Here is a 72,089-nt window from a genome sequence, read left to right as displayed (position 1 = left end):
AAGGTTTAAAATGAAAAGCAAAGGTGATGTTAAAGCCAGGAGACCCAAGTGCAACCTCTAATCTGCCATTTGCAAATTATGTGGCCCAGTCTACAGATTTTTCATATCTAAAATAAGATTAAAAAAATCTTGATCCTACCTCCATGGGGTTTTTGTGAGGTTCAGATGTATGAGAACATGTTTAGTGAAATGCATTAATCCCTATAGATAAGAGACTTATTCAGAAAAAGTTTAAAGAACAGGAAACTTCTCCTACATCAATGAGACATCCAGATAGAACTGTCCAAGAGACAATTCATGATGTGAGTCTAAACACAGACAGAAATTCAGGGTTAAATCTCTAGATCTGGACCTTCTCTATGTTGAGATGATTGTAACTATAATAGCTATGAGAGCCTTGAGAGTGGAAAGAGAAGAAGGAACAAAGCATAGCCTAGGAGGATGGCTACAATTTGGGAGTGGAAAATGATTTATGGAAAAAAGGTAAAAGGAAATTAAATTTTATCATATGCCCCGAGCTTTAAGGGACTTTGAAATATACACAATTAAAACTGGAGGGGGAATATAAAAAATAATTTTAATAATGACTAGCTTTTATATAGAGTCTTAAAATGTACAAGGTTCTTTACATTTGTTATCTCATTTGAATCTCACAACTTTGTGAGGCAGGGACTTCAGGTAATACTATCCCCATTTTAAAGATAAGGAAACATAAAGATAAGATTAAAGGATTTGTCCAGAATCACAAATCTAGGGAGTATCAGAAGTGAGATTTTCCCTAACATTTTCTCCACCATGACTTTAAATTCTATAATATCAAATATCGAAAAAACATGAGAAATCATCTACTCCAGTCCTATCATTTTACAAAGAAGGAAACTTAGGCCCAAAACACTTCAGAAGCTTTTCCAGGATCAAACAACTACAGAATGTTTGAGTCAGGGACCAGACTCTGGGTTGTGAACCCCAGTCCAATGCTCTCCTAAGAAGATGAGTGATGGCTCTTGTTCTCCTGATAGTACAACCCAGATCTCTGCTCTGCTAGTATTCTGCATAATTTTCTATTGATTCCTTCTTATCCCAGAGTTCATGGTTTGAACATCTTATAGGAAAGTGTGCTATTGTTGAAATACTAAGAAGACTGCAGGTGTGCCAGGTGGGCGACATGTGAAAAGAGCCCATGGATGGGTTTTCTCTTCTCTCTTTTGATTACTGAAACAATTTAGGTGGAAACAATCAAAAATTCTAAGGCAACTATTAAGGAAATAATTGTACATTCTTCATAAGAACAATGGAATTAACTTGCTTGTAACCTTTGGAAGGGGTTATAAAGTAATTGAAAATTAGAGGGTAAGATGTCAGGGAAGTTGAACCCTGAGCAGACAGTAAGGAACATAGTGGCAGATCATTAGTGCCATTCCTGTCCACTGGTAAATTTGACTCCTGTTTCTCTGACATTCAAGACAAAAGGACAGAAGTCCTTTTGTAAACGTGATAAAATCCTCTAAGGTCAATTCCACAACTTGTTCCAACTCTGCCTCAGTTCACAATCTTTGCTTATTAATTATAAGATAAAAAATAGGCTTACAGAATGTCAGGAAAGAAAGGAATCACTGAAACCAAATACAGAATATTAGACCTAGAAGGAAATTTAGATCATAGAACTGATAATATTAGAGATAGAGAGTCTTAGATCATAAAGATCTTAATATATAGTAGGTGCTAAACACTTATTGACTTCAATTGATAAAACATAGAATGTTAGAGTTGGAAGGAATTTTAGAAAATAGAACATAGAATCTTAAATGTAGAAGAGATTTCAGAACAAGGAAAGAAAAAGTATAGTTAATTTCATCCATTGTAACCCCCACCCCCAACTTCTCTATTACTTTGGGGAAGACTATGATCCTTCCAGTTTTCAATTTTTGTGATATTCTTCATTCCTATCTCTCACTTAATCCAAATAGCCACTCACTTGCCAAATTTTGTAATTTCTTTTTCTATAATATCTCTTACACATGTTCCCTTTTCTTCACTCACATCATCAACCTCTCTATCTCTGCCTCTATCACCACCATCACCCCCATACCAATTTCAGATGCTCATCACTTCTAGTCTAAACTTATGAAAATAGATTTCTAATTGGTCTCCAGGTTCAAGTCTCTCCCTGAATTCATCAGTCCTCTGCTCAGTGACTTTAGTTGTTCAGTCATGTCCAGCTCTTTGTGACCCCATTTTGTATTTTCTTGGCAAAGATACTGGAGTGCTTTGCCATTCCCTCCTCTAGCTCATTTTACAGATGAGAAAACTGAGGCAAACAGGAAGTGATTCACTCAGGGTGTCACAGCTAGTAAGTGTCTGAAGTCAGATTTGAACTCATGAAAATGAATCTTACTGATTTTAAAGTCAGTGCTCTATCCATTGCACTACATATAGTGACTTCTGTGATATAGTTGTAAATTCCGTTACAGAATGGTAAAAATAATTCACAGTTTGCTGACAGTGTACCTTTTCTCCAACAATTGTTAATAGTCCATTTTTGACAGCTTTGCAAATCTGATAAGAAGAATCCCAGTTGTTTTCATTTGTGTTTCTGATTGTTAATGATTCAGAGCATTTTTTCATGTAACTATTGAAATCTTGATTTTCTTTCTCTGAAAACTGCACAATCTAGCCATAACCTGTTGTCTTGATTTTTGACCTGCCACTGAACTTGGATAATTAAAAAGAGAGATTCAGGCTGATGATGATTTTATATAATGATGATGGCTCCATTATCTCTGAGAACATATATGAAGATCATTGATATTTGAAGCTTTATATATAGCCTCTTTCTTACCTTTCTTTTCTTAAATTTTACTTCCCTTCACTCAGTCTAGGATACAGACATGGTTTACTTGATGTTCCTTGAACAGGACATCTCACCTCCCATGTCCATGTCTTTGAACTGCATTTTCTTCATGCTTGTCCCCACCCCACCTCACCAAGAACTCCTGTCATTCTTTCCAATGATGGAAACCTTCCCTTTATTATTTATTAACTTATATAATCAGATGTTCATATATGATTTTCATTTAGATAGGTGTTAGACAGATGATAGATAGATAGATAGATAGATAGATAGATAGATAGATAGATAGACAGATAGATAGATAGACGTAGTTCTCCCATTAGAATGTAAGTTCCTTGAGGGAAGGAATTCTCTTTGCTTTTTCTTTGTGTCCTCAGTATAAGTTCACCACAAGTTCTGGAACACAGTAAGTTCTGACTGAGTGATTAATCAAAAGGGAATTTTATATAATATCAGTCAGTCTGAGTCTGTCTGGGCTTCGCTTGCAGGCTCAGTAAAATAAGAGACCTTTTATGTCCTTTCCCAATCTAGCATTCTATTAGTTTGAGCATGGACACTGGCCTCTTACACAATCTTTCTAGCAGGATAATTTTTAAGGATCAATTAGTCAGGAAAAAAACTAGTCCTATCTTTTGCACAAGTAAAATACTTTATTATAATTATCTATTAAATAAATAAATGAAATTATAGAATAAAGAATCATATAATGATGACTATAATATTAATACAACATGCATTGAAGATGGAGTGATAGTAAAATCACTAGTCAACAAAGTGCCTTGGATCTGATATTTAACTTATATGAGCCTCAGGTTCTTCCTCTGGAAGTTAGAAATGATCATCCTTGCATTCCTTATCTAAGAGGGTTGTGAAAAAAATATTTTCTAAACTTTAATATGTAATAGGAATGGAAACCCTTATCATTTAGTTGGCAAACCTTAGGGTATTTGTTTCCTAATTGCTATTATCATCACATAGTTTTTGTATTTCCTGGATGTCAAAGTAAGAAGAAGACTTCTATATCCCCACTGGGACTATTTCAGAGGAAGCTAAGAACATATTTAGTGATGTTTTTTGGTTGGGAAAAATGACACCCTGTTGTCTGGCTCATGTTTTAATTAGCAATCTGGGGGCCCTAATGGCAAGTTGCAGAGAATGTCATCACTTGGGTAGAATTGAGATTAAATATTTTAAAGCTTCATGTGGTGATCTGGGAACTTGGCCTAAAACATTTCTCCTTCCTTTTCATTCCATGACAGAGCCCAGGTTCTCTGTTGACAGCCTATCGAACTGGTCTGACACATACTGTGGATTTTTACTATTGGATTTTCACCAGAAGCCAAATCACAGTAGAAGGAGTATGAGACTTGAAATGGAAATATCTGGGTTCAACACTTCCTAGCTCTCTGTTTAAAGGCAAATGATTGCATCTTCATCAGTCTTGGGTTTCCTGCATGTAAAATGTAGTTCATAAACTTGTACTCCCAATATTGTTGTTAGCAAAGTGATTTCTATAGCTTCTAAGCCTATAAAAGTGGAAGTAGGTCATTTTGGTATTATCAATATTTTTATAATTGTAAGAATGATAGAGACTTTCAGCCAAGATGGCAGAGAGAAGACAGGCACAGTTCTAAAGTCTCCTGATCTTTCCCCATCTATGATATGAAACAAACCTCTTAACAGAAATCCAAGCCACAAAACTCAGGAAAAAAAGGAAAAAGAACATCTACCTCAGACTTGGTTTTCTGTGGTCCTGGGTGAGTCCGGGCACAGAGGGTGGATCAGTGGCAGATCAGCCTGATTAGCAGTGGGATTGGAGCCCCAGGGAGCCTGAGGGCCCCAGAGCTGGACCTGCTTGATCAGCTGGGCTAGAGCCTGGTTGACCAAGGAAGGGGGAGGCTTGGATCTACTGGGGAGCAGAGGCATAGGTATTGGAGCTTGCCTACAGGGCTGGGGGGAGAGTTCCAGTGCAGGAGAACTGCAGACATCATCCCTGGGCTCCTCTGGTCTGAGGAACTCTGAGTCAATGCCTCCATTGCAGCTGAGGCCTCTTCCCAGAACAAACATGTTTGCAGACTATTTCTGCCCCAGGCACAGGTGTGTGAGCAGAAGAAACAGACCAGCTGACAATAGGGAGAGGGATGTCCTCACCCCAGGGTAAAGCCCACCACTGATTGAAGACAAAAGTATTTTTTAACAGCTTCAATCACTCCCTTCAGGCTAAGGGAGTAGGCCTCAATAAAGGTCACAGACCCTCTAGAGAAAGCAACCAGCACCTCCTACTGGGTGGCTGGAGGTATTGCACTCAGTGAGTAAAGCCTCTAGGGATCCCAACACCAAACCTCTGTGAACCAGCCCCTCCCAACTCAAGATCTCAGCAAAATGAAGACAGGTCAGAGGAAAGGTAGATCCATAGAAAAATTCTTGGAAAGAAAAGACCCTAACTCATAGAGACCTAGAACCTCTGAGGAGAATATGATCTGGTATCCAGCACAGAAAGAATTCCTTGAAGAAATAAGGAAGGAGTTTAAAAATCAATTGGAAAATTTGAGAAAAGAAACCCAAGAGAAGACTAACACCTTGCAACAAGAAAACAAATCATTGGAAAATACAATTGGACAAATACAAAATGAGAATAATTCTCTGTGATCCTCAATTGTGCAAATGCTAAAAGAAAATAATTGTCTCAAAACATCAATTGCTCATATGCAAACAAGAAAATAATTCTCTCAATACCCCAATTGGTCAAATTTAAAAAAATAGAATTGGAATTGGAAAAGGAGCTGCTAAAGGTAAATGAGGAAAACTCCTCTCTAAAAAAAGAATGTAGTCTGCAGAAACTAATGACTTCATGAGACAGCAAGAGCCTGTTAAACAAAAGCAAAAAATCAGGAAAAGTAGAAGAAAATGTAAAATACCTCATTAGCAAAACCATGGACCTCAAGAATAGATTGAGGAGGGGCAACCTGAGAATTATTGGACTTCCTGAAAACATTGAAGAGAAAAAAAGTCTGGACTTAATATTACAGGATCTAGTGAGGGAAAATTACACTGATATCATGGAACCAGAGGACAAAGTAATTACTGAAAGAATATATTGATCCCCTCCAGAAAGAGATCCTAAAATGAAAACACCAAGGAATGTTGTGGCCAAATTCCATAACTGTCAGATAAAAGAGAAAATCCTGCAAGCAGCCAGAATGAAAGAATTTAAATACCAAGGAGCCACAGTAAGGATTATGCAGGACCTGGCTGCATCAACATTAAGGGATCAAAGGGCCTAGAATGAAATATTCAGAAGAGCAAGGAAGCTTGGAATGCAGCCAAGAATCCCCTGCAAAGTTGAGCCTTCTCTTCCAGGGGAAAAGATGAACATTTAATGAAATGGGAACTTTAAAAATTTCATATTGAAAAGACCAGAGCTAAATAGAAAATTTGGACATCAAACAGTAGGCTCAAGAGACACATGAAAAGATGAAAAAAAAGGGTAAAGAAAAAAACTGCTATCCAATGAGATGAAACTGGCTACATACCCATTTGGGAGAAAGAGTCTCATAACTCTTGAGAATTGTAACTCTATTAGAGAGAGAATATACTTAGCCAGAAGTGAAGGACACTCATAACTTTCCTGGGACTCAGATAGAATTATTTAAAAACAATACCTCCGGGGCAGCTAGGTGGCGCAGTAGGGGGCAGCTAGGTGGCGCAGTGGATAAAGCACTGGCCCTGGAGTCAGGAGTACCTGGGTTCAAATCTGGTCTCAGACATTTAATAATTACCTAGCTGTGTGGCCTTGGGCAAGCCACTTAACCCCGTTTGCCTGGCAAAAACCTAAATAAAATAAAATAAAATAAAATAAAATAAAATAAAATAAAATAAAATAAAATAAAATAAAATAAAATAAAATAAAATAAAATAAAAACAATACCTCCTTAAAAGGAGGGACAGTAATGAGATGGAAGGATGGAGGAGACTGAATGGGGTAAATCTCATTACATCAAGAGGTACAAAATATCTATTGTAATTGAGGGGAAGAAGGGAGGAGATGAGAACCATCTGAATTTTCATCTCATCAGAATTGGCTTAAAGTTAACTCAGACACACTCATTTAAGTTAAGAAACTTACCTTGCCTTTTAAGCATTAAAAGGTGCAAATGCTTAATATAAGATATATATAAGAGAATTATTTTAATGGAAAAGTAGTGTGCTTCAATCTGTACTCAAAATTTATCAGTTTTCACTATGGAGTTGTATAGCATTTTTTTACAATGAGTCTTTTGGAATTTTCTTGTATTATATTGATTGATCATCATTACAATATTCTTGTTAATTATCATGAGCCATGTTCTCCCCATTCTTCTCACTTCACTTTACATCGGTGCATATCAGTCTTGCCAAATTTTTCTAAAATCATCCCCCCAATCATTTCTTATTGTACAATAGTATTCCATGAAAATCATACATCAAAACCTGTTCAGCTATTCCCAAATTGATGGCATGCTATCAAATTCCAAATCTTTTTTCACTATATATTTTATACATATAGGGCTTTTCCCCCTTTTCTTTGATCTCTTTGCGATGCAGCTCTAGTAGTGGGATAGCTGGATCACAGAATATGTACAATTTTATATTACTTCATACATAGTTCCAAATAATTCTACAGAATGACTGGACTAGTTCACAGTTCTACCAACAGTGCATTAGTGAATCTATTTTTTCCCCTATATTCCTTACAGCAATTGTGGTTTTCCATCATGCTAGTTAATCTTATAGGTTTGAGGTTGATTTTAAGAGTTGTTTTAATATGCAATTCTCCAATTATTAGTGATTTAGAACATTTTACATGTCTATTGATAGCATTGATTATGTCTTCAGAAAACTGCCTTTCATATATGTTTTGACTATTTATCAATTGGGAAATACCTCATTTTTAATGTATTAGGCTTTCTTTTTCATATATTTGAAAAACAAGCCTTTCTCAGACAAACTTGCTATAAAAAAATTTCCCTTATTTTCTTGCTTTCTATTTTATCTTGGCTACATTGGTTTTGTTTGTGTGAAAACCTTTTATTTTCATGTAATCAAAATTATCTATTTTATTTCCCATGATCTTTTCCAGTTTTTCTGTAGTCATAATCTCTTCCCTTATCCATGAATCTGACAGGTAAAAATTTTCATGCTCTCTTAATTTGCTTTTGGTATTAGCCTTTATGTATAAACTACATGCCTATTTTGACCTTAACTTGTTATATTGTGTGAAATGTTGATCTATGACCAATTTCTGCCAGATCAATTTCTAGCTTCCCCAGCAATTTTTGTCAAATAGTGAGTTCTTGCTTTCAAAGTGTAGATTTTAGCCTTGTCAAATACTAGAGTAGTATAGTCATTTATTGCTGTATATTGATTATCTAATTTATTCCATTACTCAGTCACTCTATTTCTTAGTCAATACCATATCGCTTCAATGATTACTGCTCTGTAATCTAGTTTGAAACCTGGTATTGCTGGTCCCCTTCCTTCACCTTCTTCTTCATTGATAGCATTAATATTCTTGACCTTTTGTTCTTCCAAATGAATTTTGTTGCCATTTTTTCTAACTCTATAAAATTCTTGGTGTGGCACTGAATAATTAAATTAATTTAGGTAGAATGATCATTCTTATTATACTAGTTTGACTCTCCCATGAGCAATTAATATTTTTCCAGTTGGTTATATCTATTTTATTGGCGTGAAAAATGTCCATATAATCCCTCACTGTGTCTTTTGGCAGATAGATTCCCAAGTATTTTATTGTGTCTGAAGTTATTTTAAACAGAATTTTTTTTCCTTTCTCTTCCTGCTGAATTTTGTTGGTAGTATATGGAATTGTTGACTTATGGAGATTTATTTTCAGGAACTTTGCTAAAGTTATTTCAACTAGTTTTTTTCACTAATTCTCTAGGGTTCTCTGCATCTGTGTATCATCTGTAAAGAGTAATGGCTTTATTTTCTCATGATTTATTCTTATTCTTTCAATTTCTTTTTATTGCCTTATAGTAATATGGTAGTTATAGTAATATAACTAACATTACTAATATAATATTGAATAATAATTTGATAAGGGGCATTTTTGCTTTTCCCCTTATCCTATTGAGAAAAACGTCTATTTTACCCCCTCGTGGATAATTCTTACTCTTGTTCTAGATAGAAACATCTTATTATTTTTAGAAAAGTTCCATTGATTCCTATGTTTCCTAGTGTTTTTAATATGAATGGATTTCTGTTTTTTTTCCTAATGCTTTTTCTGAATCTATTGAGATAGACATATGATCTTTGTTGTTTTGGGGTTTGATATAATCAATTATGTTAATAGGTTTCTTGATATTGAATCAACCTTGCATTCCTGGTATAAATTCTACATGATCATAGAGTGTGATCTTTGTGATACATAGTTATAATCTCTGCTAGAATTTTATTTAAAATTTTTGCATCAATATTCAGCAGGAGAAGTGAAAAAAGAAGGGAGAGCAATCCTTATCTCAGACAAAGAAACTGCAAAAATAGATAGCGTTAAAACAGATAAGGAAGGAAACTTTATCCTCCTAAAAGGTACCATATTCAATACTGAATATAAATATGCACCCAATGGTATAGCATCCAAATTCTTAGAGGAGAAGCTGAAAGAACTACAGGAAGACACAGACAAAAACTCTATTAGACTCTCAGATCTAGATAAATTGAATCATAAAATAAACAAGAAAGAAGGTAAGGAGGTAAATAGATTGTTAGAAAAACTAGATGTGGTAGATTTATGGAGGAAATTGAATGGGGATAGAAAGGAATATATACCTTTTTCTCTGCAGTACATGGAACTTATACAAAAATTTACCATGTACTAGGACATAAAAACCTAATGATCAACTGCAGAAAGGCAGAAATAGTGAATACATCTTTCTCAGATCACAATGCAATAAAAGTCATATGCAATATGGGGCCAAGGAGATATAGACTCAGAACCAATTGGAAACTGAATAACCTCATTTCAGAGAATGAGTGGACCAAAAAATAAATTATAGAAAGAATTAACCATTTTATCCTAGATAATGACAATAATGAAACAACATACCAAAACCTATGGGATTCACTCAAAGTGGCTCTCAGGGGATATATTATATCTTTAAATGCTTACATGAATAAATTAGAGAAAGAGGAAATCAATGAACTAAACATGCAACTAAAAAAATTAGAGAAAGAACAAATTAAAAACACCCAATTAAATACCAAATTAGAAATTCTAAAAATTAAAGGAGAAATTAATAAAATTGAAAGCAAAAAACTTATTGAATTAATAAATAAAACCAAAAGTTGTTTTTTTGAAAAAACCCAATAAAATTGATAAACCTCTGGTCAATTTGATTAAAAAATGAAAGAAGAAAATCAAATTGCTAGTATCATAAATGAAAAAAAGGTGAACTCACCACCAATGAGGAGGAAATTAAAGTAATAATGTGAAATTATTTTGTCCAACTCTATGCAAATAAATTTGATAATCTAAGTGAAATGGATTAATATTTACAAAAATATAAGTTGCACAGGTTAAATGAAGAGGAGATTAAATACCTAAACAACCCTATCTCAGAAAAAGAAATTCAATAAGCCATCATTGAATTCTCAAAGAAAAAATCCCCAGGGCCTGATGGATTCACAAGTGAATTCTACCAAACATTTAAGGAACAATGGGTTACAATTCTATATAAACTCTCCAGAAAAATAGAGAAAGATGGAACTCTGCCTAACTCTTTCTATGAAACTAGTATGGTGCTGATACCTAAAGCAGGAAGAGTTAAAACAGAGAAAGAAAATTATAGACCTATCTCCCTAATGAATATAGATGCAAAAATCTTAAATAAAATCTTAACAAAGGGATTACAACAAGTTATCACTAGGATAATACATTATGATCAAGTAGGATTTATCGCAGGAATGCAGGGTTGGCTCAATATTAGGAAAACTGTTCACATATTCAATTATATCAACAACAAACCTATCAGAAATTATATGATCATATCAATAGATGATGAAAAAGCTTTTGACAAAATACAGCATCCATTCCTAGTAAAAAACACTAGAGAGTGTAGTAATAAATGGACTGTCCCTTAGAATAATTAGCAGTATCTATCTGAAACCATCAGCAAGCATTACATTCAATGGGGAGAGGCTAGAGGCATTCCCAATAAGATCAGGATGAAATAAGTATGCCCATTATCACCACTCTTTTTCAATATTGTATTAGAAATGTTAGCTTCAGCAATAAGAGAAGAAAAGGAAATTGAAGGATTTAGAATTGGAAAGGAGGAGGCAAAACTCTCACTCTTTGCAAATGACATGATGGTCTACCTAGAGAATCCCAAGAAATCATCCAAAAAACTACTGGAAACAATTAGCAATTTTAGCAAAGTTGCAGGTTATAAAAATAAGCCCTCATAAATGCTCAGCTTTTTTATATATGTCTAGCAAGATACAGCAGGAAGAGCTAGAAAGAGAAATCCCATTCAAAGTAACCTCAGACAATATAAAATACCTGGGAGTCTATTTGCCAAGACAGACTCAGAAACGTTTTGAAAACAATTATAAAACACTTCTCACACAAATTAAATCAAATTTAAATAACTGGGCAAATATCAACTGTTCATTGATATGTCAAGCTAATATAATAAATATGACAATTCTACCAAAACTAAACTGCCTGTTTAGTGTCCTACCAATCAAAATTCCAAAAAATTACTTTAATGATTTAGATAAAGTTGTAAATAAATTTATATGGAGGAAAAAAGTCAAGAATTGTCAGGGATTCAATGAAAAAAAGTGCAAAAGAAGGTGGCTTAGCCCTACCTGATCTAAAATTATAACACATCATTCATCAAAACTGTTTTGTATTGGCTAAGAAATAGAATGGTGGATGAGTGGAATAGACTAGGTGCAAAAGCACGAGACAATTATAGTAATCTCCTATTTGATAAATCCAAAGAGTCCAGCTATTGGGATAAAAACTCTCTCTGATGAAAACTGCTGGGAAAATTGGGAGTTAGTATGGAAGAAACTTAGAATAGACCAACACCTAACACCGTTTACCAAGATAAGCTCCAAATGGTTACAGGATTTAGACAAATAAAACAATACTATAATCAAATTAGAAGATCAAGGACTAATTTACCTGTCAGATCTATTGAAAGGGACACTGTTTATGACTAAGGAAGAGATGGAGAACATCACCAAAAACAAACTAGATGATTTCAATTGCATTAAATTAAAAAGCTTTGCACAAATAAAACCACTGCAACCAAGATCAAAAGAAATGTAGTAAATTGGGAAAAAATCTTCACAACTAATGATTCTGACAAAGGACTCATTTCTAAAATATACAGAGAACTGAGTCAAATGTTCAAAAAAAAGCCATTCCCCAATTGACAAATGGCCAAAGGATATGCAAAGGCAATTTACACATGAGGAAATCAAAGCAATCCATAGCCATATGAAAAATTGCTCTAAATCATTAGTTATTAAAGAAATGCAAATCAAAGCTTCTCTGGGGTACCACCTCACACCTCTCAGACTGGCCAATATGACCAGAAAAAATAATGACCATTGTTAGAAGGGTTGTGGGAAATCTGGGACACTATTACACTGTCAGAAGAGCTGTGAACTCATCCAACTTTTCTGGAGAGAAATTTGGAACTACACCCAAAGGGCAACAAAAATGAGCATACCCTTTGATTCAGCAATACCACTGCTGGGTCTATACCCTGAAGAGATGATGAAAAAAGGTAAAAACATCATTTGTATAAAAATATTCATAGCTGCCCTGTTTGTGGTGGCAAAGAATTGGAAATCAAATAAATGTCCTTCAGTTGGGGAATGGCTTAGCAAACTGTGATATATGTATGTCATGGAACACTATTGTTCTATTATAAACCAAGTGGGATGGGAATTCAGGGAAGACTGGAAGGATTTGCATGAACTGATGCTGTGTGAGATGAACAGAACTAGAAAAACACTGTACACCCTATCAGCAACATGGGGGTGATGTTCGACTTTGATGGACTTGTTCGTTCCATCAGTGCAACAACCAAGGACAATTTTGGGCTGTCTGCAATGAAGAATACCATCTGTATTCAGATAAAGAGCCATGGAGTTTGGGGCAGCTAGGTGGCACAGTGGATAAAGCACCAGCTCTGGAGTCAGGAGTACCTGGGTTCAAATCCAGTCTCAGACACTTAATACTTACCTAGCTGTGTGGCCTTGGGCAAGCCACTTAACCCCATTTGCCTTGAAAAAACCTAAAAAAAAGAGCCATGGAGTTTGAACAAATTTCAAGGACTATTCCCTTTAATTTAGAAAAAAATAGATATCTTATTGTCTGATCTTGTTATTTCTTATACTTTTTGTTTCTTCCTTAAGGATGTGATTTCTCTCTCATCACACTCAATTTGGATCAATGTACAACATGGAAACAATGTAAAGACTGACAGATTGCTTTGTGTGTGTGGGGAAGTAAGATTGGGAGAAAAATTGTAAAACTTAAAAGTCAAATAAAATCTTTTAAAACAAATTCAACAGGGAAATTGTTCTGTAGTTTTCTTTCTCTATTTTTTCCCTTCTTGGTTTAGGTATCAAAGCATATTTGTGATATAGAAATAATTTGTTAGGACCCCTTTACTTTTTTTTAAGTTTACATAACATTGCAATTGATTGTTCTTTAAATGTTTGGTCAAATTTGCTTATAAATTCATTGGGTTCTGAGGTAGACTGTGCTTTTTGTTGTTGTTTTTTTAACTTAAGGAGTTCACTTATGGCCTGATCAATTTCTTTTTCAAATAAAGGGTTATTTAATTATTTTATGCCCTCTCCTATTAACTTCTGCTATTTATATTTTTGTAAACAAATTTTGTAAATTTATTATTTTTGTAGATTTTGCAGATTTTGTAGATTTTGTCATTTCAATTGACATATAATTGGACAAAATAGCTCCTTATAATTTCTTTGATTTCATCTTCATTGGTGGCACATTCATCCCTTTTACTTTTGAATTTGGTTTTCTTAGTTTTAAAAATCAAATTAATCAATGTTTATCCTTTTGATTTTTTTCATAAAACTATCTCTTAGATTTATTAGTTCAATTTCTTTTGCTATCAAATTTATTACTCTGATTTTTTAGGATTTATATTTTGATGTTTAATTGGGAAAATTTTTAATTCTTGTTCTATTATTTTAGTTGCATGTTCAATTTGTTAATTTACTCTTTGTTTCTATAATTGATCCAATATATTTAGATCTATAAAATTTCCCCAAAGCATTGTTTTGGTACAAATTTTGTTATGTTTTCTCATTGTTTTCATGAAAATACTGATTGCTCAATTTTGTCAATCTAATGGGTATGAGGTGGAACCTCAGAAGTGTACAGTTCTCTTTTTTTCCTATACTAGCTGTCTGTATTCTGAATGGATATGTATAAAGGTTTCTTTGGCTTGGTTCTACAATTTCTGCAGACATGAATTTCTTCCAGAATTTTGTTTTGTACTCTAAGAAACTCTAGTCTGCTTTCCCAAGATTCCTTCATCTCTTTCTGGTTCTTGCCTTAGACCCTGAATTAACCTCTTCACCCTCTTTCCTTTTCCTCTATGATTAAAGTTGTCTCCGGATTTGTTCTTTTTCTTACCTTTCCACCATGTCTTAGACCTATCTTCCCCTGAAGTTTCTGTGACATGGACCCTGATTTTTCAAAAAGACAAAGATTTGGGGCCAACATACTGATTAATAATAGCTCTCCTTTTGACAGCACTGTGAGGTTTCCAAAGTATTCTTTGAAATAACAATATGAGGTAATGGATGAAAAAAGTATCTGGATCAGGAATCAAAGGACTCTTTCAAATACAGAATCTATCAGTGACCAGCATTGGGACTCAGGATAGTCATTTCACTTCTAAGAACCTCTATTTCTTCATTTATAAAATTATTAAAATGAAAGAATTGGACTAGTTGATCTTTGAATTCTCTTCCAGTCTTATATCCTATGGCCACAGGATTGTTCCTATTGTAGAGGAAACACTCATTCTCAAAGAGGCAATTTGTTCTGAATCACACAGAGAATCTCAGAGCCAATATTCAAAATTTAGCCTTCCAGTTCCAAATCAATGCACAATACCAGACAGATAAAACTAGTCTCACAATTTAATAAGATAATGAAGATGAAAGTATAAGAAAAATATTATAGCTGTGGTCAACTTCTCCACAAAGGTACTGAGCCTTTGATTCCATTATTATAGGCAGCCCCTAGTGAAACAACTTCTCTATTAATTCAATTTTATACTTCCTCTTCAACTAGCATCACCTAGAACATGGAGAGATCAAGGACTTATTCAGGGTCACCTAGTTAATATTTGTCAAAGACAGGAATCAAACTCAGATCTTCATGACTCCAAGGTTAATTCTCTGTCCATTATGCCTTATTGGTTCTGTGAAAAATAGGCAAGTTTCATGTCCTTTTTTGAATTTTTTCCCTTTCAGTTTTAGTATATATTCAGATAGAGGGCAGAATGGTAGGGAACAAGTGTCATTCCATGATCTGGACATAAGGAAAAGATGAAAATGCACTTGATTCATCTGTGACTCTTCCCAGGAAAATGGAAGCATAATTTGGTAGAAGAAAGAGTCCTGGAATAGGATGAAACTTGACTCAAGTCAGCAACCATTGATTAAATGCTTCCTTTTTGCCAGTCCCTGTAGTAAGTAGTGAGGATACAAAGAAAGGGAAAAGCACCCTCCTTTATTATGTAATATGGTTAATTATGATGATCCTTGATATCATCTTAGTCTAGACTAAGGGAAGGAAGTATTTTGTATTCACACTTTCTACAACATAAGGCAAAGTGAATGTACTATATACACAGTAGGTATGTAATAATTTTTTGTTGATTTGAACTGAATCAAATGAACTCTTCCATTTCCTTACAGGTCATTAAGTAGTGGCCAAATACGATATATGCAGTAGAGGGGATATTCATGATCAGTCAAAGATTGAGCTAGATGACTTCTGAGGTTCCTTTTAACTCTGACCTGCTCTTTAAAAGGGGAATCTGCCTAAACTTCTTTTTTCCTTTAATTTTGCTCTCTGAGCTAAAGACTCACACTAATGCAATTTAATGTAATGTATCTTGACACAGGTGGGCTGAGATTTCTAGTCAAGTACTTAATTCATGTGTCATTGCTGCATTCGCTTGTCAAGGAAAATCTTGGCCAGATGCTATTGTCAATCCATCCTCCCTCACTGGAGCAAGGGATGATACTGTGGAACCCTATTATCTTAGCAATGGAATCAAAGAATTCTAGATTTATAAGAGACTTTAGCAGTCATCTCATCCAACCACTATCTTAAGAGTCATCCCTGCAGAAATATCCTGATACGTGGTCCTTCAACTTCTGCCTGATAACCTTCATTAAGCAAGAGATCACACTCACCTGGAATAACTCAGTCCACTTTTGGACAGCTCAAGCTATTCGGAAGATTTGCCTTATAGAAACAATTTAAATATGCCTCATCTAGGTTTTCACCCATTGCTCCTACCTTTTAAAGTCAAACAGAACAATTATCATCCTCTTTTCCACAATTGCCCTTTAATACATAAGATATGGAGTGGTGGGGTGGCTAGGTGGCGCAGTTGATAGAGCATGACCCTAGAGTCAGGAGTACCTGAGTTCAAATCCGGCCTCAGACACTTAATAATTACCTAGCTGTATGGCCTTGGGCAAGTCACTTAGCCCCATTGCCTTGAACAAACAAAAAAAGTACATGAATATAGTTACTGTATCTATCTCCAATAGCTTTTCCTTTCTCAGGCTAACTATATCTAATTTCTTCATAGATGTTTGCATGGTTGTATTTACCAGTCTTTTTTAAAAATAGTATTTTACTTTTCCCCAATTAAATGTAAAGACAACTTTTTGACATTCATTTTTCCAAAATTTTGAGCTCCAAATTTTTCTTCCTCCCTCCCTCTTCTTCCCTCTTTTTGTCACCAGTCTTCTCATCATCTTGAGACTTTTCTCAGTATACACTTTAGTTTGGAAATGTCCTGCCCTTCCTAAAATAGGATATCCATAAGTGAACCCAATAAGATATGATCTCTGTAAGACAAAGAACAGAGATCTTATCATCTCTCTTCTGCATACTAGTTCATTCATTCATTGTTGATTTATTTGTTTAGTTTTTAAATTTTTAAAATTTATTTTGTAGCAAAGGCATTTACTCAAGTAACAAAGGAAGAATAATAGTTACAAAGTATATCCCCTAAGCCAGGAACACATTCTCCCACAAATACATATAGAGACTAGGAGGAAGGGGAAGTAGGCAATTATTTAAAATACAATGATAGTTGTATTTTGTGTTAGGGAACACAGGTGGTCAAGGCAGCTCACAATTCTGTAACTTTAAGATCTGAACATTCCTTCTTTCTCCAAATGAGCTTAACTACATTTTCTTTCACAGGACATAATGGACACTAGATTTCTAGTTCACGTTCACGTTACCCCTTTCACCTCATAACGTCTTATAAAATTTTCAGTAATGAAAACTCCCAGATCCTTTGTCTTTTTAAACTACTGCGAGGCTGGATCTCATTCTTGTTTTTTAGACAAAAGGCGCCTACAAATTCTAATGCCAGACTGTCATAGTCAGAGGGCTATTTCATTCCTCAAATTCTTAGAATGTCTGAGTCAGAAAGAAACTTAGCAGTATGGTATACACAGATAATAAGAAGAATTGGGGTCTTCTACTTGCTAGTTATGTAACTTTGGAATAGTCACATCCTCTTTCTCAGTCTTGATTTTCTCACACATAAAATTAGGGCATTGGCCTTGACAATCTATAAGGTCTAGTCGAACTCCAATTGCTATTTCTGCAAAGAATCAATGTGATGGAAAATGAAAACCTAAAGAGAGGAAGGGTCTGATCTAATGTCTTAACCTATTCATTTTCCCAAGTTGTATAAGGTAATCTGACATTTTCCAAGAACAAATGATTGAGTGACACACACAATAATTTATAGTCTTGAAACTCTACCCCTCCCATACTGAAATAAATTCAATTTAGAGGAACCAGAGACAATGCCATTTGTCACACAGATCTTATCATTTTCTTAAAACAATTTCAAATGTTTCTTTTAAAAAAATCAGTACTTGACTATTACTCTCTTCTACAGCATGATCAGCTCTAGGTACCGTATTTTTGATAGAACATTGATCAGTTGAAGAATATCCAAAGGAAAAATAATGACTTCAAGTTTAAACCATAAAATAAGAGATTAAAAAAAAACTAAGGCTGTTTAATGTGGAAAAAGGAAGCCTCAGCAGAGACATGATAGCTGTCTTTAAATAATAATGACAATGATAGCATATGTGTGTATATGACTGAAGTTTTTCTCTTTTTGTGGAGGGGGCAGGTTTTGGGGGGTCAGGAGAGGAAGAGGTAATTGGGATTAAGTAATTTACCCAGGGTCACTCAATGAGTATCTGGGGTCAGATTTTAGCTCAGCTCCTCTTGACTCCAGGACCAGTGCTCTAACCCTGCCCTAAGTTTTCCAAAGTGCTTTATATATGTTATCTCATTGGATCCTTTGTTTGAAGTACTTGTTACAAGAAAGTAGACTGATTGACTTTCAGAGCAATAGATAGAAATTAAAATGAAGTAGTTAGATTTAAATCCAACCTTCGTGAAAATTAAAACCATCCCTAAATGGCCCAGGAAGCCTCCAGAGGTGGGGGGGGGGGATGCTTTCTCATTGCCAGTATTCCATACAAGGCTGAATGGTCACTTGTTGGGCCATTTATCCAAGATCAGTTAAAGAAGATGACCTTCAAAGTATCATCCAGCTCCGAGGTAGGAATGAGGGTATAGAGATAAAATTGAATTCACTGGCTTTAAAAGTAACACCAATTCTTTTTTCTTCTCTAACCTTTGAAACTCACTAATCTCAGGCTCAAATTTGGGTTTTCTGAGAACGTGTCTAGTTCATTTTACTTGATTCCAATTCAGAGGGATAAACAGTCATTCCACATGCTATTTAGGGAATAAAGCCTTCTATGGAAAATTCTAAGGGCGGTTGTCACTTCTGTCTGCAAAGGAAAAAACTCTCCCTTGGAAACAGTGCAGGAGCTTGGAGCAGTTTTTAGCTCCTTCTATCCAAATGCCCACTTTGCAAATGCAGTTCACTTCATAATCGGATTGACCTCCTTCCATTGAATTCCACAATTATCAATCCTGTCATTTGCATGATTAATAAAAAAGGGGGAGTCTTTAAAGACTTTTATCTATAACAACTGGGTTTAATTCTGCTGCCAAGATACTGAGTTTGTGTTTTTTTTTAAATGTCAAGCTTTCATGACCATTTTTGGAGAAATGAGGAAAACTATCTTTAGTGATAAACATACTGGCTGTATGACCTTGGACTGGTCCCTGCCCTTCTCTGAACTTCAGAATTAGACAAGATGTACTCTCTAGTTTTCTGTAACTCTAATATTCCATTTATGTTTTATAATGAGTTTCAATTGGTTAACACTGGGAATAGATTTAAGAGGGTTTGACATCTGCAAAATCCTTAAGAAATAACTTCATTACACCTAAATGTCCATAGAATTTTAGATCTAAGCTATCTTCAAGTGACTATCTGGTTCAACAACTTAATTTTACAGATGAGGAAACTGAGGTCCAGGGCAAATGTAGAATTTCAATTCAAGTTCCCTTACCCCAGAGATAAGTCTTTCCATTGTACCACCCTGATGATTGTACAACTTTTTTTTGGGGGGGGGGGGGGCTGTGAAGCAATGAGGTAAAGTGACTTGCACAAGGTTACACAGCTAAATAAGTGTTAAGTGTCTGAGGTCACATTTGAACTCAGGTCCTCCTGACTCCACAACTGGTGCTCTAACTACTGTACCATCTAACTTTAAAAAAGTAGTCTTCAAAATCAGTTTCTCTCACCTTTTTGCAACCTCAGATTTCATCCTTGGTATGCATTGCAATAAGAAAGCTAAAAAGACGGAGGAATTAAACCAGGGATTTTATGACTTTGTATTCTACTTTGCTTCTGCTTCTTCCTAGATGTGTAGTACAATCTGTATAATAGTTATTACAATATACATTTAACCAATATTAGAGCTCTCTTCTACCTCTCCATTAATCCTGTTCCAGGCTTGAACTTTTGCATACAGACTAAATTCAGTCTTGAGGGAATTTGGTTTCTAAAGAGAGGAGTCATGCTATTTTTTTGTGCTCTCTGACTCTTTACAACCCTACTTTGAAGTCCAGATAGAATCACATAAAGTTTATATTTGCCTCATGTCTAGAGTCTCCCCAAAAGAAAAGAATAGAAAGAGATTCAAGAGATTCAACATATAAGGTTAGTCAAGAATGGGATATCTATTTATTACATTGACACAAAAGAAATGTATAACACAAAAATGTTACAAATGTACATTAACAAAAACCTTAAACAAACAGGGGTAATTGCTTTTCACTGCTATTCTGTTCTCCTAGAAGGCTGATGTTGAAAACATGCATCAAAACATGAAGACGTTTTCAAGATTGCTGAAACTCATCTTTGTATTGTGAAAACAATTCCTTCTAGATTCATATCTTCTGGCAAACCAGGACAGAAGTTGGATCATCATCTTGCTGATTGGTGCTCATGAACTCCAAAAATATCTGGAGCAGTTTCTGGGGCCTCCCCCCAAAGTGCAGCTGACACTGACTGAGTACCTAGGAGCCCCCAATCTCTTGAATTCTCAAGGTTGACTCCAAGGCTTGAATTGTTCATTTCAGTTTCACTCTATAGGCACCTATCATACAGAAAGAAACACAAAGTGAGGGAAGCAACTAGGATTCCGAAATGTTGTCTTAGGCTCAATGAGGGCAGCATATGTACTCACTGCCACATGAAAGAAGTTTGCCAGTTCTCCTGGGGGTGAGAAAGGGCATATTGTTCCTCCCTGACTCTTCCAAGGAGAAGTTCAAACAATTCTCACAGGAACAACCAGTGGGGAAGAGAAAAAGAGCCAAATGGAGAGCCAAAAGGAGTCACATCCTTTGAGATGCACTGAATGGGTCACTCTTGTTAACTTAATTTTCATTTCTCTCTTTTGTAACTTTGATGCAGACTCATTTCCCTTCAACTCTCAAAACTTTGGGGGACCATGAAACCACTAGATCTTTGATGCATTATATTTCCCAGGAAGTGGATGTGATGAATGCTCAGTGCTCTGTGAGGGTTGTCTAATAGGAATAAATAGTGCTTCCCCCCATCCTCTTTATAGTAAAATATTTACTGCTCTTAGCAAATCAACTGGGTATATATGGTACATGTTTCTAAAGCTCTAATTCAGAAAAGTTCTTTGGCATTATGGGGAGGCTCAAAGACTAGCCTTCAAGAAAGAGATTTACACTAAAGAGTCTCAGAAAGTCAATGGCACAATTTTGAGTGGTCTTTTTCATTTCTTCTCAAGGCTGCCCTGCTGACTTCCTAGACTTTATCCACTATGCATACCACTCTGGATGGTTCACTAAACCCCTTGACTGTTCCCATGGTGATGCTCTCATCCCTGTTGTCTCTACCTCTTATCAGTTATTCCTCCTTGAAGCTCCATTTTAAGGAGGATGGTAGACCAGTCATATCTTTATTCCTCTCCAATATATTTCCTGACTCTTGAGACTTTCTCTTCTAACCCTCCCCACACACTTTCATCTCCTCCCCACTCTTTCAATCTCTTTCTCTATATATTATCTTTTACCACTAGAATATAAACATTTTAAGACTGAGGAAAGTGACTCTCATTCTTTCTGATTATATAGTTGTATTCACAGTGCTAATCACAGTGCTGAACACAAAGTAAATAGATAATAAATGTTGGTTCTCTTCACTTGATTTAGCTTAAATGCATTATGAAGTCTATTCAACATAGTTCTTTGTAAACAAAACTAAAATGAATGGTTTTTGGTGAGATCCCTGTTCTATCATATCTGCTGGGTCTGGAAATTATAATTATCTTCAAATATTATTCATATCCAATATATGAATGACATTTTCTAAAGCTTATATAATTATTGTCAACTTAACACTTATAATGGTAGATCATAGGTCAAATAGCTAGAAGGAAACAAAAAGGCAAATATTTGAAGAAAACAATGCATTAAAGTGAAAAAAAATTGGAGAAAGGGGAAAAAAAGAATTCTGTCCTTTAAGTGAAAAACTTTAGTCCCAAGTGTGCTCCCAGAACACACAGCCTCTCCCCACAGGGATTAAGGACTCAGGGTCAACTGAATGTCAGCCCCTCTCCCTAGATTAGAAACAAGTATGGGAGCAAAGATGAACCTCATAAATTTTCAGATGATTGACATTGTTTGTACAGGGCAAGCCTTCCAATGAATCTTTCCAAGGGATAGTAGGTTACGTCCCTGGAGAATGGAATAGTAACTGAGTTTGCCCAACTGGCTGTGCCAACAGAGGGTTGGAATAAATCAAGAATGTGAGTTAAGAAACCTATTTTTTTTCTTGGTCTGAAATTTATTTGCTCCAAATTTCCCCTCTTTTTCTAGAGAGATTCACTATCTATAGCCAACCTGATTCATAACCTTGTATACATTCTCACCTTTTTAAAATCTCCTTGACTCCACATCCAATCAATTAGCAGGTCTTATTGATTCTACTTTCAGCAAATTCATCTCTTTTCCTTTCTTTCTATTAATACAGCAACCACCCTTGTTCAGTTCCTAATTTTCTCTGCCTTAAACTATTGCAATGACATTCTAATTGGGCTCCCATGTTCCAGTCTCACACTTCTCTTAATTCACCTTCCACACAACTGCCAAAATAATCTTTCTGAAAATCAAGGCCAATAAGGCCATTTCCCTGTTCAAGAATGTTAAGTAGCTCTCTATTGCCTCTGGGATAAGATACCTGCTCCTTAGCTTGACCTTTAAAATCCTCTAAATCTATAATCAGTCTTCTTTTCTTCCCTTCCTGTCAGAAAAATTTAACTCCTACATCCTGTCTTTGCATGCTTGTGAGCCTTTCTAGAATGTGATTCTCCCTTGCTTCTGCCTTCCTTCAAGGCTCAACTTGTATTATTTTTCTACCCCTCTCTGCCACTCTAAGCCTTAGAGTCATGTAGGCTCTAATCTCAGATTGTCTGTAAAGATTTATTTGTTTCCATGCTTTTCTCACCAAGTAGAATATGTGCTACCTGTGGGCAGACACCATTTTTGTTTTTTGGTCTTTGTATCCTCAGCACCTGGTCTAATGTTCTACATAGAAGGCATTTAATAACTGGATTATGTCATAAACATAGAGCTGGAAAGAATTTTAGAAACAATTTAATCTAACCCCATTGTTTGACCAATGAGGAAATTGAGACTCAAAGAAGTCACACTTGTCATAAGCATCAGAAGCATGATTTGAACTCTGGCCCTCTGGCTCCCAAACCAAAACTTGGAGTCCTGGATTTGAATGCTGGATCAGACAAATTAGATCATGAACTCCTTGAGCTCAGAAATTGCCTGTTGTATCCCTGTTTTTGTTTATTAACCATTGTTGTGTGATTATGTGTGATTAAGTCCTTATATCTATAGAATGAGTATATTATTTGGTCCTCTTCATCACAAGTTTATTATGAGGAAAGTGAATTATAATGGCACTCATGTGTATATGCCATGGCAAAGAAGTGAACTGGATTTAAATGAGGGGTTGCTGGGCTAAGGCTCCAGCCTAACTTTCTCCTCTGGATTCATCATGATCAGAATGACTAGAGATGGCCCTAGATGTGAGGCAATTGGGGTTAAGAGACTTGCCCAAGGTCACACAGTTAGTTAAGTGTCTGAAACTGGATATAAACTTAGATCCTTCAGACTCCAGAGCTGGTGCTCTATCCAGTGCACCACTTAACTTCCCTAAATGTGTGCATTTGCTGTAATAAAGCACTTCAGTACACATATTTATATATCTTTATGTTATAAACCTATATGTGTATGCAAATGGTTTATAAAAGTTTTATATATTATATGTAATTAAAATAGTATATATGTGCAAATTCTATATGATAATGTTATAGCATCTAATATAACAGAATGCACAAATATATTTCTATGTACTATATTAACTTTATTTTATATGTAATAAATATATAATATATTTATAGATAATGTTTATATCAATAAATTATAAACTTAAATATATAAATCTATTTATATATGCACATTTAAATTTATACAAATTATATATTTTAACACACATATTGTATATATATGTATTTATATGTTTATACAAATGCATATATATATAATTAAATATATATTTAAATATTATTACAAATTTATGATGAAGAAAATCTCCTAGACATATATAAGTATTCTTTTACAGATTTTTTACTCCACTTATGGAAGACAGAATAGGGAATCCACATGATCAAATTACAAATGTGAACAAGGGCACATGTATAGGAAAAATTTGGGTCTAGAGCAATTCATTCTCCTAGAGTTGAAGCTCAGTTAAGACATCTCTCTGCTTTTGTTAATTCTTATTATTAATGTTGTCATCATCTGGTGATTTCATTGAACTGAGACTATCTTGAAGGTGTGTTTGCCTCCTTTGCTGTGCTATTGTTTATGTCATAATGCCTTCTACTGGTTTTCTAGGCTGAGCTACTCTTTTGGTTCTGCACTACCATCTACTGGTGTTTCATTAAACTTTGGCAGCTATGTAATATCTTCCTTGCAGGAAAGGGACTTTCCCTGGAGGAAAGCTTCTTCTCAACCCATAGTCTCAGGGGCTATTTTAGCTCTTTTGTGAGGCATACCCATTGTTGAACTCAGCCAGCTAAATTCTTTAGGCTAAGGTTAAATCTGTCTTTTGAATATATTTGTTTCTGCTTGAGCTACTAGCTAATTGGTTCAACCAGTTATTTAATTTAATTTGACAATTTTGATGTTTTTTCATCTGTGATATTAAAGTATTTACTGAATATACCCTTATCACTACATGAGAGAGAAAGCAAATTAAACAGGACCTCATCTAAATTATGGTCAAGGGAGAAGGCAGAAGTATACAATAGCTTTATATTTTTAACTAATTATTTGACAAATGCTGACTGGGACTTGGAAAAATAGGTATCCAACAATTCTGGACAATCTAACAATTTGGAACTATGCCCAAAGAACTATAAAATTGTGTATACACTTTGACCCAGCACTGCCTCTACTACAGATGCATCCCCCTCCTCAAAAAAAGTAAAAGAAAAAAAAGAATATATACATATAAATATATGTATAATGTATATAATGAAAAAAATATATATACCTACATACAAAACATATATAATATATATTATCAAGCATACATATCTATGTGTATACATTATTAATGCACACATAGACATATGGATATGTATTTACATAGGTATACATATATATATATATGTATATATATATATTTATAGCAGCTTTTTGATGACAAAGAATTGGAATCGAATGCATGCCCATCAAATGGGAATTAGCTGATGTAGTTTTTGTGGTATGTGACTATTGTGATATAAGAAACAATGAGGGTGATGGTTTCAGAAAAACCTGGTAAAACTTATATGAACTGATGTAAAGTGAATCAAAGTGAGCAGAATCAGGAGAACACTTTGACACAGTAATAGAACTATTTTAATGATTATCAGCTGTGAAAGACTTATCTCTTATTGATACAATGATGAAAGAAAATTCCAAAAGACTAATGATCTCATATCAGAGACAGAACTGATGAACTATGGGTGCAGATTCAAGCATTTAAATTTTTTTATTTTTTCGCAATATGGTTAATATAGATATGTGTTTTTCATGATCCCACATGTACAGTGAGTATAATAATATTGCTTGCTTTTTTGACAAGGAGCTGAAAGAAAGGAAAAAAATTTGGAATTCAAACTTTGTTAGTGAATTTGAAAAATAAATACTTTAAAAAATAAATAACCAAAAAAAACCCTTAATAGTTCTGCTACTCATGTAGCAAAACTACGCAAAACTCAATTTTATCAATCTGATGAAAAATAAAGATGCTCTGGGGATGTTTTACATTTTTGTTCTCTGGCACAAAATATAATCACTTGAGCCCAACGATGGTTCTTGGTATTTTACCAAGAGCCAACAATTGTTTGAATGGAATACTGAAAATGTTCCCAGTGCAAATAAGAGTAGAGGAAGAATGATTCCTCTCTCAGCTATTAACAGAATAAAAAGAAAGATGTAAATATTAGCAAACAGGAAAGAAAATTAACTCCATTTAAAGATCACATGGTGGTATACTTAGAAAATCCCTGAGAATAACAAAAAAAATACTAATTAAGATAATTAATAGCTTCAATAAGGCAGCAAAATAAAATATAAGCATCAAAGCATGACCATATCAATACAGAAATAACAAAAGGCAGATGAAGATGAGAAATATAAGAAAAATACAATTCAAAATATTATCTAAAATATCTCAATTGCAAGACATTCAAAGAAGTTAGAGGTAGACAAGGATATGATTTTTCTTTCAACACATTCAATTTTGATCAATGTATAGCATAAAAGCAATGTAAAGATTATCAAATTGCCTTCTGGGGGAGTGTAGAAAGGGAAGGGAGACTGGGGGAAAAATTGTAAAATTCAAAATCTTACAGAAATGATAGGTAGAAACTACTATTGCATATAATTGGAAAAGAACATATTTATTTTTAAAAAGTTAGAGGTAGAAACAGGAACTCAAAATATAAATACAACTACACAATGATTTCTATAGGAGTAGAGACAAATAATTTCAGAGATTTTCATCATTACCTGTAAATGAAAATAGCAATATTACTTAAATTAATTAATAGATTTTAAATTGCAGCCATTAAAGTACTAAGGGAATAGTTTCAGAAGTAAAAAAAAGGAAGAGCTAAATTAATTTGTAAGATCAAAAATTCACAAAGGAAATTATGAGAAAGAGTACAAATGAAGGAGGCTCAGAATTTTTAGACTTCAAAAAGTATTATAAAGTCATAGCTATGAAACAGATTTAATACATGTTAGCTAAAATAATAGAAAAGTAAAAGAATTGGAACAGTTTAGGTAAGGAAAAAATTAAAGTATTAAAACCATAGCTTAGTGTCTGATAAATTTAGTAACATATATTACTTGATTAAGAACTTTAGTTTTGAACATTTTGCTAGGGATAATAGAAAGCAATATGGTGGGAATTAGGATGAGATTAAATTCTTACAACATATATGGTGATAAACTTTATATGGATATATGACCTGAATTTATAATATCATATCGTAAATTAGAAGTATTTTATCCCTGTGGCTAAGGGAATAATTCTTAACCAAATAAGGATAAGAGGAAGTAATACAAGACAAAATAAGTCATTTTGACTTTGGAAAAGTTTTAAAAGTTCTTCATGAATCAATGAAGGCACAAATGAAAGAGAATATGTCAAGCAGAAGAAATATTTACATTAAATATCACTAATATAAGTCTGATAACAAAGATGTAGAGAGAATTGGCACAAATATATAATGTCTAGGATCATTCCTCAATAGATAGTTGTCCAAAAGATGCAAAAAGTTTTCAAAAGAATTGGAAATTGCAAATGAGCACACAAACACATGTTCTAAATCCATAATAATATGAGACATTCATATTCAAACAACTGAAAGGCTTCATTTCTCATCGTGTGTGTATGTATGTATGTATGTATGTATTCAAGGCAATAGAGTTAGGTGACTTGCCCCAGGTCACACAGCTAGGCAATTATTAAGTGTCTGAGACTGGATTTGAACTCAGGTCCTCCTGACTCCAGGGCCAATGCTCTAGCCACTGTGCCACCTAGCTGCCCCTTATCACGTATATTTTTAAATTTAAAATTTATTTTTTCTAAATACAAGCTAATATAGTTTTTAACATTCTTGTTTATAAGTTTTTGAGTTTCATATATTTCTGCTTCCCTCCCTTTTCTCCCCACTCCCCAAGACAGTGAATAATCTGATACAGGTATATGGGTACAACCATGTTTAATATATTTTCATATTAGTCATGGTATCTCACCATATATGTTAGTAAAGATGACCAAAATAATGGAAATACTCAATGTTTTGTTGATTTGGGAAGGTAATCACACTAATATCTATATATTCAACCATTAGAAATCAATTTGGAATTATATTACAACAGATAAATTAAGCATTCCTAGCAATCCTACTTCTTCACATAAGCCTAAAGAAGTGAAAAGTAGGAACAAAAATCCAATAAATTCTAAAATATTCATAACATACTTTGTGGTAGTGAAGAATTGGTAACAAAATAAATACACTTCAATTGGGAAGTGGCTAAGAAAATTATGATGATGTGGCCTTGGGCAAGCCACTTAACCCTGTTTGCCTTGCAAAAACCTAGAAAAAGGGGGGGGGGGCGGCTAGGTGGCATAGTGGATAAAGTACTGGCCCTGGAGTCAGGAGCACCTGGGTTCAAATCCGGTCTCAGACACTTAATAATTACCTACCTGTGTGGCCTTGGGCAAGCCACTTTACCCTGTTTGCCTTGCAAAAACCTAAAAAAAATTATGATGTATTATAATGGAGGTCTAGGCTTGTATTGTTGTGCCCCCCAAATATGGTTGGAGAGTGAATCCAGAGAGAATACTTATTTTTCTATTGTGCCCAACTCTACATGACCCCAAAGACTTTTGTATGTGGAATTTCTTGTCAAAAATACTGAAGTTATTTATCATTTCATTCTTCAATGTGCTCTTATTTTACAAATGAGGACCTGAGGCAAATTGGGGTGAAGTGACTTGCCCAGGGTCACACAGTTAGGAAGTATCTGAGGCCGGATTTGAACTTAAATCTTTCTGACTCCAAGCTCAGTGATCTATTCACTGTCCCACCTAGCTATCCCAAAGGACACAGAAATAATCAATTTTATTGTAAGAAACTAAATGACACATATGAGAAATTCAAAGAAATAATAGATTATTTGCATAAATTTATACAAAGAATACTATAGACAATAATGAAAGTAATGTAAATGAAAGCAAGGAAGTTAACTGAGTAACTGAAATGTCAATGTTAATACCTCAGAAAATGAAACAATTAACCCAAGGAATAGCAGTATCTTTACCTGATCTCATAGTTCCAGCCTTGCTTCCACCTCTGCCAAGAGCAACCCTTTTTGGATAAGGGGTCCACATCCCCATCAATATCAACATCAGTCTCTGACCACCAACTTCCACCAAAAGATAGGTCAACCCAAGTGCCATAGCAGATCTACTTCCAGTCAATCAGGAAGTTCAATATCAGAAAACCATATGTTATAGTAATGAAAATGACATTAAAAGATTATTTGCACCATCTACTTTGCCACTGAATTCTAAGGGTCATAGTTTTTTTTCATCTGACTTACAGTTGAAATCTTTCTATCTCTCCCTATTAATATGTAAGATTTTTGAAATGCTCATGAGGAGCACACAAGGAGCACAATTTTTCCTTTCCCAGATGTATCTTGTTTTGATCTCAAGGACTTATCCCTAGTAGGTATGAGGGTACATTTGTACCATTAATTTCTCTTTGCTCATGAATATTCATATTTATGGAAAGTTATGCTTATTTATGGATATTCTTTGAGTGATAATCCAATGCATTTGTGAACTCCAATTGGAGTAGATATCTGTTCTTCCTTCCTGTTCTTCAGCGTTTCCTAAATAGATATGTTTCTCAATCTACAAAAATTCAAACCTTTTTCTAAATCTCTCTTTATGCCTTAATTAATCATACAAACAAGGACAAGTGAATGCTAAATTTCCTTTTTGTATAAAGGGAGGAATAAAAGAACACGAGCAATTGGGAGTCAAAAGCAGTTCACCTGGATAAGATGGCAGTGCTTGCTCTGGGGAGATGCTGTTACAAAATTGACTTCTTTCTCCAACCTCTCCCATTCTTTTTTGACTCCTCTTCTTGGAAAGGAAGAAGTGACCAAAAAAACAAATTCAAACTCAAGAGTTGGGCAATTAATGTGAATTGATCTCTCATCCCACCATGAAGGTAGAAGGGATGAAGGATTATCATTGATATCCTCACATTATCTCACCAATCCTCACTCTCAGTTCTCAACAATCTCTTTGATAACTTTATCTGTCTTTCCATAAATAGGAGTATTCATAAGCTAAATAACTGTGATCTTGGGCTTTACAGTAATTTCTCTGAAACTTCTCATCTGCAGAATTAGGATAATACATAATTTAGAATAATTTCATTTTAAAGAAGGAAAAGCCATTGGGTAATCTCCTTGTTTTGGGGCAAACATATACACATGTTAAGAGATGAAATGGTTTGCCCAAAACCACTAGAATCTATGAGTCCTGCTCTGTCCACCTGCATCATGTTGTTTCCCTCCTTCACAGAACCAAGAGGATCCAATGCAATACAAACAAGGCAATCAATAAATGTTATCGGTACTGTGTACCAAGCTCTGTGTTAGGTGCTAGGGATACAAAACTGAAGGACAATACAGTCTCTCCTCACATTTCTAGCAGAGGAGACAACAAATAACCATAAAAAGTTCACAAAATAAATAAGAAGAGTATAAATACAAAGTCATTTTGGAGAGAGGACACTAACAATTGAGGAGATCTAAAAAAATTTCATGTAGAAGGAAGAGAGAGATACCATGGAATGGAGGTAGTAAGGGGTTAAAAAATAAACTGTCACAGCTACTTCCTATTAGATAAATAGAGTATCTCTAGAATTGGTTGAGTAGAGGAATCACATGGGATATGCACTTAAGGGAAAAGTACTTTGATAGCTCTGGGGGTAGCATGGACTGGAATAATTAGAGACCTGAGGCAGGCAGATCAATTAGAAGATTGCAATAGTAATTTTTTAACTTGAGTACTTTTTTCCCAATTACAGGTAGAGATGTTTTTCAATGTTCATTTTTGTAAGATGTTGAATTATAATTTTTAAAAAATTTTTCTCCTTCCTCCCTCCCCAAGACAGAAAGTAATCTGATATAGATTACAAGTGCACAATCATGCCAAACATATTTCCACATTTATGTTATGAAAGAAGAATCAGAACGAAAGGGGGAAACCACAAGAAAGAAAAAGAATTTTTTAAAAAGAAATTGGATTCTTTGATCTGCATTCAGACCCCATAGATCTCTTTGGATGTAGTTAGTGTTATCGAACATGAATCCTCTGGAATTGACCCTAAGCGCCAAGTCTGTCATAGTGGATCATCACACAATATTCCTACTATTGGGTACAATGTTCTTCTGGTTCTGTTCACTTCATTCAACCTCAGTTCATCTATGTCTTTCCAGGATTTTCTAAAATCTGTCTGCCCATTATTTCTTGTAGAACAACAGTATTCTATCAGATTCATATACCATAACTTGTTCAGTCATTTCCCAATTGATGGATATTCCCTCAATTTCCAGTTCCTTACAACCACAACTAGAGCTGCTATAAATATTTTTGTACATCTGGATTCTTTTCCCTTTTTCAAAATCTCCTAGGCATATAGGTCTAGTAGTGTTATTGCTGTATCAAAGAGTGTGCAAATTTTCATAGCCCTTTGGGTAAAATTCCAAATTGTTTTCTCAAATGGTTGGATCACTTCACAACTCCACTAACAGTGAATTAGTGTCCCAATTTCCCCACATCTTCTCTGACATTTATCATTTTCCTTTTCTGCTATATTATCCAATCTGATAGATGTGAGGTGTTAGTTCTTTCAGAGTTATGTTAATGTACATTTCTCTAAATAATAGTAATTTAGGATATTTCATCAAATGACTGTAGATAACTTTAATAATTTATTTTTCTTCCTTTTTAAATTTGTTTTTCCCAATTATATGTCAAGATAATTTTTAGCATTAATTTTTACAAGATTTTGAATTCAAAAAAATTTTTCCCCTCCCTCCTTCCTCTCTTCTGAAAACTTTAGGCAGTTTGTTACAAATTATATATATGCAACCATGTAAAACATATTTCTATATTAGTCACAGTTGTGAAAGTAAAATGCAAATAAAATAAAAACATGAAAAAATGAAGTGAAATATGTATGCTTTTATCTGCATTCAGAGTACAGTAGTTCTTTATCTGAATGTGGATGTCTTTTTTGATCAATAGTTCTTTGTGGGGTAGCTAGGTGGTGCAGTGGATGGAGCACTGGTCCTGGAGTCAGGAGTACCTGAGTTCAAATCCAGCCTCAGACACTTGATAATTACCTAGCTGTATGACCTTGGGCAAGTCACTTAACCCCACTGCCCTGCCAAAAAAAACAAAAAAAAAGAGTCCTTTGTATTTGTCTTGGATCATTGTGTTATTGAAAAAGGCTAAGTCATTCATAGCTGATCATCATACAATGCTTTGCATGATGTTTTTCTGGTTCCACTCATTTCACTTTGCATCAGTTCATATAAATCTTTCTAGGTTTTTCTGAGATCTATCTGCTCATCATTGCTTATCGCACAATAGTATTCCATTATATTTATATGCCAGTTTGTTCAGCCATTTCTCAAATGATAAGCATCCCCTCAATTTCAAAATTTTGCCACCTCAAAAAGAGCTAGTATAAATAATTTTGCATATATGAGATCCTTTTCCCTTTTTTTTTTAACCATCCCTTGGTATACAGACCTAATAGTGTAATTGGTGGAACAAAGGGTATGCACAGTTTAGTTGCCCTTTGGACATAATTCCAAATTGTTCTCCATAATAGTTGGATCAGTTTACAATGTCACCAACAGTACAGTGTGTCCCAATTTTCCCACATCCTCTCCATTTATCATTTTCTTTTTTTGCCCCCAAAACCAATCTTATAGGTATGAGGTGATACTTCAGAGTTGTTGTAAACTACATTTCTCTAATGAAAAGTGATTTAGAGCACTTCTTCATATTCCTATGGATAGCCTTGATTTATTCATCTGAAAACTGCTTGTTCTGCTATAGTATTTTAGGCAAGAGATACTAAGGTGGTAGTTGGTGAGAAGAAAGAATCCTATGCAAAAGATGTTGTAGAGATAGAAATGGCAAGGTCTGGCAACTGATTGGAATTGACAGAGTTATAAACCTAGGACACTGGAAGGGTAATAATGCCTAAGATAGAAATAGGGAAAGTACAAAAGAGAGGAGGACTTATGGGGGGGAAAAGAATGTCTTTAAAAATGATTTTTAACCATAAAATATCCTAAAAAGGTGAGTTGTCTTTATTATTGAATGCAAGCCCCCTGTATCTCTGTCATAGTACCCAGGACAGGGCTAGGTACAAAATTAAAGTTGAACAAGCACTTGTTAGCCATAAAACTAATTTTAAAAAAATCATTGATATTGTCAAATCAGAGAAGAATTTTCTTAGCAAATTTAACCTGAGAACATTTTTTTTCAAAACCATACTTTCCCCCCCTCTGCTGAAGAACTCACTCTGACTATTCCAGCCCACACTGATATCATCCTTCTGTAAAAACCTATCATATTTTCAGGCTGAGTGGGTAACATAGAGTTTAGCCCTTTATTAGATATTCTCTCCTATTGTTCTCTAATTGCATCATATTTGAATGTCTTGCCTTCTTCCCTCCCCTCCAGGACAGGAATTCTGTGAGGGCAGAGACTGAACCTTCTCTTAGGATAACTTGGTTTCTAATATGGGGGCTGGATATATGGAATATCAGAACTAGACTTAAAAACAGAAGAACCCCACTCTGCTGAGGACTAGATATAGGGCCTTGGGCAACTCACTGTCTTCTCTGATACTACCAATTCTTTCACATGGGAATAATAAAGCCTGTACTGTGTGATTGTTGTTAGAAAAGAATGAATTTGTGATTTTATTGAATGCATTAATGAATAAATGATAGATAAATAAATAATGCATTTATTAAGTGGCTACAAGGACTGTCCTAAGAACTGGGTTAACAAATAAAAATGTCAGATAATCCTTGCTCTCGAGAAATACACATTTTGATTGATGGAGGCAGCATGTCTGGAAGGTTTAACTGCAAGTCATGGAAAGGGATCCTGATGCTCAGGGCCCAGCAGTAAAATAGATGGTAATGCTTTTTCTTTAATGTTATTTCCTCTGATAAAATCATATTCCATATTCCATCAAGGAGGCAGTAATGAATTTTTGTGGCTCATTAGCTCCCACATCTGGTGAGAACATGCAGCATCAATGATTCTCTTGCTCTCTATATTCTAAAATCAAGTTTTTCTTGGTTTTGTTGAGGAAAAAAATGGATTCTGAGGTTATCGGTAATTTCATCGTTTCTGATTAGGTCTTGAAGGTTAAGAGAGTACTGTATGGCTAACATTCACATGACTGAGGTCATGGATGGTCTTTTTGAAAAGATCTTTCAGACAGCTTAGCCTTGACACACTCAGCTGATAGCCTTCGGTGTCATCAGTGAGGGAGTGCTCTGTTGGGCAATTTATCATAATTAGTTCAAGTGTAATATTTATTTATCTCAAAAAGTAACTGCTATTTCAAAGTTTTCATCCTGCCCATTTGAAGTGCTAGTACTTATCCTAAGATTTACCTTGCAAGAAGTTAACATTATCTTAGAATAGAATTATTGCAAAACTTACAAAGGTGGGGGTGGGTTGAGGTGTAGAATTGTTGAATAGGCAAGCTAAGAAGTTATTGCACTGAGGGTGTACTTAAAAAAAACTTATGTTTTAAGTGCTAGCAGGTAAGCATTACTCTACAAGAGATGTTTCTTCTAAACAGGAACCATCACTTCGGGCCAAGATGTCTAGCTAAATAGGGGGCACAATACCCCGATTTCATAGATATGTATATGTATATGTGTATATATATATATATATATATATATATATATATATACCAATAAAATTCTGAATTTCATACAGGTTTCTATGAAATAATGAAAAAATCTATCAAAAAACTATGGTAAATAATTATTTCTATCTCAGGACCACACAAAAGTCAGTCAAAAACCCATGGATACAAAAGAAAGCAGGTCTACCAGAAAAATGTCAGTAACAATAATGAAACATAGTTTGAGCAAAAATGGCTCAAATGTGCAGCTAGGTAGCACAGTGGATAGAGCACCGACCCTGGAGTCAGGAGTATCTGAGTTCAAATCTGGCCTCAGACACTTAATAATTACCAGCTGTCTGTCCTTGGGCAAACCACTTAACCCCATTGCCTTGCAAAAAAAATGGCTCAAAGGCATATGTAACCTCCAGTATTCTGTGCCCAGAGGAAGTAAGAGGAGAGACACACCTGAGAAAGACACAGAAAGTCATAAAGCTAAGGGAGTAGGAATCTAGGAGTCAATAGGAAATGGAAGAGATGCTGCAGTGCTCCAATGGATACAATATTCTAGGAAAAGGGGATCTGAGTCCTCTACTACTCTGCCCTAATTTGCAGAGAGGGCCATGGAGATCCATCACATTCAACTTTAAAGATTCAGGTTCGAGGGATCTGGGTTAGTAATAGTGTAGGTGACCTGGGATCAGATGTAGCAAAGTTGATTTCCCCACCTATCCTCTCCCCCCCCCCCAAAAAAAAATACAATTGGGCTTCAAAGTTAGCCTTGACCCAAATTTACAATTGAGGAAATAAAGTTCAAGAAACCAGTAAAATAAAGACAACACTGATCAACATAAAAATAATGCAAATGAAAAGATTTCTCTCAAAAGAAAAAACTGTTATTGTAAAAGATTCACTGTAGGAGAGATACTAAGAGATTCAAAGGGGGGCGGGGAGGGAGGATTGTCCACAAAGACCACATGAATACCCAGAAGTAATGAAGCAAGATTATCTTTTTTAATCAAGTAAAAGACCTAAAGAAAAAATCAGAAGGAAAATAAGTGCTTTAGGAAGAAAAAAGCAGTAAATCTTGCCTAAAAAACAGATTCCTTGAAAAATAAAATAGACCAAATAGAAATTTATTGACTTCATGAGGCTCTAAGACCAGTATGAGAAGACTAGGAGCTAAGTGAAATTCAAGAAAGGTGCTGTGTCATTATGCAGAAAATCCAAGGAGTCTGGTGTGAAGCCAAGAAAGGAATCACATAAGACCTGGCAGTTTCTAATCTGAATGAGAAGAGATCTTGGAATACAATATTGCAGAAGGCAAAAGAACTAGTGTTACAGCCAAGAATGCAAAGCTGCAAGCTAATACTTAGCTGAAAATCTGAGTATTATCTTATTGGGAAAGAGGGACAGAAATGAACATTTAATGAAATAGAATACTTTTAAGTATTTTTTAACCTAAAGACCAAAGCTGAGGAGGAACTCTGAAATACAAACACAAGAGACCAAAAAAACCTAGAAAGTTAATTTTCTGAACATTTGGTAGTTGTTTGATGATGAGCTAACTTTCTCACGATGAATAGTAAATAATGTCCCATCCTGACCTCATATTTTCGAAAGATATTGAGGGAGTTAATTTCTTCTCTTCTGATGTTCTGAAGAAAGGAAAGAGAGGAGAAAAGGAATGAATTAACATAGAAAGAAGAAAATGGAAGCTAGGACTTTCTATTTATCTTAGAAGAAAAGAAGAGCATGCAAACATGGAAGAAGGGGTAAGGAGAATATCATCAAATGAACTTTGCTCTTATCTAAAATGGACAAAGGGACATTGAACACATAGTTTGGTGCAGAAATATTTAAAACTCAACTAGGAAAAAATTAAGGCTAGTAGTGGGGGGAGGATTAATAAGGGGGATAATACTGGAGAGGGGTAGTCTTGAGCAAAACAAACTTCTTGATCCTGGAGTGGTGCTTCAAATGGAAGGAAGAAAATCTAACTAGAATCAAAATGAATGCCTTAGTTTGTATCTTATACAACTGAATAATGGTGAAACAAATTATAGTAGATTCATGTAATGGAATATTAATTCATTGCAATAAAGGACAAAAAGGGCACTATTAGAATCCTGAGTAGTTCGGACCAATGCAGAATGAATTGAGCAGAATTAGACAAATATAAATAAAACTCTAACATTGACATTACAAGAAAGAACAATTTTGAAAGATTTAATAGTTCTAATTAATTCAAAGATAAGCCATGTCTCCAGAGGACCTGTGATGAATCATATTATTTGCCTTTTGACAGAGGAAACAATGGACATATGGTGCTGAAGGAGACATACATTTTGCTTAATTTTGCTTATTTTTTCAAGTTATTTTTTCTTTCTTTCCAGAGGGTGGGTAAGAATTGTTTGGAAAGGAAGGTGTTAGTGACATTTATATAAAAAAGCCATTGTATCATTTTTTTAAGATGTACAGAACAGAAAAATGATCAGAAGAAATCATAGATAAGCATGTCAGTTTTGAAATTATCATGCATTACAAAAATGTGCTACATTTATATTTCTGCATACTATATATATATATATATATATATATATATATATATATGCAAGTTGTAAATGTTTATAAATAGTATGAAATAGACATTCACAGTTTCATATATAATCTTTTGTCTCCAGCTGTGTATGTACTGGAATATATTCTGAAGTTTGTTTTTATTTTCGTCTCTTTACTAGTCTACGAGTCCCAGATGGGCAGACCATAGGATCCTAGACTTGGTAGGTGATAAGTCAATGCTCATGAAGTTGATGAATCACAGAAGCCCACAGATGAATGAAAGAATGAATGAGGTCAGAGTGTATGTGAAACTCAGAGGAGCAAATGGGAAAAGTGAAAATAAGGACCTTTTTAAGGATGTTGACAAGTTGGAGGGCATCCAAAAGTGGATGATGAGATCAGAGAGGGGACAAAAGATTATGGCATATAAAGATCATTTGAGAAGAGAACACTTGAAGGAGAAGAGGGGAAGACAGTTGTCTGTTATTATTTATAGAGAACTCATATGAAAGAGGGATAAAGGGCAGCAAGATGGTGTAATGGATAGAACCCAGGTTCTAGAGTTTGGAAGACCTGAGTTCAAATTTGATCTTAGACTTTTACAAGCTATGTGACGCTGAGAAGGAAAGAAAAGTTAACTTCTACTTGTCAAAATCCTGGCTCAACCACCCAATACATAGGTGACCTTGAGCAAGTTTCTTCACTCCTACTGTCAAGCTTAGATTTGATGACCTTAATTAAGGGTGATTTCCCACTGTACATGGATGATTGCAAGAAGTCACAAAAAGAAAGATTTGTGAATGATATCAGGCTAAAACTTCTTAATAATCAGAATTATGTGAAGATGGAATAGGTTTTCTTGAGAGGTGATGGGTTCCTCTGGACTGGAGGTTTTAAAAGGTCGGACCACCACTTCTTGACAGTGATGTGGAGGGGATTCCTACCAGACACAGATTGCACTAGGTGACCTCTGAAGTCCCTTCCATCCTTAAGATTTTATGAAGATCGGAGTACAAAATATTCCCAGTTGATCTAGCTCAAATATCTCCTTGAGGAAGACTTCCCAAATTTCCTTTTTTTCCTGAATTTCTTTTTAGAATCTTATATAACAATTTGTATTATAATTATATGTGTATGCATATCCTACTTAATGGTCAGTTTCATGATTCACCTGTGCATCACTCAGCTCTAAGAATAAAGTCTTACACATAAAATATATTTTAATAGGATTAATATTTGATGAATTAAAAAAAGAAATAAAAAATATTTGATGAATTGATATGAAATGAAATTAACTAATAGAATCACTAAAAGGGAGAACTGACCCTTTGCACAATTATGTAATCAATGAGGTTTTTCTGCAATGCTCTCCCACTTGCCTTCTTAATATTTCACCTAAGTCTTAACTTCATCATCCATTAAATAAGCATAGTAATACCTGTCTGACCTACCTACCACAGAGGGCTGTTGTGAGGTCAGATGAAATAATGATACTGAACATACCTTATAACAATGAGGCTCTATATAAATATGAACTGAAATTATTACTGTAACTGATGGAAGAAAAGGAAGCAAGCCACCATGAGATCTTGAAGGCTGTAGTGACTTGTCTAGGGAGTAGAAGTAAGCACAATCAAGATGAGACAGAGATGTTGGATTTAAGAGTTCTCTGAATCATAGAATCTCTGAATCATAGAATCAGAATATAAGGCTAACACAGCTTAGTGCGAAGAACAGTGATTCAAAAGGCAAGAGTTCAAGTCTTGACTTTGGGCCTTAGCAGATATTTGGCTACATTATCTCACCTCTTTAATCCTCAGATTATTTCCTTACCTGTCAAATGCTATGGAAAATGAAGTTATGATCATTTTGGAATCTTGGGGTCAAAATCATAGCAACTCCTTAGAGTCTGAGAATAGTTCAAGAATCTTTTTATTGTAAGATCATCTTAGATATTTAGAAATTTGTAATTAGTTCCAAAGATAATATCATTTTTTAAATCTTAGAGTGCATTTCAACCCCTCAATCAATGAAGCAATAATTTGTATTACTGGATTTGTTTTTTTTTTCTTCCTTTCACTATGTTCATTCACTCTGAAAGAAACACTTAGAACTATTTAATGTATAGTTAACTAAAGATGGAAATGGAGTTGAAGGCAAACAGAGTTTCTATATGACATCTGTCATTCCCATTGACAGAATGATGGAGGTTAAGGAGGGATGGGGTGGGGTGAGGCGGGGCAGGCTCTCTCTACAGTCTCATCTTCCCCTAACCTCTGATCTGACTTCTGTGGGTGGGTGAAATATTGCAGCTTATGTCAAATGGTTTCACTGAAACCAGTATTTACTGAAGAAGAGGAGGAGGAGTAAGTCACTGTCAGTTCAAGTGATCGACAGCAGAACAGAAACAAAACGAGGGTGATTTGCAAATGCAGCTAAAAGGCTCTGGGTGAGATAGAGAAAGGGCTGACAACTCAGGGGCTCCATTTGTCCAGAGGCCTTTACCCCAGCCCAGGTTCTGTTGCCATTAATTAGAATCTGATTCATTGTGCATGGGATATTGAGGTCAAGGCTGAAAGAGATCCTTCCTCCTCCTTGAAATATGTCTACTTCCTACAATATCAATGTACAAGAAGCTAGGGGACCTACATAGCTTAAAAGTTTCTAACCTACAAAATTCTGGAAGAATTTGTTTCATTTTTTTATACTGGTATGATCAGGAGACACAGTGAATTTGGAATAAAGGTCTCTAGTTTAGGTTCCTGCTTGTTTACTGCCTCTATCACAAGAGATCCCCCCCGTCTCAATTTCCTTAACTGTAGAGCAAATTGGATTAGATGACCATTAAACAGTGCCAGTGTCCTATGACTTATTTTTGTGGTGGCCTTGGACAAGTCATTTTCCTTCTGAGTATAAATTTCTTTGACTATGATAATGATGGTGATGTTTGTCCTTCGTTCTTGAAGAAGATCATGACATCAGGGAGGTGATACTATGTGACAAGCACATGAATTGGATTTGAGTGAGGGGGTTAGTTGTGCTAAGTCACTACTATCGATTTCTCCTCCACAATCATCTGGGTCCAGTAACTAGATAGGAATCTGGAGATAGCCCTGGATGTGAGGCAATCAGGGTTAAGTGACTTGCCTAAGGTCACATTGCTAATAAATGTCTAAGGTCAGATTTGAACTCAAGTTCTCCCAACTTCTACCCACCGTATCATCTAGCTATCCCATCTTTGTCTATAAAATGAGGGTGATAGGTAACCTCTGCCCTGATTCTTTTATAAGGCTCTCCTAAAGTTCCACTAAGGTAATGGATATCTAAAAACTTGTAAAACTGTCAAAGACTTTAAAGACTTTGGTAGAGGCAAACCCTTCTTTACCAAAGGGGCATGACCAGTTTGTTCTCCAATTGACATAATTCATTACAATTGTACAAATATCCAGCTCTTTATAAAAAGCTCTGTTGGACTATGCTACAGAAGGACAATATTCTCAGACTCTGAGTTGGTTGGAGTTTAAGAAGTCATATTTTTCTCTCTCTAAGTGAGCACTCTACAAATTTCTCTCCAACATCCCTAGTCAGATGGTCTTCAAATAGAGTCCCAGTCCCTAACTTCAAGGAGATCACTGCAAATTAATTGACTGACAGTTGAGTTAAGCAATTTGGGTTAATTTAATTATAACTCATGGTAGAATGTATTAATAATAACAAAGCTACCAATACAAGGGGCAGTGGTAGGAGAAGTTGCTAATTGCATTAGATAATCGGGAAAGACATCTTGGAGAATGTGGAATTTGAATACCTAACCTAGGATCTAGTACATAGAAACAGCTTGTTTATATGTTATTGAATCTGATTTTCCTTCATTGGGCACAGAATAAAACTTCTAGAAACAAGTCCAGAGAAAACTTTACATCTGAGGTATCAAACTGTGACCTGCAAAAGACCAACTTGATTAAAATATAATTGGGAAATTAATAAAATAATCCATTTCTGGCATTTCTAGGTCAATATGAATCCATTTCTATTTGAATTTGATACCATCTTTTCTTCTTCTTAGACCCTTTATCCTAATCTTGAAGATAGTTGCATTATTTTATATACAATCAATATAATATACAAATATTATAAATTTATGTAAGTACCATATGCCTCCCTCCCACCCAACACAGAGACACAGAGTCTGAGACCTTTCTGAGTCTAGGATAATGCCTTCTTTTTTTAATTTGATTTTTTTCCAATCACATGTAAAGACATTTTTCAACATTCTTTTTTTTTTTCGTATTTTTGCAAGGCAAATGGGGTTAAGTGGCTTGCCCAAGGCCACACAGCTAGGTAATTATTAAGTATCTGAGACCAGATTTGAACCTGGGCACTCCTGACTCCAGGCTGGTACTTTATCCACTGTGCCACCTAGCCGCCCCAACATTCTTTTTTTTTTGTAAGAATTTGAGTTTCTTATTTTTCTGCTTCTCTCCCTTCCTTCCTCTCTCCTCACGATAGCAAGTAATCTGATATAGGTTATATATGCATAATCATGTTTCACATATTTCCAAAATAGTAATGTTGTAAAAGAAGAATCAGAATAAAAGGGAAAGAAACCATGAGAGAGAAAAATAAAACAAATTTTAAAAAGTTCTACATTAAGAGTCCATAGTTTTTTCTCTGGATGCAGATGATATTTTCCATCACAAGTCTTTTAGAATTGTGCTTGATCACTGAACTTCTGGGAGGTACTTCACTTCATCATAGCTGATCATCACAGAGTGTTACTGTTGATATGTACAATGTTCTCCTGGTTCTGCTCACTTCACTTGGCTTCAGTTCAGGTAATTCTTTCCAGGTTTTTCTGAAATCCACGTGTTCAGGATCATGCCTTCTTTATAACTGTATCAACTCCAGGACTGAGCACAAAGCCTCTTGAATTGGTGATGCCAGGAAAAACTATACCAACAAGTGTGAAAGAATTGGATGTTATAGTGGAATCCAAACTCAATTTGAGTGCCATATGTGGCAGCCAAAGAGCTAAAGCTAGAAGACCTGGTGTCCAAAATAAGAGAGCCATAGTGCTGCTGTCCATTAAGGCTAGCCCCCACCAAAAAAAGTACCTTACTTTGCACTGACAAACTAGGCAATCAGAGAGAAGGGAAAGGATGGAAATGGAAATGGAACCATAATAAAATTTTATTAGCAGTGGCTGAGCCCTCTTGCATAGCAGATATGCTAACAAGTCTCTGAATATTCAACAACCAGTCTTTTTAATGAAGAAGTCCCTTCAGCTGGACATTTTTGTATGATTACTATTTTTAGATGCCTATATAGCTTGAACTGCCCTAATAAAGACTGGTATGTTTTTAAAATGACTGGGAGAGCAGATGTAAAAAATATCACCACTGAATATAGAGTTAGAAACAACAAGGATTCAAATTCCACTTCTATTATTTATTTCCTGTGGACCCAGGTGGGGTAATTCCCTTGGCTTCCATGGACTTTGATTTCCTCATCTCTAAAATGGGAGAATTGAACCTCCATGAACTCTATAGGTCTTTTCAACTCCAATATGTGGTCTTATGGAGTTTAATGGAATCAGGGAATGCTCCACCTTAATATCTTCATTCTTCCCCATGTTGTACTGCTGACTCTCCTGGACTTTCTCTAGAATACTACACTCCTCCCAACTAGGGACCATCATCTCCCCTCCCCCACACCCTACACATACATACACACACACACACACACACACACAAACACACAGACACACAATCTTTTCAGTTCCACATTAATATTTAATCTCACTGGATCTCAGTTTTCTCCTCTGTAAGATAAAGAAGTGATACTAGATACCTTCTGAAGTACCTTCTAGTTCTAGATTTATGGATAGTCTTACTTATTTTCTTAAAGAAATAATAAAATTTTGATGACTATTAGGCTGGAGTGGGAAGGTGAACTAAAAGAAGTGATACCCTCTCACTGGAAAGCCTCTGGAGCTGTCAGTCTTGAAAAAGGGGAGAGAAAGGAGCCCAGGCTTGAAAATGGACCACTGGAGAAGGGAATAGGGGTACCTTGGGGAAAAGTCCCTTGTTCTCCTTCTTCCTTGTTTGATTCAATTTGAGGAGGAGATTATTAATTTTCAATTGTGTAGTTATCTCTTTTCCAGCCTTCTGGAAGGGTCCTGGAGCACATGAGTCTTGGAAGGCCTCTGGGTGAATAGTTAGCCTAGAAAAAAGCTAGAATTTACTTTTAAAAGATTTCCAGAACCCCAGGTTCTGACCCAATGAGTCCTGCTTTTTTCTGGCTGAGTAATGAGCCATGCCCATCCTCTTCCAGCCAAGTCACAACTTAATTCAGCAAACATTTATTAAACCTGAGTCTCTGTGCTTGGCTCTAAGTATACCATTGGTATACCAGGTTGAATTGAAATGGAGAGTACCTTAGAGCACTGGATGTCAGAGTTGGACCTTAGTGATTACATGGTGCTGGGTCCTTAATCTGGGGTCCATGGATAGATTTCCAAAGGGTTTGTGAACTCAGAATCATAGCAATTCAAGATCCTAATCAGGGAAAAAATTAAATCTTTATTTTTCACTTAATTCTAATTGAGATTTAGCAAAATTGTTCTGAGGAGTGCCCAGGTTTTACTAGACAATCAAATGGGCCCACAACACATAAAAAGATTAAGAACCCTCAGTTTACTGCAGTTCCTTCACCTTACATTTAGCTCTGACCTAGAGAGGGAACATCACAGAGATAAAAATGTGGAAGATCTGTGATCCCAAACAAATGAAGAACTTGTGGGCTTTCTGTCACTGAATCATCAGGATGGGGTGGAGGAAGGATAAGTCTATGTGAAAGGAATAAATATTGATTAATCATTTAGTAGGTTCAGAGTACATAAGAGATAAAAGTTGTGATAACGCTTTATCCTTTCCCTGATAACAGAATTTGAATTGGAAGGATTCTCAGTAGCCATTTAGACCAATTTATAATCCAAGGAACACCCCTAGATCAGACAAGTAGTCACCAAGACCTCTTAACTAATGGTTAGAATTTGCTTCCTCTTATATTGAGTCTGGTCTACTAATTGGGTCACAATGATGGAGTGCTGACCCTGGAGTCAGGAAGACTTATCTTCATGAGTCCAAATCTGACCTTGGACATTCACCAGTTTTGTAGCCCTGGACAAGTCACTTAACCCAGTTTGTTCAGTTTTCCTCATCTGTAAAATGAATTGGAGAAGAGAATGACATACTACTTCTTGCCAAACAAACAAACAAAAAATAAATTGAGGGAAAAGAAGGATATGACTGGAAAATGACTGAACAAAACACATTGAGCCTAAACTGTCTTCATTGTATCTTTAATTCATTGCTCCTAGTTTTGATTTCTGGGGACAAACAAAATCAGTCTAATCTTTCTTTCACATAAACTCAAGGATTAATGTCAGGATAAGACACAAACACAAATAACCAGTATGTATTTCAGGATCCTAATCATATGAAAAGGGGTAGATAACAATATGTTAAACTAACTGCAAAAATTTCTCCAAGCCTGGTGGTCCTCTTAGTCCAGCCTTCAAATTTTCCTTATTTTGTTGTTTTCTATTTTATTTTTTCAATTAATAAGCATGTATTCCTCCTTTCCCTCCATTTAAAAGAAAAACAAAACTCTTGTAACCAATATACATAGTCAAGGAAAACCAAAACCCCAATTTTTCCATGAACAAAAATGTAACATTTTCCAAATCTTGGGAACCCTCTCCTCTATGTCAGGGGATGAGTAGCAGGTTTCCTTGGAAATCATGACCAACCATTGTATTGTTTAGAATTCTCACATCCTTAAGCAGTGTCTGCCTGTACTTCATTTGCTCTTATCATATAAATTATTCTCCTGGTTCTTCTTCTTTCCCTCTCCTAAGTTCATGTAAGACTTCCCAGGTTTCTCTGAGTCCAAGACAGTTCCTTCAATCCAGAGCACAGACTACAAGAATAAAGCAGCTCCTCAACAGATTTTTGTAAACAGTTGTGGGACATAAAACAAAGAGCTCTCTTTCCCCAGAAGTAACTCCAAAAGAAAGAGATAGAGAGAACAAAATACATTAGGAGCATCAGCATCTGACACAAAGTGCTGTTTGATTTGTAAAAGTAATTTGGATTATCTTTCCCAGGAGAACTTGGAGTCCTCCCACATGGTCACTTTAAAATGTCTTCAGCTCAATCAAAATAAGTCCCTTCATCAGAAAAGAATGTGGCTGATTTCAAAACTAGAGGACTAACTGGCTAACCAACTGGCCAATCATCATCTTTACCATCTACAACATGAAAAAATAGATTGTTTACATGATCAGCTTCAAATGGCTCTCATGAAGGAAACACTATGTAAAACTTAAGGTGACATAGGACTGTCAATTTTTATTATTATTAACAAAAATTAGTATGTTCAAATTCAAAGAATCTATTATTCATTGGAAACAAAAAAGAAATCTAGAAGAGCAATTTTGAGTTTCCTTGGATTAGTGTGGTTATGAGGCTAATAATCAGTGTCCTAATATTTTCCCATCTCAGAGCTCGACAGTGTTTTCTTTCCCAGTACTTCCAGATAAATTTCTACATATTGATTCCCAAAAACTTAATCAGTTGCTTTATTGAGTCATGAGGTGCCCATCACTGGAAGTGCATTAGATTCACAAATCTAAGGTAGAAGTCTTATTTTCTAATTTTAAAAATGAAGAAATGGAGGTCTGAAAAGACTCCAGAGATTCCTCATTTGACTTTAGCACATACTGCCTCTAATTTATTCTACAGAGGCTGAAGGATCACCTGTCAGAGACACCAGAAGATGAGGTGGGATTCCTGTTTTAGGTAAGGGTTGTGGTTTTTTTCCTAGCAGAGTGCCTGTCACATGATGAACACTTAAATCAATTGTTAGATTGACCAGAGCCTTGGTCCCTGACTTCCAAGTCAGCATTCCTTCCATTAAATAAGAGATAGTCCAGACATAAGAAACGTCCACAGCAGAGACATCATGGTGAGAAACAATAAGTCCAGACCCAGATCCCTGGCCTAATGGGCTACTAATTACTAATGGGTTCTCCCTCAAAGACTCTGGGAAAATATCCTGGGACACTACAGGGGAGAACCCCACAAGCATCTTTATAATGCTTAGACAAGTGGGGAATGTGATTTGTTCAATTAAACACCTCTTGAACATGCTAATGCAGGAGGATGGGAGCTGAGGCAAGGCTGCTGCTCAGAGAGAAAACAGAAGGAATGACTCACTTGGTACAAGTTATTTTTAAGTGACTTGAAGGCTGGTAAAAAGAGCCACAATGACAGCAGCAGCAATTACAACCTACCCACTGACGGGCGGTCACACTGTCAACTAAAGAGCTCCTCCAGCAACACCACCAAGGTCTAGGCCTTCATCAACTCTTGCCTGAGCCAGTGCCAAAAACTTATGAGACTGAGTGACATTCCCGCCTCTCCCCCCCCCCCCAACCCAGTTCTTCCAATCCATCTCTCATAAACTTCTGAGCCTTAGGCATAGGTCTCATCTTCATACTCTCTCCTTAAAAACAAAATCAAAAATCAAGACAAAATTTCAGTTGCTCCCTGGGCCTACCATAAACTCTGAATCCCCCAGTCAAAGCTCTCCACAATCTTGCTCCAATCTCTATTTTTGGCCATTCCTCATGTTCTTGTTTCATGAATACTACATTCTAGTAAAACTCAGGGTTATTTGCTATTTTTGTTTCATTACTCAGTTGTTTTGGTCATGTCTGATTCTTCTTGACCCTATTTGTGGTTTTTATTGGCAAAGATACTGGAGTGGTTTATCATTTTCTTCTCCATCTCATTTTAAAGATGAGGAACTGAGACAGACAGGGTTAAGGGACTTCCCCAGGGTCACAGAACTAGGAGCTGTCTGAGACCAGATTTGAATTCAAGAAGATGAATATTGACCAGTCCCAGAACTCTATCTATGGTGTCACCTAGCTGCCCCATTCACTACTGTCCCTCCCAAGATCCTTCAGTTTAATACCACCATTCCTTTGCTCACACTGATGACTTTTTTCAAAATATCTTCACCCTATATTCATCTCCACCTATGAAGAATCTGCTCATCCTTCAAGTCTCAGCACAAATATCACCTACTACATGAAACCTTCTCTGGTTCCGCACACACACACACACACACACACACACACACACACACACACACTCTTAAGAAATGATCTTGCCTTTCCATGTACAGATAGAACTTGAGGGGCTTCTTTTACATTTTCACATTCTGTTTATATTATATTTACTTTTGTCCAAGTCAAATTGATGGATGAATGTTGGGGTGGGAAGGGGTCTGTTCCTGTAGTTTCTTTTTTATATATTTTTTATAAGGAAACATTCTCTACTAATACAAATAAACTCTTCTGCAATCTATCATCTGAGAAGAAGGAAGGAAGGGAGGGAGGGAAGGAGGGAGGGAGGAAGGAAAGAGGGAAGGAGAGAGGAGAGGGAGGAAGGAAAGAAGGAATCTGATATTAGTAAGTGGACCCAAAATAAACTTTCATGTGCAATGGAAGCACTGGACTGCAACTCAAGAAATATATGTGGTTTTGGTTTTGTCTCAAACACCAACTTGCCACCATAGGAAAGTCGCTTGACCCCTCTGGGCCTTAGTTTTCTCATCTGATAAATGGGGCAAATACATCTGCTTTGCCACCTTCTTCAGATTATTGTGAGACTCAAACTAGATAGACTGCAAGTTCCTTGATGGCAGGAGCAATGTCTTTTTTTTCAGTCATAGAATCCATCAGAAGGCCTTAGAACAATCAATGTATAAATGAATGAATGACCAATGAGTACTAGAATAAAGGTGCATTGAAAAATTCTAATTTATCAAAGCATCTGAAGTTATTATTATTATTTGCCTGGGCTAGAAAACTAGAAAGAAATTGAGTTTGGGAACCATATATTTCACACAGACTGTCAATTCAATTCAACAAACATTGATTAAACCCTTACTACAATGCCCTGTACTAGACAGTGAAGTTACAGTCAAAACAATAGAGATGACCATCTACTAGTACAAGAGGGAAAGGTTGTATACAAAGAAATAATTACAAGGTAATTTGAGGATGGGAAAAACTACTAATAACTGGGTAAATCAAGGAAGATTTCCCAGAGGGATTGGCCTATAAGCTGAACCTTGAAAGAAAATAGGATTCTGAGAGAAAGGGAGGGGAAGCATTCTGACCTTAGGAGATTGCTTTTGCAAATATACAGAAGCAGGAGGTGGCATGTCCTAATTAATCAGACCATTGAATCGTTAAATGTTAAAGCCGGAAGATACCTCCAAATAAAGAGGACAGAATATACTTCCTACATTATAGTTCTTTATCCATATGTTATATCCTTCTATTAGAATGTGATAAGCTCCATGAGGACAGGGACTGTGACTGAGCTAAACATTTTATTCCCCCTACACCTAGTAAGATTTTTTTAATTAAGCAGGTACTTAATACATATTTATTGCTACTGTATACTGATTTCTCCTACCAGTCAATAATAGAAAAATAATTGTTTCTTACTTCAATGGACCTCACACAGCATTTGTTGTTATCTCTCCAATTCATTTTTCATGTACATTAATATTATACAATATAGCTATTTGTATACATACCCTCTACTCTTATGAGACGCCCAAGCTTGTTAGGAGCATGGATCATGTCTTATTTGAATTCAGCACTTAGCTTTGAAATTCTTTCATAGATAATCTATAGCTGTCATCATCTAGTCATTCTGTGTCTAAGGTGCCAAATTCAAGGATTCTATGATTCAAAATGACATCCCACTCTTAAGGTTCAGGAACTGTCTCTGACATCCTTGACTTCCCCAACTCCTTGACTACACAATGACAGTCATTCTTTCTTTGATTGTGTTCCTGTCTTTTGTCTCCTTTTTTCTTTGTGAGCCCTTACAATGTGAGCCAAGTGGGCAGGGACCATGCCTAATTCTCTTTGGGGTTCAGTGCCTTAGAAAATGTCTGGAATGATGAGTTCCTCTCATCTAAAGCAATTTTTTAAAAACTCATCATCACCTGGCATCCCATTCCTCTGGAAAATGCACAGCCCCTGTCCTTGATAATCCCTTTAGGGTTGAAGAAAGACAGCCCTGACATTGATAGACAGAAAGGCTGTGCAAACATTTGGAATGTGTCTGTGAAGAAACATTTGCTTCTAGTAAATACAGAGGAAAAAAGTGTATTTTGTGCATTGATGGGGGAGGTAATGATCCTGGACAGGGATGACTTTTGGGAGGGAGAGGACATTTATTTCTTGTTCTCATAGGATTCATAATGTCATGACTGGAGGGAATCTTAGTGGTCATCTAGCTTAACTCCCTCATTTTGCAGATGAGAAATATAGCCCAGAGAGAATTAAATAACTTGCCTAGAGTCACATAGATTACTAAGTGACAGAGGAAAGATTTAAGCCTAGGTCCTTTTTGATTCAGAATCAGGAAGGAAGGAAGGAAGCAAGGATAGATAGAAGGAAGCAAGGATGGATGGATGGAAGGAAGGAAGGAAAGAGGGAGGGAAGGAAAAGGGAAAGAAAGAAGGAGAGAAGGAAGAAAAGAAGGCACAGAGAAGGGAGAGATGGAGGACCAAATGAAATAGTGAATGGGAAAATCACAGGATTAAAACTCGAGCTGGAAAAGGGCTTTAGAGCCCATCTAATGTAACCCCTCATTTTTTTGATGAATTCCAAAAATATTATGTGGCTTTCCCATGGTCACTGAAATAGAAAATGGTTTATTTCAAGTTAAAGTCATTTCTTCCATATCTATACCTGAATTCTTGTGCTTTACAAGCTGCACTTTACAAATTATAAAGCATGATGGAAATGGTTTACCATAAATGTAACTAATCATTCCTCAAAGTAAAACTGCAAGTTACAATATCACTTCCTTGGAGCTTTCCCTCACCATTCCAGCCCACTGTAAGCTTATATCTCCTCAAAGTTTCTAAAATGCTGTTATTCCCCTTATATGATTCTTGAACCAGAACTAACTGTTGTGACACCATGTTTCACAAATTCAGTTTGAAGAAATGTAAGGAATAGGATGAAACCAAACCAGGAAGAGACTTCCTTGGGGAACAATCTTTGGGGGGGAAGTGGAAGAAGAAAAGAGAAGATCTGATAACTTTCAATTTTAAAGAATTATTCTTGCCAACTAGATGTTGTTAGCTGAGACGTTACCATCCTATTGAAGGAATGAAAATTTTATCATTGGCCTCTAAATTTTGGAACAAATAATAATATCTAACATTTATGTGATGCCTTAAAGTTACAAAGTTTTTTCCATAGATTAACTCATTTGATCTTGGTGCACATGTGTAATGTATTCTTGTATATTAAATCATTTGAACCTGATGAATATGTTACATATAAATAATTATTTTTATTTATTGATTCATCTGATCCTTAATTGAAGATACCCAAGGCAAGCAGGGAAGCAAGAAGAACAGGAAGGGGCAATGACCTGTGCCTCTACTCTGGAACAAGAACTACCAGAATAGGGAAGTCCACCTAACTCCAACAGTAAGGTTGGGATGGACACTTCACTAGACTGAGAAAGAATACAACCAGAGACTTTGCCAGAGAGTTGAATCATGATGGCCTTTAGCCCAAGTGGTAGGAGGAATGAGATCATGATGACACTGTTAGAAGTTGTTTCTAGAACACTGCACATGATTGGAACAAGCTCCTGCTAGTACTCTTTAATCCCAGAGACCCAAGATTAGGAGTACTCTTAGGATAGAGCAGCTCAGCCACAGGGCAGGTAGCTGAGGAAGCTCCGGGGTTAGAGTACTTTCAAATGGTTCAGTGGAAAAGGAAGAATTCCCCCTTTAGGCAAATTTATTTGGTTTTTCCATCCTTGAGGTCATGATCAATCAGTCTTACTAAAATGCCCACAGTGTGCTAGGTTCTGGCTTTGAAACAATTCCTGCTCTCAAGGAGCTTACATTGTTTTAGGGGAGAGAATATATCACAAGCAATATGACACCAATAAGTTAGGAAACTGCAAGTTTCTCATCTGAAATAAAAGATTCTAGATATGGAAGAATCCATAAAAAGAACAGGACAGAGAAAAGATGGTATGAGACAAAAGGAGGGACATAGATAGGGAATAGAAAACTTCTTGTACTGAGAAAGATTAACCAGGAAAACCAGAAGGTATGCTTTGTTTTGTTGTTCTGTACTACAAAAATCAAATTAGCTGTTCTGGCTACCCTTCATATTTGTGAACTTATATTGAGTAAAACCCCAGATTTTTTCTGATGAACAATAATCCAATTGTATTTCCTTTATCCTTTAATGTGAAATTGATTTTTCCAACCCAAGTAAAGAACTTTAGCTATATCTCTATTAAATTCATCTTTTTGTTCTGATCCTACTCTCCTACTTCTAAAGTCTGTAAATTTCTTTTTAGAGCTCTAAAATCATTTAAAGGAGTAGTTATTCTTTTAATCTTTGTGTCATTTATAAGTTTGATTGGTGTGATTTTTTTTCCTGGCATAAGATCTAATGTCTTGAAAGCAAGTCCATGATCTGTTTCAAATTTAGGTTTGATACCAGAACAAAATGAGACACTTGTGGATCATTTTAACAGTTTTTAAAAAGACATTTACTTAGTCATGGAAAAGAAATCCTATTTAAGTAAAACAGACCCCAAAGAAACCTTTGTTGATTCAACTCAATGAGACTACCTGGTCTGAGTTGCCCATTGAGATCCACCAGTCAATTGTCAGAGGACTCTGTGGTTCCTGTACTCAACAATGAATTAATGTCAAAAGTTCAGTTCATTGAGCTAATCAAGAACCAAGGATGGTCTCAGTACCTTTTTAAGGAAAACTTAGCCTAACTCAAATGAGTGCAGGGTTAGGATATTGCTCTTACCATATAAGGCAACACTTATTCAAACTTTTTGATGTTTTGTTCTTTCTGCTTATAACATAACTGAACATACATTCCTTGATAGTATATTTTACTACTCCTTGCCCAGAGGACATCATTAGTTATATTGTATGGCCTACTTCCCTATAATTTACTTATTGTATATCTTACTTTCCTATAGTTTACTTATTATTTACTGTCTTTTTTATTGTTATTTGAATCACCTACAATTTTTATTCTTTAAAGATTGTGGCATTCCATGAGAATATTGATCTTTGAAAGATGTGTTCCTTTGTCAAGGAGAAACACATAATTTCCTAAGTGCAATCCAGTTTGTTTTACTCTTATTCAGTTCTGGGCTTCTTAGAAATCTGAGCTGTCTTTGCTTTATGATAACATTGGAGTAGGATTTAGGTGGAGAATAAAAGATCTTAGGAAAAGAACATTAAATGTTAGCTGTGAAAAGAAAGTTAAAACTCAATATAAATTTCAGAGTTGGGAATGACATTGGAATATAGATCACTGAGTCTTGCTATTATTGACTTTTGGATAAAATCAAAACTCTATTTAGATTTTAAATCCATGTACAACCTGGCTCCAATCTATCTTTCTGGCCTCACTGGATATTATTCCCCCTCTCTTACATATGATCTCTTCCTCACACTTGCCAACACTCAATCTCCCACAGCTATCCTACATACTTAGAATGCATTTCCTCCTTGCCTCTACTACTTCTTTTAAGATGCATCTCAAGGACTCTTTTCTCCTTGAAACTTTTCTCTAATTCCCTCAAATTTCTAGCTCCCTTCCTCCCCCAGATGGTTGTATTGAACTATCTTATACATATTTATGTTTACTGCCTTTATATTATATTTATACCTACTTATCTTCCTCATTCATATATAAGCTTCTGACAAATGGGTATTATTACTTCATTCTTTGTACTTAAAAGGGTATGGGTTAGCAAATGATAGGCACTTAATAAATATGTTACTGATTGATCAATTGTTTTATTCTAGAAGGGAACTTACAGATTATCTAGTCTAAACTCCCTGACTTTTACAATTCATATAGATATGGTAAATTGAGTGCCACAACCAAGTGTATTCCTGAGGAGCCATTCCCCTAAGTCTTGAACATAGTGGTATATCTACTATATAAATGGAGAAAAGGAAGGTGATTAGTCACCAGGGATGGAAAGAGAGCTATGGATTTAGTCAATAAAGTGTTGAATATTATAATACCTGAGGGATTTATGACAGAAATGAGACTATTATGCTGACTTGGTCTCTTCCACTTGACTCTGTCTCAGAATTTTGCATCTTCCTAGACACTTCCCCAAATTTAATAAAATTCAACATTTTAGATGTGGCACTAATGGGCTAACCACACATCTAACGATTTGTTGTAGAAATGTGTTAGAAGGAATAGATCACTCCACATTTTTTAAATTGACAGTTCATGGTGGTGATATTGTCATAATTATTCTCTGACATTTTTGACAGAATGGGATAAATACAGGTTGGAGATATTTGAAAATCATAAACAAAATCATGATCATGAAAATCATAAACTATTATGGTTGAATGAGTCAATATTTTTTCTAGAAGAAGAGAGATCCCTCTGAATTTTTATGAGAAGATCTCTAAAATTCATCCAAAGATTTTCACAATGTATCAATTCACCTGAGGAGTATTGTCAAAAGAACAACTATATCTGATCAAGAAAACATGAAAAGGAGGGGTAGGTAGATGGCACAGTGGATAGAGCACTGGCCCTGGAGTCAGGAGTCCCTGAGTTCAAATCCGGTCTCAGATACTTAATACTTATCTAGCTGTGTGGTCTTGGGCAAGCCACTTAACCCCATTTGCCTTGCAAAAAAAAAAACTAAAAAAAAACATGAAAAGGGTCAAAATAAAGGGCAGAGTCAGGCAACCTCTGATTGGATTGGATTGGATTCTAGAATTCCCGACCCAAATCTGCCTGAGAGAATGGGATATGTATCTCATAGTGACTTTGAGGAAGTGACTATCACTGAAGGTGTATGTTTACTCCATTAATTCTTTATGTTTGTTGTGATCCCAAACTTCAAGGAAACTTGAAACATGACCTGGCATGGATGACTTCCTAAGAAAGCCAATGAAGGGACCACAAAGGGAGGGGCTGGTTCACATGTGTACACACACACACACACACACACACACACACACACACACACACACAGTAATCCAACAGACTCTTCAGCTGCACTAATCTTCCAACAATATGGATCCAGTTTAGGAAACCATTTAAGAGATGTGGCTCCCCCCACACACCTTTATCTGTTGCCTACAAACAGCCACAGGGGAGATGAGAAGCTATGGCCTACATTAAGGGTATCAGGCGAAGGGGCTGATGCTGCTGTCTTCTTGTCCCATAGCTCAACTTCTCCACATCCCAGATTGTGCTAATGCAAACTTTTAGACCTAATGAATCAAGAATGTTCTACTTGGAAATAACTTTGGCAATCATAGAGTCTAAAGCTCTCATTTTAAACATTAGGGGACTGAAAGGGGAATATTACTTCTCTTACTCTTCAACTACTACTATTTATATTTTTGATGATAATATAATGATAATTATCATAATCATAATCATAATCACATTCATCTGAAATATAGGGTGTTCCAAAAGTCTTAGTGAGATTTTAAGCTGAAATAACTTTTGAACCTCACTAAGGCTTTTGGGACACCATGTATAACACTTTAAATTTTTCAATCATTTTATGTACATACTTATTCTTACAAGAACCCTGTGAAATAAATACTATATCTAATATTATTTTTATTCTCATTTTATAGACAAAGTTACTTTCATTAAAGTTTAAATGACTTTCCCAATTGTTGTTGTTCGCCTGTTTTTTGAAGAGGATAGATGTCATCATAAAGGTGGTATCTTGATTTGTATATAAGTTGATGTAAGTGAGGTAAAGTTGCACAGTTATCAATGTTAATCTTTTTTTTTCCAGAGTCACTGAAGTCAAGTGACAAGAAAAAAGTCAAGAGAACTGGTCACAACCCAGAATGCAGAGGATGACCTTGACCTTTCTAAATCAAGGTCATTCCCCAGGCCTCCATTCATCAGCGGCAATACCCATTTAAATGATTTAAGGGCTAGGCAAGAATTGAGACAAAAGATGACCTAATTTATCACTGCAAAAATATCAGTCTAGGATGAGAAGGCCCCCTAGATTTCTTGAAAAAAAACCAGAAAATATTTCTATTTATATTCATTCTAAGCCATTAAAACCTAGTTTTGGATTTGGGGCTATTATTGACCTTTCAATGAAAGCCAGAATGATTTGGGTGAAAAGGTGTAGTCCAGTAATTCCACTTACTTGAAATATAGCAGCACAGGATAAAAAATAAATTGTCCTGACTTAAAGAAAAAAAACACTAATCCCTAAGTCCCCAAATATCTTACAAAATATAAGTAACCAAAAATTATATTTTTACAGTCACAAGAGTACCCAGATGTAAGAATATTGTTCATCATACAGCTAGTTAACATCCAACCAGGATTTGAAAATAAGTCTATCTAACTCCAGATCCAGGTCTCTATCATATAGACATTTACTGCTTATAAGAACTCATATTTCATGACACTCATTCCAGGGCAATTTTCACTTTAGGCTCATTATCCAAAGAGGGGAGCATTGTAAAGAAAGTCCAGGAAGAAAGCTTGGAGTATATAGTTTGAAGAGGAAACAAAGGCATGGTTGGCCTAGCTGGTCTCCATAACATATAGCTTCTGGGAGGAACCTAAGAGGAAGATGCCTTAGGGTTGGGAAGGTGCTTTTAATATGAAAAATTGGGGGGGGGCAGCTGGAGTGAGCTTCCATGGTGAAGAGGGCTCTGGGACAGACATAATATAGAAAGTTTAAAGATTAAGGACAAAGAATTCTTGATGAAATATCTTTAAGGTTTGATTGAAGTATTTTTTTAAAAAAATCTGATCCATTAGCATAATCAATACTAAGTCAGTTGAAGGAAATCTTTTCCAGTCCAAATAATCTCATCTCTTCTTTCTACAATGATTTCTAGTTAGAGAATCTTTCACAGATATTATCTAGTTTGATCTTCATGATCTACCTTGAAGGAAAATAATGTATTCTCATTTAGTAAATGAATAAGCTGATTTAGCTACATGATAATCACATACCTAGAAATTAATTTAATTAAATTAAGTGCAGCAAGTATATTTGACCCCTCCCTTTTTTTGGCACAAGGGCCTGTTCTGGAAGCTGCAGTTATAAAGTTAAAAATCAAAAACAATCCTCAACTCCAAGAAGCTGACACTCTATTTGGGGGGAAAAGAGATAGTGTGCTGAGGTAGAAGGTATCCTGAACTGAGAATGAAGAAGCCAGATTTTTAATTCTGACGTTGCCATTTCCAGGAAAACTCAACATCCACTTTCTGCACCTTAGTTTCTACACCTGCATCCTGAGAGATGTGAAAAAAATAATCTCTCTGCTATGTTTCAGATGTAAATGTATCTAAGATCTGTATCAGCATGGGAGGTAAAGGAAGAATGGATACTATTTCTAACTAGCATGCAAATTAATTTTTTTTTGTTTTTGCAAGGCAATGGAGCTAAGTGATTTGCCCAAGGTCACACCCACATTCAAGCCAGTAAAAAAAAAAAAGATCATTTTTTGTTTTCCCTCTTTTTTTTATTAGATCTTTCCCTAATCAGAAGAAAAGAAGTCATTGAGAACAAAGTTAAGAAAGGAAATCATTCACTGACAAAACAGTCAAAAGTTAAACCCTTCAAGGAAAAAGCTAGGAAGCATTGATGGGGGTCATCCTGAGTTAGAGGTTGCCCTCCTCACTTTCTAATGAATTCAGATGTATTTTATCCAGTTTGATTGATTTCCCAATATTTCCCAATTTGATCCAACTTTACTAAAGTTCAGGTGTTTAATCTTGAATTTCTCATTGTGTTCAGGTCAAGAAAATATGAGGAGGAAAATATCAGTAGGAAAAATAAACAAACATTTCTTTAATTAGCAAAATGATACTTGCCCCTCATTAGCAATGATGGGCATGGGGTAAGAGTGGCAGAGTAGAGATGGAACATCCTTCAGGACATGATAGAGAAAGGTAGTATGTAGATAGAGCAGTGACCATGCAAATAAGCCAATTGGTATTGCCATTAATCATTCCCTGAAGGAGTAACCAATTAACAACTAGGAATTAAGAGGCAAGGGGAGGAAAAAACTTGTATTGGTAATCTCTAGTTTGGCAACAACTAACTTTGGTGATCCTGGGGTCAGTTCTGTGCTTGCCATGTGTCTTTCAGGAGTGGTAATAATTGAGACCACCAGAATTAGGGGACCTCCTTTGCCAAGAGGGAGAGCAAACCATCCTTAGTTGGACTGGTTGGATCAAGGACAGGAGAGAGCAAAGAAACTCAAATATAGACTGCTATTTGAGAGTGTCTGAACTTTCCACGTTCACGTCTCACTCCTTTACCTAGATGATAAACTCCCTGAGTGTGGGAGTCATGTCCCACTTCTCTGGGTAGAACCAGTAGTATCTAACACAGGGTCTGATATGAAGCAGACATTTAAATGTTTGATAAATGAATAAATGAGGCTTCCCTCTTCTCCCTTTTTGGGAATTAAGAGCTCGAGAAGAGAGCATTTCCTTCCCACCCAGACTTTGCTGGTACTATATGGGATATATTTTCTCCACCATGATGGTGTTGCTCTAAAAATAAATAATATTTTTGCAATCTTAAATAAGCTAACTCATTAATCATCCTGCTTTATGGTTTTCATATTTTAAGACTGTATTAATCACCAGTATGTTCTATTTTTTCTAAATTGCTGAGATATTATTTTCTTTTACTTTCCATTGGCTTATTTCTGTGCCATTTTAAATAGCTGTAAATCACTCTCACCATAAATCAGTCCACCAGTCAATCAAATGGTCCCTAAGTACCTACGATGCACAGACTCTTGGGGAAATATAGATACAAGGGAATGAAAGAAGAGGCAGGGGGATCAGGGAAGGCAGAGGAGTTCCATCTGGACTAGGAATTGATGCTCAAGAAGGAATTTCGACAAAGGAAGTAGAAGTTCAAAGGAGGAATGCTTTCTCAGCAGAGAGAATGGTATGTCTTTTGGACTAAAAAGGACAGAGCAAAAAATGGCAAATAGGAAATTGATACCTAAGATAATTAAAGAGAAAGTAAAGAGAAAGAAATAGTACCTAACTGCCTTCAATGGATTCAGATTATCAAGTTTGAATGAACGTCCATCCTTGACTACTGAAAAGTAAGAGAGAGAAGATTTCAGAGATACTAGTAGTGATTTTTGAAAGGTAAAGATACCACAGAACTAGAACAGGGCAAATTTGACCCTAATATCTAAAAAAGGGGAAAGGATGGAATCTGCAAGTGTAAAGCCCATGAACTTGACTTCAATTCCTAGGAAAATCTGAAAACCTGTCATTAGAAATGGTAAAGGGATGGCTAAAACAGAGATGGAAGGTCATAAAAAGGTCTCATGGTTTCAGTAAGAGCATAAGACACAAAACTACTAAACATGTTTCCCTTTTTTGACAGGGTCATTAAATTATAGCCCAGGGGGAATGTTGTAGATATAGTTTGCATAGATTTTAGCAAGTGTTTGATAAAGCATTTCTGTAATATTTATGGAATAGTTAGATATATTTTCTATCAATATAGTTAGTTTTTGAGATCTGGTTAAGTGACTAGACTCCAAAAATAACCATTAATGGTCCAATATCAACTTGGAAGGAGATTCCAGTGCAGTATCACAAAGATATGCTTTTTGTACACTGCTATTTAGTATTTTTATCAATGATTTATATAAACTCATAGATGACATCAAATTTACAGATAATAAAACGATGAGAGGGATAGCTAATATCATAGATGGCAGAGTCAAGATCCAAAAAGATACTGACAAGTTAAAGCACTGGGTTTAATCTAATAAAAATGAAATGTTATAGAGAAACATTTATATACTTGAATTTTTAAAAAATAATCATTGTCTTGGGGCAGTTAGGTGGTGCAGTGGATAGTGGCCTTGGAGTCAGGAGTACCTGAGTTCAAATCCAGCCTCAGACATTTAATAATTACCTAGCTGTATGACCTTGAGCAAATCACTTAACCCCATTGCCTTGCAACCCCCCCCCCCAAAAAAAAATCATTGTCTTTAGTACTAGAGAAGTTAGGCCTATTTCTTTATGTCTTCTCATTTTCTCTAATTTTTAATAGAACCTGGCATGGGGAAAGGATGAAGAATGAGAGGCAGCATAGAGTACTGGAAAAGAGTACATGAATAGGAACCAGGTATTTGATTTCTAGCCCCAGACATGATTCTTACCAGGGTGGGGTGACCTTAAACTAGTCATGTTCCCTCTTTGGGCCCCATCTGAAAGTGAGTGGAGTGGAGGAGGAATTGAAGGGTTGTAGAGAAATAGAAAGAACATGAATTTATTGTTCTAAGGTCTGGATTTAGATCAGAGGAGGGGAAACTCTAGCTCAAAGGTTATATTGATCTGGAGTTGTCAAGACGACTGCAGTTGGGGTTTTAAATTCAATAAATCTCAAAGTTTTTTTAGGGGTGAATTAATTAAATTTTTGATAAAATATAGCCTGCAAATGATGTTAGAAATATCCAAATGACCCTTGGCAGAAAAAGATTCCCCACCTCTGGCCTAGATGACTATTGTAGTTCTATCACTTACTGATAAAATGGGGATAATAATTGTTCTACTCTACAAAATTTTATTATTAGATGTAATATATGCAAAGTATTTTTAATGTAAAATAAAAGGCTATTGTTACTGCTATGATGATGATGATAATGATATGATCCTTGAGTTCTCCTTTAACTCCAATATCTCATATTCTAAGGTCTCTTTCAACTCAAGATATACTATGACCTAAGGTCTTAGGATGAAGTCCTTTCTAGCTCTCATATTCTATCATTTCCAGGAAGAGTAGTTCAATTGAAATACCATTTGGTCATTGAAAGAATAAATTTTCATTATTACCTCAAAAATTCACTAATGGGAAGATACCTTATCTTTAACAATGGTAGATACTTGAGGAACCTTGATAATATTGTAACTGTTAACTTCCAATCCCCCATTTAGGTCTCTGTTTTGGAGAATCATTTCTAACTATATAGCTTAGGGCTTCTCCAATCCATAAGAACATGTTTGTCATTTTTGCAACTGCAATGACCATCCTTCCTTTATGAATGAAGACAAGTTAACACTTCTTGCTATCACAAAGAGTTTGAATATGCCTAGAAAAGGCTGCACATTCTTGTGAGGTCTTTGTATGCTATTAGGAGAAATCTTTCTTTTACCAACTGCAGTGTTAGCTAATTCCTCTCTCCTTCCAATGGATCATGATGGCAAAAACTATATTTCCTGTTATTGGAGAAAGCTGAAAGAGATCACTCAAATTTGAGAGTTTTGAGTTGTATTGGTTCTAACCTGATCTGGTCTCTTCAACCAGTTCAACACCAATGGGGACCAGAGAATTACCAAGCTGTCTAAGGAAGGGTGAAGCAGACCAGACTAAAAAAATCTTCTTGACAATGAGTATTTTGATAAATTCTTGTGAATGACAATCCATAGAGTCAACAAAATAAATCCTAATACCACCCCCCCCCACACACACACACCCTCCAAACTGCACAGAATGACCTATGAAACAACAAAGTTGGAGTAGGGAAGGTTCTCCATCATTTCAATCTGCTTTTATGCTGAGAAATGATACTTATAATTATTTACTGGTAGTAGGCATCCAGTATGAATTCAACCAAATAATGGAAAATCTCTTATATTCTAGTTAGAAATGTCTAAAGTTATATTAATTATTTGTTATGCAATGTTTCTTTCTTTATGCTTACATAAGACTACTTACTTTCCTACCATTTTTTATTCACAGACTTTAGTTGCTAAGGGAGTCCTCTTTGTATTAAAAACAAAACAATATTAAACAAAGTAATACCTTATAGATGACAGCTATCTGGGCAGCAGGCTTATGGTTCTTAGGAAATTATAGATAAGAAGGTTTCATATACTGCAGGCAAAGGCATTCTGAATCTAAGAAGATGAAATTTAATAGGGATAAATGTAAAATGCCTTATAATTGGGTTTAAAAAAATTGACCTCACAAGAACAAGACCGGAGAGACATGTTTAACTAGCCCTATGTCTAAAAAGGATCCTGGGATTTTAGTGGAGTCCAAATTAAAAACAAGTGAATCAACAATATGATATGGAAGCCAAAAAAGCTAATATGATCCCAGTCTGTGTTAAGAGAGGCAACCTCACCTAGAGTATTATTGTTCCTTTCTAGATGCCATGGTTTATCCAAGAGAGATTTAAGAAGGAGACAGCCAAGATAGTAAATGGCCTTAAATCTATACTACATGGGGGTTATAGGGATGTTTAATCTGTAAAAGAGAAGATTTAAAATGAGGCATGATAATGGTTTTTTAAAAGCTTGTCACAGGGAAGAGGGGATTGGTTCTGTTTGATCCCAGAGGGCACAGTGAGGAATACATGATACAGAAGTAAATTTGGGCTTGATCTTAGAAAAAAATTCTAATAATTAGCATTATACATAAGTGGAATGGGTTGCTATGGGAAGCTGCCTTAGGCTTATTCTCATTAGATGTCTTCAAGGGTCAGTCAATTACTAAGCATTTAGTAAGTACTTACTGTGAACCCTCCCTGCTATGCCAAGCACCTGGAATATATAAATCTAAGCAGAAAGACAGTCCTTGTCCTCAAGGAGTTTACATTCTAATGGGATGAGGAAATACATGAAAAAAAAATGAAGAGGGAGAGGTAAGGTACCTGTATTGGACATAATGGAGAGATCTGGAGTGCAGGTGGGTGAGAGAGGAAGAGATGGCTAGTCCTCCTTAAAGATATGCTTTAGGAGAAGCCATCTAATCAGCAGGAGGGTCTTCAGGGGCAGAAAATAAATCCAAGATATGAATTCTATCACTGAAGTTATTTTCCAAGTTTCTGGGGTATGATGGAGAAATGAGAAGTATAACCTGGCGGAGAAATAAAGAGATGGAGATTTCTTGTTAGACATGCTACCAAGGGGATTTTTGTTCAGGTATCTGTTGAGGTGGCCAAATGGCACGGTGGGGAGAGCTAAATGGATAATTACTTCTCAGGGATGTTTTGGAGGTAATTCATGCTAAGTTACAAACAAGACTAGGTGATCTCTAAGATAAATCAATCAATCACCAAGTTTATTGAGTGCCTATTATGTTAGGTCTTGGGGATATGTGTATAAAAAATAAACAATTCCTATTTACTGAGAGCTTATACATAAGAGGTAATAGGCATGTAATGTAAAATTAATAATGCCATATACAAATGAGTTAAGAATACTATATATTTTATATGCTCAAACATGTATATATATATATATGAGTGTGAGAGAGATTCTATAAATGAAATTAATTACTGGCTATTTATTGATAGGTAAGCCAATGACATTGGAGGAAAGAGGCATAAGGAACTGCCTTGACCACTTTCACTGGACAATTTCTAGGGTTCCATCAGTTCACAGTTCCTGCATTCATTCAGCCAGGTATGACACTTTATAACTTTTGCTCCATCTGATATAATACTCAAAAAGATACCTACTGAAGCATCCCTTTCATAATAACCTCAGTTTGATTTAATTTATACCTTCTTTAACTACTGGGTCTCTAAGAATAAAATGAATCTTCAGAAAAAAGGTCTCTAGGGTTTATTAATATTCATTTGAATTGGAGGATGAACTGAAGAGCTTGCTTTCAAAGCCTGAATCCTCCTGCTGGTATTGTTATCCTTTATCTAATCTGAGTGAATCCACTGGGGGATGTAATTTAGGCTCCTGTAGGGGGAAAATAATGCAATCTTTTCCTTTATTGGATGTCACATCACAGAATAGATGCCCAACCCCTTATTTGCCAATGATCCTGCCAATAAAATGCCCTTGGATCTTTGACCTGTTTCCTCTTTTGCAAAATAGCCAAGTAAATCTTCCAGGAAAATTCAAATTTTCTCCCACTAACTCTCTGTTACCATTTTTCTAGACTTGAAATCCAGCCAAGGTTTGAAAAACAAAACATTACAGATACTGGGCTGAGGAGAGACATCCTTGTGCCAACCCACCACCATTATTTGTAGAAATTTGTCTCTTTGTTTCCTTGTTTCCTAATAGAATGACCTTTCATTGACTTTGTATTCTGAGCAGGGGAAGAAAATGTTTTAATGGTACCATACATGTTTAGCCTCATTTATTTGCTTAACCATATGTAAAAAAAATTTTGGTATATTGGAACGGTCCTGGACTTGTAGCCAGTTGGAGTTCCAAGTTTATCACCTAGGCCACTGTGTGGACGCAATAGCTAAGTGGCATAGTAGATAAACTGTTGGATCTAAAGACAGAAAGCTCAATAATTAATAGCTAATTGATTAATAATATAATATCATTGGTAATACTAATAATTATTATATTTCCCTCTCTGATCCTGAGCTTTCTCCTCTACCAAAGGGGGTTTATCTATTTGCATCCCATGCTAGATTATTCCAAAACTCAAATACACAGTCTAAATATCAATAAAATACATATTTTTAACAGCAGTGAGAAAGCACAGTGTATATTGAGTACCACATCTGTAATCATGAAGACTCGTCTTTCTGATCTTAGTTGCATACTAACTGTGTGACCCTGGGCAAGTCACTTAACCCTATTTGCCTCAGTTTCCTCATCTATAAAATGATCTGGAGAAGGAAATGGCAAACCACTTTGGTACTTTGCTAAGAAAATCCCACAAAGGGTCACAGAGATTTGGATGTGACTAAAACTACTGAATAACAACAATAAAATATCTAAAAATACCTCCATTCAGGGTTTTCTTAATAATGTCAGTATATGACTCTTATCTTTTCCCCAAAACGACCTTTGCTTCCCTGTGAGAATTTTGGCTAGTAAGAGATCAGATAGAGAACAGATTTTATTTAACCCAACCACAGCAACAACAAAAATGCAGAACAGACTACCTAAGCCCCTCCCCAGAGAGGAAAATTTTGCCCAGCTTCCAGAGGACCTCAAATGATCCTTCCTTCCAGTAGGTCCAATAATTCCTCTGGATTTATATGGTCTGCATAACTCATGATACTAATGAAGGACTAACCCAAGTTTGCCAATCATTCTCCTTTTGGACTGTGCAGATGATGAAACCTGATGTGCAAATAGAGCTCTTTCCTCTTTTGTTAAAAATTTCCTTCTTCCTTCTGGCACTAGCAACCTGGGTGAACATGGATGTCTCTATGCAGGGCTCTCCTTTGGTCCTGACATTTGTAAATGCCTCTTTCAATGTAAGTCTATATTTCTCCTTAGTACATATGGGTCTCAGACTGGCTCAAGGCTATACATTCTGTTATCTTTTCAGCTCAGTAATGAGGTCTTGCCTTCCCCCAAAAGCACCACTAGCTATCGGGGCTATGAGTACCCTAAACAAGAATTTGCCCCTTGACAAGAGAACTCACCTTTGTACAAATTTTCATAAAACCAAAGATTTAAGGAAAGGGATAACTCTTCAGAAACATCCTATCCAGCTTCCTCATTTCTTTTAGAAAGTCAAAGCTGGTTGATATGAACTGGCTTATTCAAAGTCACCCAAGTAGCAAATAGTATAACTGAGATTTGAACCTAAGTCCCAGGATTTCAAATGCAATGCTATTTCCAGTGCACCTCACTACCTTTCCCTACAAAGAAAATTCTCTTTATTAGAGAGGACAAAGAGGGTTTATGTAGATACACTTATGAACTGAATGTATCTTCAAGAAAGGCTGGTTAATCTCTGTCAGGGATCTGGTGGATGGTATTCCTATTTGGGTACAGTTTGGACTTGAGGTCCTCTCAAGTCCTTTCTGGTTCTGAAATCTTATTTTCTATGTAGGGCTATTTGAATGGAAACCATCCTTCTTTTCAGTTTTCTCATCTATTTTCTCATCTATCTATTTTCCTCTCTTACAAAGAATCTTGGAATTAGAGGGGACTTTGGAGACCAAGGCCACCTAATCTAGCTGGCACCTGGATAAAAAAAATCATTCACAACATCCTAACAAGAGGTCAGCCAACCTCTCAGGGTTGGGGGAAGGAAAAATGTTTCAAAGACTGCAAAACATTGAAAGTCCTCATCTGATTCTTATAAAGCCTGTCTCACTATTTTGTTGTGCTACTGGATCCACTCTCCAATGAAGAAGAGCATTGATAATTAACCATAACTTTATTGTAATGGAATCTTGTTTTGGCTTCACACCCAAGATTTCTGTTTTCAGTATGGTGCTTAGTTCAGTCTTGTGAACACTGGATACTGGCCCAAACCAAATGAACTAAACTTTCCCAGTTTTATAGATTCTCTGGAACAATCTGAAGAAACTCAAACTGTTGAGAAATCCCATAACTTGGCTGAGGGACCTTGATACTTACATCAGTCTAACTGTCATATATTAATTTACTTTTTCATAGGTGTGGGTCTTCCCACTATTAACAAAGATTACAACCCTTTTTTTGCCCCAGTAGTTTGCTTTCAAGAGAATGGCATATTCATCACTGTTGATGAATGATGTGCCCTTCCTAGCTTGGCTAGGTTGGTGCTCAAATTACAAGCATGTAGTCCTTTGCCAGGTCTTTACACAAAGCCTTTCTAGCTAAGGATAGGTTGCCAGAGTTTAGGCTTTGCTAAAATAGACTTTGAGAGCTAAGGACAACTAGATGGCACAGAGGGTAAAGTGCCAACCCTAAAGACAGGAGGACCTTGAGTTCAAATCCAACCTCAGACACTAATTAACTGTGTGACCTTGGGCAAGTCACTTAACCCTGATTTCCTCACATCCAGGGTCATCTCTAGTCATCCTGATTCATATCTGGCTGCTGGACTCAGATGACTATGGAGGAGAAAGTGAAGCTAGTGACTCAGGACAGTACCCCCTCACCCAAATCCAAACCATGTGCTTGCCATGGCATCACCTCTCTGATGTTGTGGTCTTCTTCAAGTACGAAGGACAAAACATCAGCAACAACATATCTATCCTATCTAGAGGCAACAGAGTAGAATCCTCATGAAGCATAGTTCCTAATGATAACATCAATAATAATAATTCAAATTTGCTTGTTTTAAGATTTACAAAACACTTTATAACAAGCTTGCAGATTATTTCCCCATTTCACAGAGGAGACTGAAGCTTAGCAAGGGGAAACGGCAGTTGCTCAAGGTCACATAGTAAGTATAAGAGAAGGAATTCAAGGGCTCTGCATTTGGCCTAGGTTCAATAGCTCTCTATTATATCCCTTATAACAAGAACCCAATTGACCAAAATGGCAGGATCTTGGTAACAATGGAGATCAGAATGCTTTGGTTTTTTCCACTATACTCAACAAGAACCCAATTGATTAAAATGATGGTTTCCTGGTAAAGCATGCTGCATTTGAGTTCAGAACACCTGGGTTCAAGTCCAAGCTTTTTTATTTGCTGTATGAGCATGAATAACTTGTTTCAACTCTCTGAACATGGTTACCTCATATGAAAATAAAAGTAGAAACAAATGAAATATTTGCTTCCACTCATAGGGTTTTAAAATGAAAATAATGTCATGTATATAGTAAAAAGAGAACAGAACAAATAGACCAGAATCCTGACTCTCCTACTAAATATTGGTATGATTTTGGGTAAGTCCTTTAATTGCCCTAGGCCTCAGTTTCTCCCTCTGTAAAACGAGGGAATCAAGAATATACCAAACAATGGGCATACAGAGACAAAGATTAAATAGTCTCTGTCTTCAAAGAATTTGAGTTCTATTTGGAATTCCTTTGTAACCACAAATCATCTGATTATTTTGAGCTATCATTGCTGAAAGTGAAATTGGGTTCATGAAGTCACTTTATTTTATAATTTTTCCAGTTATGTGTATAAATAATTTCTAACAGCTATTTTTAAAAATTTTGAATTCCAAACTCAGGTCCTCCCTCATTCAACCCCCTCCCCCATTGAGAAGGCAAGCAACTTGATATAGTTTATCCACCTGTACTTGGGCAAAACATATTTCCATATTACTTATGTTGTAAAAGAAAACACAGACTTCCCCCAAAAACAAAAAAGAAAAGAAAGAAGGATTTTAAAACTGTGCTTTAATAAGAAGTCAATTTAAAGGTTCCAGGACAACGTAAAAAAGGATCCTTCCCAATCAAGTTTGCATGAATAAAAAGTACAGAATAACCTTCTTATTGCTATTAGATTGAGATCCATTGTACCCCAAACTCATCATAAAAATTCTTATGCTGCTAGTGCCTCCACACCTGCTTTGTGCAGAGGAGGCAAATTTTCTTCCATGGAGAGAGAAGAGGAGGGGAAATAACCTCCCACTTGCCTTTCCCAGTATAAGTTCTCCCCTTCCTTCAAGATCAGCCTCTTCCAGGTAGCCTTGCTTTCCCTACCTGTTCCAGAAAAGCCTTATCTCTTGGGTGCCCTAGCTGGTTCTGACAGCTCATTATACACTCTTTCCTAAGACAGCATGGATTAAATGGAAAAAATAAAAACTTACATAACCAGATGCAGAGTAAAATGAGTAGAACCAAAAGAGTAATAACAACATTATAAAAACAAAGATGTCTGACCAAAGTCTAGGTGATGTAAAGCATAGATCCTGGAGTCAGTAAGATCTGAGTTCAAATCTGACCTCAGACTCTTACTAGCTCTGTGACCCTGGGCAAGTCACTTAAACCAGTTTGCCTCATTTTCCTCATCTGTAAAATAAGCAAAAGAAGAAAGTGACAAAATACTCTAGTATCTTTGCCAAGAAAACACCAAATGGGGCCATGAAAATCCATACATGACTGAAAAATGGCTGAACAACAAATAATCAACCACTATTGCAGAGGAAGGATGGGGAAGAAACATGCTGCCTTTCTCCTAATAGAGAAGTGATGGACTCAAGATGAAAAATGAGACAAATAATGTTGGACATGAACAATTTGGGAATCCATTTTGTTTGACTATACATGTTTGTTATAAGGGATTTGTTTTCTTTATTCTTTTTCCTAATAATGGGTACAGGGAAGGGGAGCAAAAAAAAAGTTTTGCTAAATGAGAATAACAAAATAAAAATAAAGACATATTCACATATGTTATACTTCCATAACTTAAAAAATCAATGAGAGCAAGTACATAGTTAGAAGATGTGGGATCAAATCTCAGTTCACTTCAGACAAGTTATAGCTTCTTTAGGAACCAGTTTCCTCAGGTGCAAAATAAGGGGATTAGGAATAACTGAAAATTTTGTTAGGGTTTCCTTGTAGTGTGCATTTTTCTTTAATATGTTAGGAAATAGAAATTCCATGGGAATAGAGAACAGACTTAGGGGGAGAAGAGCATTTGTAGAAATGACTGATATAAAAGAGCAAAGGAATAAATAAAATTTTTAAAAATAAAAAAAGAGGACATGAATATATGACCTTTATTATACTTTACAGTTTGTAATTCTATGTGATTTTACAACTGGATGGAAATGTGAATTTTTTTCATTTTAAACAGTACTTTATTTTTTTCAATCATGTGAAAGCAATTATTAACATTAATTTTAAAAAATTTTAGTTCCAAATTTTCTTCTTCCTCCCCTTACTTCCCCCTCCCTAAGACAATAAACAATTTGATTTAAATTGTATATATGTGATCATGTAAAATGTATTGTCATATTTATCATGTGGTGAAAGAAGAAATAGACGAAAAGAAAAAATCATAAAAAATAAAGTGAAAATGTTACACAATTGATCTGCATTCAGACTCAATCAGTTCTTTTCTCAAGATACTGATAGCATTTTTCATTTAAGTCTTTTAGAATTGTATTGCTGTATAGGGAAACCAGTCATTGTTGATCATAACACAGCCTTGCTCTTTCTGTGTAAAATGCTCTCCTTGTTCTAACTTTACTCAGTGTCAGTTCACCTAATTCAAGTTTTTTTCTGAAATCTCAATGCTTGTCATTTCTTATTGTACAATAATATTCCATCAAAATCATATATCATAACCTGTTTGACAATTTCCTAAGACCTGGACATCCCCTCGATTTCGAATGCTTTGTCTCCACATAAAAAAAAAGAGCTGCTGTTAATATTTCTGTGTATGTAAGTCCTCCCCCACTTTTTATGGTCTTTTTGTGATATGCACCTAATAATGGTATTGCCGATTGGGCAAAGTTTCAAATTGTTCTCCAGAATAGTTGGGTCAATTCCAACTCCACCAACAATGTATTAGTGTCTCAATTTTCCCATATTCTCTACAACATTACACCTATATCTTTAGAGCTAGGTTGTTACTACTCAAGCTTTTTATTTTCTACTTCCTTTGTTTCCCTCACACAGTCTAGGTTAGGAATTTAGTTGATACTCAGTAAACAGAATACTACATTTCTGGAAAACAATAATAGCTTCCATTTAGATTATATTTTATGATTACAAAGCACTTAAAATCTATAATCACATTTGTTCCTCACCTAGGGCAGGGGGGAAAGGAGAGATCAGAAAGGAGTATTAGTGTCCTCACTTCTCAGAAGACATTAAAGTTGAGAGATGAGGTGATTTGTCCAAGGTCACACAGCTAGTAGAGTTGCCCATGATTTCTGTCCACAGCACCATCCAGTATTAGGGAACAGAGAAAGAGAATTTTAGATAGCTAAGGTGGGTTATGGGAGGTCTGAAAATTCAGGCAACAGAGTTAATACTTTATAGTAACTATAACTAACATTTATGGAACTCAACTTTTACAAAATGCTTTATTTTATCTCATTTGAGTCTCACTACAACTTTACAAGGGAATGACTATATACATAATAATCTCCACTTTATAACTGAAGAAAGTGAGACATAGAGATATTAATTGTCTTGCCTCTTATTACACAGCTAGGAATTGTCAAGAGCTCAGATTTAAGCCCAAATCTTCCTTACTTTATATCCCACATTTATTCTTATCCCAGAATGCCATAGTAAAAAGTACCTACCCTATGTTTGACACTTTACCAAAATCATCTCCTTTAGTCTTCACAATAATTCTGAAAGGAAGTTTACAGATGAGGAAAATGAGATAAACCAAGAGTCAGAGACTTAGTAAGTGTCTGAGTTCAGATTTGAATTCAGGTCTTCTTGATTCCAGGTCAAACATTTGATCTACTGCTCCACCAGTTGTTTCTTAATAGGGAGCCCCTTGATGCTTGAGTCTGAACTGTTCTCAGGTATTCCTGACTCTAGGCAACTAGGTAGCACAGTGGATAGAGTGCCAGACTTGGAGTCAGAAAAACTCATCTTCCTGATTTCAAATATGGCCTCAGACACTAGCTGCCTGACCCTGGACAAGTCACTAATGCAGTTTGCCTCTGTAAATGAGTTGGAGAAGGACATGGCAAATCCTTCCAGTATCTCTGCCAAGAAAACCCCAAAAGGGGTCAAAAAGAGTTGACATGACTGAAATGATGAAACGACAACAACTATCCAACACTGGAAGAGATTTCCAAAGCTAGCAGAAATTGAGTCACTTCCTTGAGTTAACACAGCTATGCAGCATCAGGACCAGGGCTAGTACCTAGACCTCCTAACTAAAGAATCAATTCTTTATTGTAGTGTATGATGGAAATCCACATCCTTCCTACTCTAATGTTTCAGAGCTCCTGAGAGCACTGGATTAGGGCTCATGATCTGCCCTAGGATACAGTGGGTTCATCATAGGAACCAGTTCCCATTAGAAGTCTTCATTACCAACTGGGAAGGATTTTGTGAATACAAAAGTTGGACTTTATGGCCTCTGAGATCTCTTCCAACCCTGAGCTGTTCTGATTCAATGAGAACTGATTTTAGATCCTGGCTCAGAGAAGTGTGCCCTTGGGCAAGTCACTGTGCTTGTATGAACCTGAGTCTCTTCATCTATAAAATAGGAAGAATAATATTTGCTTGAAGGATGGGGAGATTTCCATCAGACAGAGATAGTGGAGAGCAGTTGTCTCTTATGTTAATTCTATGATTATCTGATTCCATTTGAATGTAAGGTCCTTTATGAAAGAGAACAATAAACCTTTTATCATCAAGAACTCTGGGTGCTTAGCAATATTCAGATTCTATTATCTCAGAAATGATTCCTTACCAAAGTATTAGCCAGTTTCCTTATTGTGACAAATGCACAATTAAGTCTGGTCTTTCTTTGTGAAAGGAAGGGGACTATCCTTGCAGAATCTCTCCAGAGCAGGCTGAGACCAGCTCCCTGGCAAGTGGGAGACTAGTGAAGTTGTCTTTGGAGGGCTCAAACTTCCCTTGCATTGTTCTGTTCCCCATTCAGGAAGGGTGGGAGTGATGACAACCATCATCATATCATAGCTGACATTTTCAAGAAAGCCTGCAGGTTTACAAAGGGCTTCCTTTAGAAGAAGGAAGAAAACAAAAGAAGAGACAAAGGGGAGGAGGAGGAAGGTGGTAAAAGAGAGGAAGATGAAAAGGAAAAGAAATAGGAGAGGATAAGAAGCAGAAGAGGAGAAAAGAGGAGCAGGAGGAGGAAAGAGGGAAAGAGAAAGTTGATGAAGAGGAGAAAAACAAAGAGAAAGGGGAGGAGCAAACAGGAGAAAGTAAAAAAAAATTTAAAAAGGAGAACTAGGGAGAATCACATTTATCTCCATTTAAAGTTTATGAGTGTTTCCTTATAGAAACCTTCTGAAATGGTATCAACTAATCAAATGATCGAATATTTATAAATTACTACCCCATATG

The sequence above is a fragment of the Macrotis lagotis genome, chromosome 3 (assembly GCF_037893015.1).
Source record: "Macrotis lagotis isolate mMagLag1 chromosome 3, bilby.v1.9.chrom.fasta, whole genome shotgun sequence".
NCBI lineage: Eukaryota > Metazoa > Chordata > Mammalia > Peramelemorphia > Peramelidae > Macrotis > Macrotis lagotis.
The sequence above is the reverse complement of the archived record's forward strand: the minus strand, read 5'-3'. Positions refer to the sequence as shown.